Raw genomic sequence first — 67,607 nt, 5'->3', positions numbered from 1 at the left:
TTGTTTTGAATTTTTTTCCTGCTAGAATGTGACTTTGGGGTCATTCGTGCTGCAAGTGATCTGTAATCCCTATGAGTATATATATATATATATATATATATATATATATATTAAAACAAACCTAGCACGTGTAATTTATTATTTTCCCCCTCGTAACGCAGGGTAACTATTACTGCAAACTTTCATTTGGGGTTAACTTATTGCAACTGTAGTGGCACCCACCCATCTATCCATCCATCCACCCAACAATGTGACTTTTTCCTGATGCAAAAGATCTGTGTGTTTGGCTAATCCATGATCTCATGGCGTTTTGAATCCATCCAGTACTTTAAAAACTACATCTTATCTCTCTATATAAAAGCTTAAGAAAACCCACAAACTTTGGGGGGCGGGGGTCTAAAAAAGCACATTAGAATGTATCTTTTTCACAAATGAACTTAGCAATTGTCTTTGGTGAGATGGAATATTGATGACCTAATGCCTGGCAGTCTTTCCCTTGCGGTGCGTCTGTGGTGTGGTTCGTAGAAGTAGAAGTGCAACAACAAGCTGTCCTTTCTGTGCATGTTCTGGTTGCATGTTCAATGCAATAAACTCTGGAAATGACGAGTTCTGCGCTCCCTCTGCTTTCTGGAATGGAAATATGTTAGGGGACATGGAAAACACTTGGGGACAGAGATGATCTTCAGTCCCACTGCTGTTTAGAGCAGTGGTGGAAGTTGGAGGGGCAGGCGACGGACTGTGGGGTCGGGGCGCTGGAGGCAGGCTAGGGTGTGTTGGGCAATGCAGGGGTGGGGGTGGGAGAGATACCCATGAGCTGTTTTCATCACTGGGGAGGAAAGGAAGCCTTCCTCTCCCATTCTCACTCCTCAAAGTTAGACACAGAATCGGACTTTCAGTGGCTATGGAGACCCCAAGCTCTGTTCTATTTTCCCTTCTCTTTTTTGCAAAGGGGCCTCCTCCCTTTTGGTTTTGTCTGGTCCTTTTCATGCTTTCACGGAGATCCCAGAGAGCGGTGGCCTGTCACTATCAGGGCTTGGGCTGCACCCAGCCTTGCCCACCTGGAAGCAGCCAGGCCTCCATTGCAAGCACAGGGACAAGCAGCAGTTGAGCTTCGCCTCCCCTCAGACCCCCCTCTCCCCTTCCCCTCATTTCTACCCCCAGTGGAACCCTGGAGAGCCAAGCCCCAAGGCTGCAGCAGCCCCATGGGTGAGTTCCCATCCCACTCTGCCTTGTTTTCCCTGTGGAAGGACTTTATATTGTTCCACCATTACCTTTGAGTGGCCCACGTGAAAAACAAAAGCAATGGAAAGGAAGAAATGGGAAGATCTAGTTTAATGCTTGGAGCCAGGGTATTTGGGAGGCAAGGGGAGGACCAAAGGAAGGGTAGCTGAAAGACACTTTGCAAATGAACATGACTTCTCTCCCTGAAGTCCAATGGCCTGTCCACCTCCACAGCTGGGGAAGCGGGCCAGCTTTGAGGGGCTGTTGCAGGGTCCCAGCCCCAGACAGGAGCCTGGTCAGCTCCAGCAGGGAGAAGAGGAAGGGGGGTGTTGCTTGGGGAGAGTGGGTCCACTAAATTTGTTGCCCCAGGTCCTGCTGTGGTTCTAAATATTCTCCTCCTGGCAGAAATTCAGGTAGTCTCACAAAAAACTCCTTAACATATTTTTTTCTTTATTGAAAATCAAATGTTAGAGCTTTTTCCACAGAAAGTATTGGGACATCAATTTATTCCAAGTTTTAAGTTCCCTCTTGAAAACCCGAACCTTGGTGAATTTTGGAAGGGGTGGTGGGTGGGTAGGTGGGCATTCTCTGGAACTTGGGGTCTCCGTTGGCAGCCAAGGAATGAAGAGAGTTCTAACTGGGCTTGTTTCTCCCGGGATTTGGGAGCGAGCCACTGATTGTTGACAGGGGGCTGTGTCGCTGAAGGACCCTGTGCTTTCCAGGCCAAGGCAACCCCTTTGGGACAAAACCAGAACGCCATGGGCGAAGGCCATCAATCAGGCCATAAGTAACCATTTCCCCCCTTTCTTTCTGGGGCTGGAGGAGCCCTCTGAGGGGGGGGGAGGGGGGCAGGCAACTTGTAGAGTGAAGAAGAGCTCTCTGCCCTAGCGCCTGGGTCCTGCTTTTGTCCTGGCTCCCAGCGGCTTCCTCTGAGCCTTTGTACCATGGATTTGGGAGTGACCATGGGCATCATTTCCTTCAGCTTCAAGGCTGCTGCCCAGGCTCTGGAGACATACACGCACGTGCACACGGACGAAGAATTCGGAGTCAACCCGCACCAAGACATTCTGCAGGGGTTTTGCAGACACCCCTGGAATCCACTTGGAAGGCCCTCAGTGTGAAGGGTGCAAAGCCACTCTGCCTGCCTGGGAGACAGAGGGAGAGGCAGGGCTGGCCGAGCTCTGCCCGGTGGCCCTTTCTCTTCCAGGGTCTTCCTGGCCATGGCGGACAGGAGCACCTTGGGGGGCCGACTCTCAGGCCTGGCTCTCTGGGAGAGCAGATGGAAGACCCTGCCTGGGTAGCAGCCGCCCCAGAGCAGCCTCACGTCGGGGTGTGTGCGGCCTCGTGCCTGTGTAAGTGAGGCAGGGGGAGGGGACCCTCTGAGCTGCTCCATCCGTCCGTTTTATTAGGGACACATTAATCTATAATCAAATACACCTCATAAAATTTTTATTGAAAGGCATAATATCATTACAGAGGTCTTCCACCTGTTTTAAACAACGCGACAAGCTGTGAGCGAGGGAGTGGGAGTGCAGGAGGGTGGGGGTCGGCTAGAGAGAGAATCTAGGGGAGAAGCCCCTTCCCCCCCCCCTTGCCGCGGGACTGAGGAGGCCGCGCCCCGCCCGCCCGCAGCCAGGCCGGCCTCCAACCACCGGGCCGGGCATGCTCGGCGGCCGGCGGGACTCCGGCTCAAGCTCCGGCTCCGGCAGAAGCTCCGACTCGGGCGCCAGGCACGCACGCGCCTGGCCCGGCGGCGCTCGGAGCCAGGCAGCTGGGGGTGCGAGCCGGCAGCACCGAGGGCGGCCAGAGGCAGCCACCCAACAGTCCCTACCGCCTCCTCCGGCCGTGCCGGGCCTACTGTCCCGGGCGCCACCCGGCGGGCCGGGCCGGGCCGGGCCAGGCGCACCAGCCCGGGCCGGGAGCTCTAATTGCAACGCTTCTGTTGATGATGATTAAAAAAAAAACCCTTGCAGCCCCCGGTTTAGCGGCCTGATTGACTCCGGTATTGGTAAATATGATCACGTGGGCCGCGCGACCAATGGTGGGAGCGGCAGCCCGCGAACTAGTCGGCGGCTCGGGCGCCGGCGGGGAGCGGCGCGGCGGCGGGCAGTGTAACCTTGGGTGCGAGCGCGCGGCGCCTCAAAATGTCCTCCAGTGGCACCCTCAGCAACTACTACGTGGACTCGCTCATAGGCCATGAGGGCGACGAGGTGTTCGCCGCGCGCTTCGGGCCGCCGGGGCCCGGCGCGCAGGGCAGGCCCGCAGGTGTGGCCGACGGCCCGGCCCCCGGCGCCGAGTTCGCCTCGTGTAGTTTTGCCCCCAAATCGGCCGTGTTCTCCGCCTCGTGGTCGGCCGTGCCCGCCCAGCCCCCGGCGGCGGCGGCGATGAGCGGCCTCTACCACCCGTATGTGCCCCCGCCGAGCCTGGCCGCGGCCACCGAGCCCGGCCGCTACGTGCGCTCCTGGATGGAGCCGCTGCCCGGCTTCCCGGGGGGCGCGGGCGGCGGCGGGCCGGGCCCCGGTTCCAGCCCCGGCGCAGGCGGCCCGGCCACCGGGCGCCACTATGGGATTAAGCCTGAGAGCGGAGCGGCCCCGGCCCCCGCCGCCGCCGCCGCGGCCCCGGCCGCCGCCGCCTCCTCCACGTCCTCGTCCTCGTCCTCCAAACGGACTGAGTGCGCGGCCGCGGCCCGGGAGTCCCAGGGGAGCGGCGGCCCCGAGTTCCCGTGCCACTCCTTCCTGCGGGACAAGGCGGCGGCGGCGGCGGGCTCCGGGGCGGGGATCGGGATCGGGCCCGGGCCCGGGGCGGGCGGCTCCGCGGAGCCCTCGGCGGGCAGCGACCACCCGAGCCCCGGCTGCCCGCTGAAGGAGGAGGACCAGCCGCCGCCGCCGCCGCAGCCGCCGCAGCAGCAACTTGACCCAAGTAAGTGCAAAAGAAATTGCCCCCTGATTTATTGCTGAAACCTGTAAGGCTCCAATGTGCAAAACTGATAGTTTTACTAACCTATAAAAACGTCGAGCCGCCTACCCTAGCCCAGCTCCTGCACGCACCCATAAAAACGCTCCCCATAACCACCTACCCCGGGCGCGCGGGCGCGCGGTAAACAGAGCGCGGGCAGCGCGGCTTTTTATGATAATTCCCCCCAAGTTGTGAAAAGCGGCTATCCTCGGTGAAATTAATTTAACGACCTCTCCCCCACCCCCTGTCGTCTCTCCCTGCCGCCCCTCCGCCCCTCGCTCCCCTTCTCCAAACCCCCCTCTTCCTCCGCAGACAACCCGGCAGCGAACTGGATCCACGCTCGCTCCACCCGGAAAAAGCGCTGCCCCTACACCAAGTACCAGACGCTGGAGCTGGAGAAGGAATTCCTGTTCAACATGTACCTCACCCGGGACCGGCGCTACGAGGTGGCCAGGATTCTGAGCCTCACCGAGAGACAGGTCAAAATCTGGTTCCAGAACCGAAGGATGAAAATGAAAAAGATGAGCAAGGAGAAGTGTCCCAAAGGCGACTGAGCCGGCGCCGAGGCCCGGCGGCTCCTCAGCTTCGCCCAGGCGGCGGCCGGCCGGGGCGGATTGGCTTTGCGGGGACTTGGTTTCCAGAAACTCTCCAGCGATTCGGACTGTACTTGGGGTTTTTGTTTTTCCTCCTGCCCCCCTCCTGTTTTAGGTAGAAGTGACTGTGTGGTTGGTCTCTGTGAGGTATTTGGGGGACTCTGTTTGCTCGCTTCCGTGTTGGGAGAAATCCAGAGGCTTTGGGGTTTCGCTCATTCTGGCTCCCCTCACCCCTTTCCTGTCCCGGTGGTTCCTGAGGAAATATTATCCGTTGTGGGTGCAGGCTGGCTTAGGGAGCCCTCGCCTGCGGCAACCCCCGGCCCCCCGTCTCTGAAAAGTGCTGTAGTTTAGTCCCCAGTCCTGCCCAGGCGAGCGGAGAATGAAGGCAACCGGTGACAGGGTGGCACCCAGGCTGCCTGCCCAGGCTGCGGCCCAGCCGGCTTGCCCACCGGTTACAAAGCCCCCTTCCCTCAGGGAGCCCATGGGCCTTTGACCCAGGCCTGGGGTGGGGGAGGCCTGGACACTGGGGCCGGGGTCGTGGGGGTGGTTCCCTGTGCACTGGAGGAGCCCCGCATCTCCCTGAGGGCCTGGCTCACGTGGGCCCGTGGGCCGCCGCAGGAGGCCGCCCTCCGGCTCCAGACCCAAGACCAGTTGTAAATGTTGTTACGGATTCCTACCAATAAATGCTCACCTGATCAAACGGAACCCAGACGCTGGCCCTGAACGCCATGCCGCCGTGTGTGCCTGCTTTCTCTGTCTGTCTGCAAAATAGCACCCTCGCTGGACTTCTCTGCCTATCCCCTGGCCCTTCCACCCGAGAGCGCTCCCCTTTGTGTGGGCAGACCTGCCTGGCGCTCAGCGCCCCCCCCCGCCCCCCCCCCCCGCAAAACAGGGGCCTGAGCATCCCCTTTCCTCTACAGGCAGGTTCCATTGCCTCCCCAGCTCAGGTCTGGGCCTAATGCCCCCTCGTCTGCAGCGCCCAGGTAGCTGGTGGGCCCAGCAGCCAGGCACGCTCTTGACTGAGACTCTGTGGGACTGTGCCCCATGCCATCCATCTCCCCACCCTTTCCCCTCCACAACAGCAAGAGGCCTGTCTCTGCAGTCCGCAACAACTCCCCCAGCTCCCCAGGGCTCTGGAGGGCTGCCCCTCCCCACTGGCGCCCCAATGTGACCTCAGCGGATCAAAATGGTCAAGGCTCTCCTCCCCAGCCACCCCACCTCACCGTCCCCCTCTTCCCCCCCCCCCCCCCCAGCTCCTGGGTGATTAGCGACCCTCTGTGGGCTGTATTCAGAGGCTAAAATGAAGGTCATTGTGAGCAAGAGTTGGGGCGAGCCTAGCCTTTGGAGGCCCTGAGAAGCGAAGGCGCCAGGCTGCCAGGGGTGGGCGGAAGGAGGGAGGAGGTGGCAGAGATCTTGGGGAGCCTAATGAAAGAGGGGACTCCTGGAAGCAAAAGTTGAGGTGGGGGCTGGGGCTGGGAGGGAAAGCCAAGGCCCAGATCCGGACGAAGGTGCTGCGAGCCCCACTAGCCCCCCACCCCCGCCCGCCCCTTAGGCCAGGCTGATACCTAGGGCTCTTTGAAAACAGGAAGAGCCAAGGTGTCATAAAGCCATCGAGCCGGCGAGACGTCTGGGGGTAATGAGTTTACGACAGGCCAGGCGCTTCGCTTTGAAACCATCTCATTTTGATGTTTGTGTTTGTGGGAGGAAAGGAAAAATGCAGACAAAACTGGGTCTTAAAATCTGGACAATAAAATATAAACAAGATTGCGTTGGACCAAGAAGCCAGGGGCTTGGGAGTCCCTGCAAGGTGTGAGCACCTAGGAAATCAACAGGAGGTGGGTAGGACGGAGGGCTTGGGGGTTCCTGGTTTTAAAAGTGGTATTGCAGGCCATGGAGGGTGGCTTTTAATAATGTTTTGACAAACCCTAAACTCTAACTGATTTTTAAAATAAAACAGGCCTATTTTGGAGAGATGGGGAGTTAGTGGTCTTGGGATTTGCAGCCCCAGGGGCATGGTCATGGTTGGGGAACTGTGAAATGCTCCAGGTACACACTCACACAAATATCTAGTTCGTTCTTCCAAAGTTCAAAGTAAAAATATCATTGACAATTTTATCTACTTTTGCTTATCGAAAATACAAGTGTTATGTCCGAACTGGAGGAAAACATCTTGGAAAATGAGAAAAAAAAAGATTAACCTTGCAAGTGGATGAAATTCAGTGTTTGCTTTTAAAAATCCAAGCAGAGTGTTTACTCATTTCATTCAGTGATTTTAATATAAAATTTAGGTTTCATTTGCTGCATAGAGAAATTCAAATTTAGTGCCACGCTGGTGGAAGCCCACAGCCGATCACTCAGCGGTCCACTGCAGTAAGATTCTAATTTGGCTGGCATTGCCTCTAAAATCGACCAAACAAATGCATTTGGAGCATTGGAAACAGTGAAAACAACAAATATTCACTATCTTATCTTTAGAATGACAGCTTTAAAAGAAAAACAAAACAAAACGATCTTAAAACCCCCAAACGATTTTGACTTCTATAATTTCACTAGTTTTTAAAATTCGTGGATCTTTTTTTAAAAAGCCTCTTTTGAAATTTAGAATGTTGTGCTTTTTTGTCTTTGTTAAATCTAGCCAGAGATATAATTATGCTTTGATAGTACAGTTGAGAGATTACTGACTAGCAAACTACAGTGTCTGGCAAAAGAAGTGTTAGAAGCTCTTGGGAGTACAAATGGGGATATCCTCGACACGCAGGAGCCCGTTTGCTGTGCTTGACTTGTTGACACTCAGAGGGATAATGCATTATTAGTGCCAGCCTTCCAAGCTCTGAACAGAAGAACAAGATTGGAATTGGCTTAAAACGATGAAGAGGGACATTACTCAGTTGTCTCGAGGTGGCATTTGGCCACTAGAGAGCGCTGTTGCTCCACTTTCTGATCTCATAAAGCTGGGGTTGCAGAGGAGGAAGGCTTTGATTAAAAATATTTACAATCTTATTTTTAATCCCCAAATTAAGACGACTTTAAAGGAAAATAAACAATGTGCATTGTCAAATTACCCAGCTGTATTTTCTAGGTATAAAATTTTGGTTCAGTCAGGATCTCAGAAAAATTTGCATTTATGTTACAGCCGAAACGAAAATGTAATAAGCTAATGTTCTTTATCAAAATAGAAACGAGTAAAAGTGTATATCTGTATTTAGGAAGTTAATCGCGCCCCTTCCTAATCATATTATAAATAAAATAGTTTCTTTTGAACTTAAAAAAAAAGCTAAGTGTCTTATCCCAAGAGGTAATGTTGCCTAAATTAGGTCGGAATACGTAGTAATGAATTTTGTAGCATTCATGTCTTTTTCCCTCACCCCAGAAATCGTAATTCTTTCTACAAGGTGCCTTGCGAACTAGGTTTGATTTTCTGTTTCCCACTCCCTACTCCATTCCAAAGCATGTACACACACACACACACACAAACACACACAGTGCAGCAAACCACCCCCCACAGACCCAAGTTTTCATTGAAAGTAACAATCTTTTAATTTGAATAGTTCCCAACTGAAGTGCAAATCTTTAACTGCCAGGATGGGTTCCTTTGTTCTAGGGTTTAAAGGAAGCATTACCTGGAGATGGCTCACAGCGAGGGCAAAATGCTGCCCTCACCACCGCCACAAGTCCCACTCCCACTAACATGAGATGGTTTTTCAAAAGAAACCTGTGCTTTAGCAGCAGTAGCACATTCATTGGCACTGTGTTTACCTTGATCAGATCCTACTTCCAATCTCTCCTGTAAAAACCATTAAAATAGTAGCAGAAAATTTTATCTTGCTATGCTTTTTCACCACAACCTTATATTCTTCATTTGCAAAATCTGGTATTCCGCGCCCAGCCAGACTGATTTGGGGATAGCGGTCACAGTCTGAGCCAACCCACCAGGAGTGAGCAGTAGTTGACATCAATCCTTGGCTTCACCTTGGAGGCTGTCTGAGATTTTGAAACATTTGCACTTGGCGTGTGGAAAACTGCAGTGGTGGAGTTTCGCTTAGGAGGGACCTTCTCCCAAGTCTTTTCAAGGCCCATAGGCCTGGAGCCTCTAACATCGATGATCCCGCAAAAATAGGGGTTTGGTTACCAAAAAGCCCGCGAAAGGCCAGGTGAGGAAGAAGAATGCACACAACTGAGAACATTCCCATTTATTGGACATTAAAATGGGGAAGAGGGCAGGGGGGCTAGTCAAGTGTAGCGGAGAAGACAGCTGATAAGGTGTAAAAAAACACCTAGTGTCTTTGGTGAGAATCGGAACTGCTTTCCGATTTCACACCGAGTTGCTCACATGGAGCGGGCTGCTTCTCTTCATCCTCGGTCAGGTCACAAGACTTGAGCCTTCGCTTCCTTCCTTTTTGAAACAAGAAAAAAGTCATTACTACAAATTAAGCACGCACTCGCTCTTGGGCAGTTATTTTACCAAGTTCAAGGAGATGAAACTAGAATCCTTAGAAGATGGACGCCGCCTACAGCAGCTAGGAACCAGCGCGATCCGAGCGCTACCCGGGAGGGTACTGGCAGGCATTGGCCCCCCGCAGTCCGCCCGGGGCCACAGCCGGTCCAGGTCCGCCTTGCGCCGGGGCTGAGCCGGGAGAGCCCGGCGTGGGGCCCCAGGAAAAGCCACCCACCCCAGCTTGCCTTCTGCCCAGCTAGGAACATTTCCGTCTGCTCTTCTATTTACTTCTTCAGCAATGCTAACACCTCTCCCCGGCATTCTTTAGCCTCCCCCCACCCTGCGCCTGCTGCTGACGTCTATCAAGGGTGAAATGATGGAAACTATATTCATGGGCATGATTTCCATTAAATATCAATTAACCTGGGAGCCTCAGCCAGGCGTGCAGCGCGTCAAGGGTAAATGTACATCTCATTTCCACAAGACCCGCTCGGCTGGAAAGGAAGGGCTTTGATTCGCTTTGATAACCCCAGGATCTGGGGCCACGCAGCTGGCCTTTAATCAACCCAGTTAGGAAGGCCCAAGCTCAAATGCAAGGTCCGTCTACGCTCCACGTTCCCGGCGCCTTGCGTCCAGGGCTACAAAAGCCTCAGCTGATCTCGGCAGGGCTACTTTGGGGGGGCGGGGAGGGGCTCATTTGCCTAGCAGCCTCCGGGAAGTGGCCTCCCTGCCTGCCCCACGTCGGCAGGTCCTCCGCGCCCCTCCCTGCCAGCCGCAGCCCGCATTCCCACGGGCTCGGGCGCACTGCGAGCCCTTGGCACTGCGGTTTTATGGGCCCCCTTTAAGGGCGGCGGAGGCATCTCCCGGTCAGGGTAAAGCGTCCGGTCGGGCGCACCGACCAGCCCCCGCACGGGATCCCTCCGCGCGTTATCTCGCCCCATCTCGCTGCCCCTCCGCACAGTGGCGGGGTGCGAAAATGCCTCGCCGTGGCGCACCGGGGTCGCAGCCGCGGCGGCGGCGGCAGCGGGAGCGGTGGGAGGGGGGCGCGGGGGGGCCGAGGTGAGAGGTGGCAGCGGGCAGACGGCGGTTGTTTTTTTTCCCTTTTCTCTCCAGCGCGGGGGTTTGTGGAGCGCAGCTAAAGCTTGTCCCCGTGGGCCGGGCGCACTTTTCCCCCCTTCTTCTCCCGGTGCGCTCCGGGTCGCCCGGGGCCTGAGGAAACTGTGGAGGCAGCCGCGGGGCAGGTCACCCGGGGCGCCGGCGATTATCTTGCGGCCCAGCCGGCTTGCGTCGGGAGAGGCCGGGCAGGCGGGGGGCTGGGCGAGGCCCGGGAGCCGCGCGGGAGGCGGTGCGAGGCCGAGACCGCGGGCGCCAGAGCGGGCATGGGCGCCCACTAGTCGAGCGCCCGCGGCGGCGGCCGGGCCTCTGAGGCGGCGCGCGAGCGCGCGCGCGCGGGTGGCAGCAGCGACGTAGCCCAGCAGCCCGGGCAGCGGGAGCAGCCGCCCCAGAGGCCCCCGCGACAGCGCGGCCGCGCCAGGAGCTCCCTGTGAGCTCCGCGCCCAGCGCCCGCCCGCCCGTCCGCCCGCCCGCCCGGGCCTCGGGCCCTGGGCCCGGGCCGCCGCCGCCGGCCCGATGAGCTCGTACTTCGTGAACCCGCTGTACTCCAAGTACAAGGCGGCGGCCGCGGCGGGCGAGGCCATCAATCCCACTTACTACGACTGTCACTTCGCGCCCGAGGTCGGCGGGCTGCACGCCGCCGCCGCCGCCGCCGCCGCCCTGCAGCTCTATGGCAACAGCGCGGCCGGCTTCCCGCACGCGCACCCGCAGCCCGCGGCGCCCGGGTGCGGGGGCAGGGGCGGCCCCGGGCCAGGCCCCGGCCAGGACTACTTCCACCCCGGCGGGGGCAGCCCGGCCGCTGCCTACCAGGCCGGCCCCCCCGCTCCTCCGCACCCGCCGCCGCCGCCGCCGCCTCCCCCCTGCGGCGGGATTGCCTGTCACGGGGAGCCCGCGAAGTTTTACGGATACGATAACTTACAGAGACAGCCGATTTTTACGACCCAGCAAGAGGCCGAGCTGGTACAATATCCTGACTGTAAATCGTCCAGTGGTAATATTGGCGAGGACCCAGACCACTTAAATCAGAGCTCGTCTCCTTCTCAAATGTTCCCCTGGATGAGAGCACAAGGTTGGGATGCAATTTTTTTTTTTTTAAGCGGGAAGAGGGGGAGAAATCGGCTTTCATCTCACGTTCTAGCTTTAAAACTCCCCTTTCCTCACCCTCTCCCAGTCCTTTTCCTTCTGGAGTAGCCCCAGTATTATGCATTGCTTATTCATAAAGTAATACTGACCTTTTGGGGGGGAAAGTAGAAACGTGTAACTGATGGGGACCGAATACTTGTGAATCTCTCTACTCCTCTTGCCTGCGTTCTGTCTCTCCCTCTGTATGTCAGACCTACCGAGCTCCTCGTGTGGCACCGTTCAGGCCCCTTCCAGAAACCTTCAGCGACCTGCGGTGGCATCATTCAGGTTTGGTTTGGTGTTTGTTTTTTTAAAGACGGTCTGTTTCCCCTTTTTGGTTTTATTCAGCAGCTCCTGGCAGAAGAAGAGGAAGACAAACGTACAGTCGTTTCCAAACTCTAGAGCTGGAAAAAGAATTCCTTTTTAACCCTTATCTGACCAGGAAGAGAAGAATTGAGGTGTCTCACGCCCTAGCCCTCACTGAGAGGCAGGTAAAAATCTGGTTCCAGAACAGAAGAATGAAATGGAAAAAGGAGAACAACAAGGACAAATTTCCAGTTTCCCGGCAGGAGGCAAAGGATGGGGAAACCAAGAAGGAAGCTCAGGAACCGGAGGAAGACAGAGCCGCTGGCCGGACAAATTAACTACCACCGTCACGTTTTTGCAGACTGTTAAAGCTAAAGCGCATGCGGTGGACATCCCGTTCTTCTCCTTTGTTAGAAAGGACCTTACCTGTGTCTCAAGCTACCTTCATGTCCCTGCTCTTGAGGTTTTTGTGCTTTGAGAGGGATTTGGGAGTTAAAAGATGGGGGGGGGGGGTGGAAAGTGTCTAGTGCTGCACAAAAGCAGCCCTGAGCTGTCCTATGCAAGAATCATTTGATACTGACCATGTAGCTATATTTTTATAATGGTAGTTTTTCATGTCTGAGCTGGTGATTTGCCTCAACAACGTAAACTTCCTAATTGTTAGCACTAAATAATTGAATACAAGATGCTTGATATTAATCGAACAAGTGCAATTGAACATTTAAAATATTTTCCTTATGGTGAGTGAATTAAGAGATGTCTATTAATTTTTAATTATGCCTGCAGACTATTTCCTTTATATTATTTGATGAAAATGTATTATTTATGGTTTTTCTTTTTTGCTTTTATAATTAAGAATTTGATTGCCTTTTGTTTACCCTGAAAGATTTATTTGAGCATTTTATAAACATAATATCTCGGGGATAACGTCTGGGCCAAATATTGGGAAAAGCACATGTTAGCTGAAGAGTGGAATGTGTAGCCTGGCTCTCCAGCTTCCTTAAGCTTCAGGGAAAATGTGTTGGGCTGTGACAAAAGTTTCAGGACAATATCTAAGTTGACATTTAATCATTATTGTCTAGACCATATCAATTATGGCAACTAAATCATCTAGAATGAATGAATACTTGAAAAGCCAATTGTAACACTTTTCCCTTGCAGGACGCATCTCATTTCTCAATTGTCTTTTAAACTGCTCTGTAATCACTTGAAATCTGTAGCTCTGTGAGTAGGTATCATAATTATTTGTATTCCTTGCATTCTGGTCTGGAGCCCATTTGAGCCAACTAGCTGTGGGCATCTCAGATGTCGGTTGGTACGTCCTCTGCTATCCTCCAGGAAAAGCCAAGGCTTCATGAATTTGCAACCAGTCCTGAGAGCAAAGGCAGAAAAAGTCGAGTGTAAACAACCGCTCCAGAACATACCTAGCTCCTTAATAAAGAAATCAATCTCTTTCTAGAGCCAGTGTCTTTGAGCACCGCAAACCCCTACCCCCCACCCCGTGTTCCCCAAATTATGAACAGTCCCCTGGGCTTTCAGGAAGATAAGAACGAAGTGAAGGCTACACACATTCTTGAATCGCCTGTCTCTATTCCCAGTTCTCTTTTTCCCTCCTCCAAAGCCACATATGGAGAGGGGGTTCTCATAGGCTACCATTATGTCTAGTTGCTGTGAAGAACTGCTAAAATAGCTTTGAACTTCACTAAAGGCTGAAATCCTAGGGCCAGTGGGGACAGCCCAGAATCCTGGTTACACCAGAGCTTTTGCTTCTGAGGCTGTGCTGATGCTGGGGTTTGGGATCTGTTATTAGCAAGATATCCATTTTCCACTCAGAGCTGCTCCTGCAGCTGCTATCTTATGGGTGAAGTCGGGAGGAAGAGAAGAGGGAAGAATTCAAGTTAACAGTTCTCCACACCACCACCCCCAGAGAAAACACCTTTATCAGGTAAGCAGTGCAGAACTCCATGCTTTTACTTGCTGTGTTGATTTTTTTAGAGGAGCATCTTTATTTCCAGAGAGGCTTTTATTGACCAGTAAGAAAAGAAAATCCTATCCTACTGGGCCTGCGTCGCCTCCTATGGTGATGGCAGGCTCTTTGACTATCCCTACAGGGGAGGAAATGGTGGTGGTGGCTGGCCAGTCAGCAGCATCTCACTTCGCTTTCCATCCATAAAAGAATCTGGCAGTGACTTTCACCAACCTGAGCCAGGAAAGGCAATTTTAAGTCACAGGTGGTCTGAGGCTTAAACATTTGCACAAGAGGAGACAGCTGCAAATGCTGGATTTGGGAACGTTTGCTCAGCGCCCTGCCTGAAATCTTGCTCTGATTGGTACACACATCCCACTTTCAGAACAAACCAGCCTTCTCAGCTGCCCTAGATTTAGGGGACTCCTTTCTATTAACAAATGTCCCCACTTAAGGATGCTCCCCAAATGTTACTTTTAAAGGAATTGGCTCTTGGTCCGACTGAACTGGCAAAGTGGGGTTTCTGGTACACGTGGATGGGTGCATAAATCAAGGGAGGAAGAGGAGGTTTAAAAGTCTTTATTTCCCAGTGATTCTGCACTCAAGGTATTGTAGCCTCTGGCCCCAGCCCACCATCAAATCCTAGTTCATGTAGAAAATACTCTGGTACAGCTATGATCTGTTCAGGAGTATGGATTTATACATGTATAATATACATGTATATAAATGTGTATATATGTTGCACAGGTTCAGAACATGTCAGTTACAAATGTACGCATATATGTTCCCTTTTGTAGCTGGGAAAGGGCCTACATCTGCCTCCCAATGAAGAGGACTTGGGGAATAACATCATAGGTGCACACAGTCGCAGCAGGCCGCGTTTCTCACCATGGCTAGACACCCCACCCCCATTAGGGTGTTTCCTGCAGCCAGTCCTGGTGACAGGCACACAGACACCATTCTAATTGGTTCAGGTCTGTAAACTGGGAGCATTGCGGCAAAAGGCAGCAAACCGTTGTTTGTTTCTTTTTGCTGCAGAAATTTGCATAAACCTTCAGAGAACCCTTTGCAAGCCCAAGTGCCAATTTTTGGTCCTCAAATGCTGCACTCAGCTGGCTTCCCAAGGTCCCTTAAACCATTAAAACAAAACAAAAAAACCAACCCAGGCCCCTTCAGTGTGAGCATTGAATGAAAGACCCTAGCCTTCGGGAGTGATTTAGGCTCTGTTTGGGAGGGTCAGAAACACACAAAGGAGGGTGTGAATTTCAATCGTTCTGAGAGGAAAATCCGTTCAGGAACTGTCATTTTGTGAGGTCCCACAACACCAGGGGGAAGCCTACCTCTGTTTGGCCAGTGGCAGCAGCAGCAGTGGTGGGCATGGGGGAGAGGAAAGTGCCACTGTGAAGGTCCTTTCTAGACAAAGAGCCTCTGGCCAGCTCTCCTTCCCCATAGGGAGAAGGGCCTCAAGCTCCCCTTTAAGCTCTGCTTTTATTGGAACTCAGGAGAGGACAACCAGGGCAAGTGGCCCTTCAGATTGTCAGGAAATGTGTGTCCTGTGCTGGAGAAGCCCCAGTAACTTGTCTCACTTGCTTACATAATTAACAATATTATTTGTTTTGTCAGCGAAGGTGTTCTTTCGTATCCTAACCTGTGTGTTCCGTATTTGTCACATTTGGGGCATCTGGGATGGGCAAAGGAAGAGGTAGGACATTTTCGTGGACCCTGGCTGCTGCTGTGGGTCTTCCCAATGTTAGGTCCCATGAGCTTCCAGAAAGGATCTATCTTTTGCTGAGAGATGGGAAAGAAGTCTTTTGATCAGAAACAACAGTCAAGGTCAGAGGAACTTTTGGAGGGGTACAAATGGTCAGCTCCAGAGGGTGCTCCCAGGCTTCTGGCTTAAGCCCGGTCTATTTGGGTACATGCTGGGTGTGAGGATGTTAATAGCTGGGGCTTTTACACACGCACCAACTGTAAAGATTTATGAACATATTACTTACTAGAAGCTCAAAGATGGTGTCCTTGAAGGGCCTGGGGGAAGGGGTTTTAAAACCTAGATGGTCATGCCCAGGCATTAATGACAGGGGGAATACAGACAGCAGCCAGTCGAGGGCATTCCGTTCTGGGGGTTCACCCAGAGCAGCTCCTATCAGAAATAGAACAAGAAAGGAGAAGAAAAAAAATCTCTTTTTTCCTTTGGGACTCCAAATTAGATCTCCCTCTTCTCTTGGTCAGTTTTTGGCCAGTTTTTCAAGGGTCAAATGTTTAGAGGGCAAAGAGACTGGGGCCTAGATTTAAACTCCATAAAGATGAGAATTGCTCTTAGAAGGGATTTAAATGAAGAAATCCAGAGAGTGCTTCCCCCCTAAGCTGCTCTGTCCCAAAGGGGGCTTCTTAGGAGTTATAAGAGCTGGGCGGTGGACCCTCAGACTCCTCTTCTGGAGACATTGACAAGTAAGAAAACCATTTCCGGCCTTTGAGCTGGTTGGTGATTCTCCTACTGCAGAAACCCCAGGAAATGGGAGGGTCCCCAATTTATGTTGTGGGGGGAGGGAGGTTGAGTGGGGGCAAGCTTTCTAGGCCGGTAGATTCCAGTCTTCTGCGCAGGATCACCCCGGTTGGCTTGCCCCCAGCGGCGCGGGGCAAAAACCGAAAGTGCTCAGCCTACCTTCCGGAGTGGGCTATTTTGTGAGGGGAGTAGGGGGGCGCGGGGGCGGGGGCAGAAGCAGCGTGACCGCGGGCCAGGGAGAGGGGGCGCCGAGATCGCCTCCTCTAGCGTCTTCCCAGTGCTCCGTGCTCCTTTCCCCCCCCCCCACCCCGACACGGAGGCCAACTGTGTTCAGGTTTTGAGCTAAATCCAAAGAAAAAGAATTCTTTTCTCGAAAAGGCGGGGAACGGGCCTAGGGGCGAAAGAGAGAGGCAGCGGGAAAGAAGCCAGAGAAACGGGAGAGGAGGAGAGGGGAGAGCGTGGGAGGCAGAGAGAAAGGGAGAGAAAGAGGGAAAAAAACATGGCGCTTGCTAGCTGTATGTGCAAAATCCGCAAGGAATTGCAGTAAATTCCTTTTTGTTTGAAGAAAATTTACAACTTGGTAATAGACCTTTTTATGACCTATTTGCGGTCGTCATTGGCTGCGGCTGGTCATGTGCAGGCGCCGCTCGCCTTCACGGCCCTTTTCCTGATTTCCCAGGCGAATTTCTCCCCGCATTCTGCCTTCCCCGAGCCTCACCCCCTCTTTTCCTAACCTTTGTCTCTGCAGAGGTGGGCGCCAGTTGCGGACTGCGGACTGCGCGGCGGCGGCGCCCTCGGCCCTGGCTCGGGGCTCTGCCGGGCCGCGCCGCCGCCGCTCGGAGCCGCGGGGAGCCCGGCGGGAGAGCCAGCAGGCGCTCGGAGCGCCGAGCCCCCCGCCGCCCGCGCCCGGTGCCCGCAGCCGCGAGGCCCGCTCGCCAACACGCGCCCGTCCCAGCCGCCGGGAGGGCGCGCAGCCCGGCCGCGCCTAATGGATTACAGCAGCTGCCCCGGCCGGCCGCCGCCGCCGCCGCCTTGGGCTCGGCAGCCTTCGGGTAAGAGTGGCCCCCATCTCCGTGTTGCTCACAGAGGAAGCCCTGGGTGCCGAGCACCCAAGGCAGTTCAGCGAGCGGGACCATCCATCCTCAACTTCCCTGGGAGCTGGGGGTCCTCGCCTGCCGCCCTCCGCCCTCTAGTAGCTCCATCCAGGAATGGGCGTCCCCTTCCCACCCCACCCCCGGGGTCAGGGCGGGGTCCGGGCCAGGCTGAGGCGTCCAAGGGGGGACTTCTTCTCATTTCCACCGTCGTGGGTAGAAGTGGGTAACTGCAGACCAGGTCTCACCGCCGGAATCCCTGGATCAAGTCCCTTCAACACCCATCCTTGGAAGAGTATGCGGATGGTTCCTAGGTATCTAGGCTTTGCTGAGGGTCCCTAGAGACACCCTGAAGTACAGGCAATGGTTTTGTGATTAGTCTGTGGTCAGCGGTACCTACAAGGCTAACAGGTGTTTTCTGAGGACTGGGACTTGGGTGGGGGCGGGGTGGATTTTCTACGCCCAGGTTGTGCTTGGGTTTTGAATACGGGCTTTGGTGAATGGTCCTGGCTAGCTTCTAGAATTTTGTTGGGCCTTGTCTATGAGATGGAACTTTAAATATGCTTAAAGGATTTTAAATTTTCATGTGTAGAGGCTTTATAACTCAAGAAAGATTTCTCCTGCATCTGACACTGTCAGGTGAACTTGAATTACCTTGTGTCACAAAATGGATGCATGTTTGGGGCAGAGCATAATCATAGAGAATCTGGTGCAGGTCGTGTGTGTGTGTGTGTGAACAATAGATATTTCAGAAATGCAAAGCATCTCCAAGTTCAAACATTGCCTCTGTGTTTTATTTATCAGAATATAAAAGGGATACTTTGCTCTCTAAATGTGTTGTTTTTGCTTAGAAGTAAATATTATGTAGCAACATTTTACTTCTGCTTCAAAATGACTGAACAGAAACATTATGAGACAAGAAAACCTTTGGTAGGAAAACGAATGCCCTTATTTTTTCCTCTTCCACTGGTTTTCAACTACACTGGGGAATGTAATCCGAAAATCCTAGTCCCTGGCGAACACACTATGAAATATTAAAACCTGGGGACAATGCCGCATTGCGGATGAGGCTGATCAGCGCATGGGGTGGGGTCAATATCGCCCCAGAAGCACTCAGTGGTATATCCCCCACCCCAGTGTGTCCAACCTTACCGTTTCCTGAAATTTTCCAACACAAAAGGGTTTCCGAACAATAAGCGACTTCCTTGTAGAAAAAATATTTTTGATCATTAACGATGGAATCAAAATGGAGGGCCAATCTCATCAGTTGGCCTCTGCAGGATTGTCTTGGATGACTGACTCTGATTATGAACAATGATTTTTATATTTGGAGTGTTTATCTGTTTTTAACTATTTCTCTCCTGTGGTTGAGGTGGTTCACTGATGTTGACAAAAAGCTTTCTCTTGTGAAAATTAGGCCCCATGTTGGGTCTGGGAGACCCTTGCTAGTCATCTTGGCATGGGACGCGCCCCTAGTGTGTTGGGGACAGAGTAGGGGCAGGGAGTTGTGGTCCTAATACTTCAGCTTTAGGTTCAGAGCTTGGGTCCTTTCCTCCCTCTGGGTTTGGTGACCCAGTGGCTGAGAACCTGGGTGGGCTGTGGGTAGCAGGCAGCAAAGGATGATGTCATGAGCAGATATGGAGGACTGAGGGTCCCTTTGTAAGTCTGATGTAGCATTAAGAGCTTATTGGAAGGAAATGGTCGATCGCATTTAAAGGAATGAATAATCCGCAAATCGCATTTGAACTCAGACCACTTAGTGCACGGGGAGATTAGCGAGTGCATTTGCCACTGCTGGGAAATGTGCCCACTGTCTCTGTGAACGCAACCCCAATGAAACGAAACAAAACCCACTGAGAAAGCGCACGTGTCCTGCCCCGGAGGAGAGCAGGTCTTCGAGACCCGGCCAGCCCGAACCTCCCGTGTGGCTGGATCCGTGGGTGCGTGGTGTGCTCTGGCCTCAGAGGCCACGGGTCAGGCCCTGCACTGAGCTTGCGAAGACCAGGAAAAAGAGCCAAGGTCGCTGCTCTGAATGTGGGCAAGCATCAAGCTTGAAAAGCAATCGTCTTTTTCAGTCAGAGGTGCCTCCCAAGAAATGTATTTCGCCAGAGTTCTGTTTTCTGAGCCCGAGAAGCAGAGGAGATCGGAACAAAGACAGTATTTCACCCTGGGCTGGCAGGCAGCTGTTAGGTATTTACGGCCTTGCCGCAGTGCGGCTGCCGGGCAGGGCACCGGAAGCTGGGGAGAAACCACCACGAACTCGGATGGATTCCGATTTAAATCCAATCTGGGGCTACTCTTCCAGAAATGGTGTGGCTGGATACCCTCTTTGGGAGGACTGGTCTCTTGGACAATTACCTCCGGGGGGCGGGGGGGCAGAACTTGCGATCTCTGAACGCAGGCTGCTTTTCTGGCCGGCCTTGATTAGGACTCAGAGGAAGCAGGTCACTAGATAGGAAATTTCGGATCCAGAGGACACTGTGGAGGGCGTTCACTGACAACATGGCGATTTGATTTGTCCTGCAGAACAGGGTTCGCAAATCTGGAAAGGACGACTGTGGCGTCAATACAGGTTTTCCTGGAAAAGAAATGCATGTTTGTTTCCTGTCTCCAGAGATGGGGCGTCTGGGCTCCTCTTCCCCTGCCGGCCGCCACACACCGCAGGGCGCGGCAGGGGCGCCACCACCACCCCTCCCAGCCCCACAGCCCAGTCGGCGTGCTGGCTCCGTGTCAGGCGCATGTGCAGTGAAATGGCCCATCCTGGGACCCACCCTGCAAAGCACAGGGAGAGTGGGCAGTGGCTTGTGAGCAGAGGGATGTCCCCATTTCCCCGCCCTTCTCCCCCCAGGATTCGCTACTCATCTTTCCTTTATTCCAACTAAAAATAGCCAAACATCTCCCTCAGCCTGGGAGTGTGCTCTTTTCAATCATCTTGATATCTCTCTCTCTCTCTCTCTCTCTCTCTCTCTCTCTCTCTCTCTCTCTCTCTCTCTCTCTCTCTCTCTCTCTCTCTCTCTCTCTCTCTCTCTCTCACACACACACACTTTAAATCTGTTAGAAAAAGACAGCAAATACGATCTAGTGGCCAAAGGAAACCAAACATTCTTCCACATACACATATTTGAACATCTGGAAATATTGCCTATAAGAAGGGGCTCTTCAAAGTTTGTGGGAAATGGAATGACCAGAGTATGGGCGTTTCCACCACTTTTTGAAACCCCTTTGTATACCCACACAGGGGCGCGTGTACGTATGTGATTCAAAATCGATGTCGGCCTTGGGGGAAGTGTAGCGATCCTCTTTCAGCCCGGGGTTTCTAGTTTGAGAAAAGGCCTTTCCTCCTGGCGCCCATTCAGACCGCGACCCTTCCCGGATCTGGTTACGCCTGCGCGGCGCGTCCGCGGGCGGCCTAGCGGGGCGGCGGCACAGCGCCCACAGGCTTCGGCAGACGCTGACGCGCTGCAGGCCTCTCCCGCAGGGCCGCCCTCGTTCCTGGGGAAAGCCCGCTTCCCGGACTCGAGCCGGTCCCCAGTGCCGGGCGGGAGGGCGGTGTGGGAGGCGCCCCCGGGGACACTGCAGGAGCCGCTGACTGGTCTGTGCCCGAGGACTCCAGGCCGCCGGCGAAAGCCCGGGGCGCGGGTTTCCGAGGCGGGCTCGGTCCCCCTGCCCGCCGCCCGGCGGCTCGTCCAGAAGGAGGCGCTGTAGGACAAGCGTCTCGCAGGCCGCGGCGGGCGGGGGAGGGGAGGACACGTGACTCCGCCCCGCCCCGCCCCGCGCGCCCAGTGCCTCCCTGCTGCCGGAGGGGCTCGGCCCGGCTACGCCGCTCTCTCCGGCCGTGCCCGGAGACTGGCGACCGCGGCCGCCCGGAGACCCCCGGAGCCTGCAGGCTGGTTCCGGGTCGGAGGGTGACCTCGCTTCCTCCGCCTTCCCCGAGGGGGCGCGATTTCCGCGCGTTGCTCTCCTGGCGGCTGGAACTGGGCTTCCCGCCGTGGACCCCCTCACCCCCGTGCCCAACCGTCCACATCTCCACCATCTCCCTCCTGCTGGGCGGCCGCGCCTCCCGTTTCCTTGTTCCCACCCGCCCGCCCCTGGCACTCGATGAGCAGCTTTGGAAAGCCTAGCATTTAGCGCCTTCTAAGGCCCCATCCGTGTCTGACCCTTCCCACCCCACCCCTGAGGCTTTCTGGGGGTTCTGAATGCTTTGGGCTCCAGGACTCTTGAAGTCTGTGGACTCTATTCTGTGCTCTTCTCCACCCCACTCCCTCCTCAGAAGCTTTCCCTTGCCAGACCTTCAAAGGGCTCCACTGGGCATTTCTTCACCAGCAGTGACACCCAACTGAAGTTGCTGCCCCTCACCCCAACCCACGGATTCCTGCTTGCTTCCTGGCGACAGACGTTTGCTCCCCTCTTCTCCTTACCCCAGGACAGTGATTTTTCGTGAAGGCCTGCATTAATATCTCTCTCTGAGTGCTGCAGTGCCCACGTGTCTAGGTTCCACTCCAGAATCAAAATGCTCACGTATGGTACCTGGCAACCTGCATTTGATAAACATTTTTCCTGGCCAGTAGGATGCACCCACACTTAGGGTTGAGAACCATTAGTCAGTGTCTCTCCTACTACTCCAATGGCATTGAGTTCTCCTGAGGCCAAGTTTCTGCTGACAAGTAGGCCTCTACAAAGCACCTGGGGTTCCTCTCCTGAGTCCTAAGATCTTAGTCTAATCGGCCCTGTTTAGGAAGAGGGGACTTTGATACCTTTGTTTTGGCTTGCGATTCAAATCCTAACTCCACCACTTATCTGCTGTGTGACCTTGGACAAATAAGACAAATTCTCTGGGCCTGCCTCGTCTTTTGAAAAGCAGGGACAGCATCTCACGGTTTGCGATGAGGGTTTTTACTCACAAGGTGCTGCTCGGTGCTACACACTATTATAAACACTTTACATAATCACACACCAGGTTACACGTTGGGCATTCGAGGGTGTGACTCATAGCAAACATTCGATACATGTTCCTTATTACTATCATTATCCCTTTCTTCTGCTCGACCACCAAGATGAAACATTCACTCACTCTTCACATTCTACAGAGAAGGAAAGAAAGGCCTAGAGATGACCCACAAGCAGTGGTAGAGGTAGAAGAACACAATTCTAGGGTTCTTTGTGTCACTATGATGGGTCTTCATAGGGCTTACAACTTTGAATCGCAATGTCTGGCACCCATCAGCAGGCAGACTTGGGGGGCCATACCTAACAAGATGGTACTCCCCACTCTTCAGTGGGTCACCACCATCAGTTAGGTGAGGCCTCACAGCCCATAGGCAAGAAGGCTTTAGACCTGTCCTAACAGCTGACCCCACTGTATGCCACCTGGAGTCACCTTTCTCAGCCTACCCTCATCTTCCTATAAGGTTACAGCCACTTTGTCCTTCTTGGTCTTCTAGAAAGTTCCAGGACTGTCTCTAGATATCTGGCACAGGTGAGATAATGAAAGACCAGTGGGCAAGAGCAGATTAGGTCAGAGAGTGGCCCCACCCCCCAATCAATTACTGTGTTCCAAGAGCTAGGTTCTAGGGTCATAAATAAGCCCCATCTTGGCCCTTGGATCACAGAAATGTCTTGAAGAGCTCCAACCCCACCCTCACCCCCAAATCTACATCAGTCCATTTTTTGTTCTCCAAAAGACAGTTTTGGGTTTGTTGGTTTGGTTGGTTGGCTGGTTTTTAAAGACTTCTAGAAATACTGCTTCAGCTTATACTCATGCACATATCCCATTCAACCAAGTTCCTCCCACTCACGGGCTTCTGACTTCAGCCTTTTCCTGAGAGAGGGCCTCCACAGCTCTCAGCCAAGCGGTTTCTCTTGGCTTGACCAGAAGTCCACCTGAGTCAGCTCTTTTCTCTGTGGCTACCTACCTTGAGGCCAGCATGTGTCCATGATCTAGAGGGATGCTGCCCTTCACCCCATCCCAAACTCACTGGGCACCTTCTAACCTCAGTTCTCCCAGGCCTTGTCTGGGTAGTGACTCTAGCTCTGATTGTCTGGAGAATTATTCTAGGTTCTGCCCTGGAACCATTCTCTTCCATCTCTCCTCTCCTTGTGAGGCCCTTCCTCTCAGGGTCTCAAGCTCAGTGAGGGCACTTCATTGTGGAGGCAAGGAGCATAGTCCAGCATTCCTCTTTCCATTATAGGGGTAATGCCAGGAATGCATAATCAAGCACCTCTCCCACTTGGGACTCACCACTAAGCCCCTGACTAACTCTAACCTCCCACCCCACCCCCCTTATGTTTCTAAGTGCCAGCCTAGTCAGTCTCCTCCCTTTATCTGTCCTTGGTCTAGGGAGTTCATTCCAAGCTTCATCCCCATCTTTCCCTTCTGGCTGTGCAAACCCTTTGTTTTAAGAGAAGGGCTCAAAATCTGGCCTCTGGCAGGAGGCCTCTTTCAGAGTCAAGATCCAAGCATTCATTCCTGAGGCCACTGAGAGGGTCCTGAGGCTGGGCACTGCAGCATCCCCTCAGGCAGCTGTGCCTTCAGGGCCCTTTCATTTGCTTCCTCACACCCTATCCCCTTCACACCAGGGCTGCTCCACTTCTTCCTGAGCACTTCTCTGGCTCCTGGCCTGGAGGGGTCCTCCAAGGGCTCTCCCCACTGGGGAGCTGACCAGGCAGGACATCTTGGGACTGGTTCTTTCTAGTCAAATGTTGAGGGCCAGTGGTGCCCAGAGCCTCACTTTAACCAGCATGTTACAGGCTTTGTAAAAGGTTCTCTCCTCCTCTCTATCCTTTTCCATTACCAACATCATCAGAGCTTGGGTTTGTCTTTGGAAAACCCTCCACAGAATGGGACATGCCTGAGGCTTCCCCTTCCCCCACTCACCCACCCAAGCTCTCAGACTGAGTTTTCTCTACTCCATCCTCACTCTCCCTCTCATGCAAGGAACCCAGGACATGGTGGACAGGGGGAGGGGGCCAAGGAAAGATTGGAGGATGATTGACCCATAGCTCTCTTGAATCACTTTCCATAGATTAGAAAATAATAGGCCATGTCTAGCTCCCTGTCCCAGAAGGTCCTTATGAGTGGGCATATGCAGTGAGTTTGTTTTGTTGGGTTTTTTTTTTGTTTTTGTTGTTGTTGTTTATCTCACTGCCTTTATTTCTTACCTTCTTTCCCCTACTCAGAGCTGGTTACTCTCCTATGAGTGCCTGAGAGTGCACGGCAGGCTGTGTCATTGTATCCCTCTTTAAAAGCCACTGCAAAGCTTCCAACAGGGTCCCAAACACCTCCTCCAAATTATAGACTGAGAGCCCTCCCTGGGTGCCAGCTCACCTTCTGCCCCCTCACCTACACCCATAACAAGTTCATCAGAATTTTCCAGAAAGCTATACCTTCTTGGATGGATTCTTTTTCATTAATTTGGGGAAGAAAACTTTGCTCAACTCCTCAAACTTTGATGATGATTATTATTTATGATGTGTTAACAGGGACCGATTTTGAAGCTGTTGAGTTAGTGTTAACATGATCAGAAACCATTTTTAAGGGATTAGTTTTTACCCCTGTCTTTAAAAACAACAAAAACAAAAAGCCTACTTCCAACTAGAGAAAATAGAAGGAAAGAAAAAAAAAAAAAACCTTAAGTGGCTAATGGAATCCAACAAGGAAACATGGATGTGTAAGCATCCTGGAGAACAGCCTCCCTCCCCCTCCCAATTAATGAAAGTCAAATCAGGAAACGGGTTTAGAAGTGAATGGAGACCGGGTGGAAATTAGGATGCAGCGATCTTTGTACCCAGAGATCCCTTTCATGGGCTTGATGGGACTTGCTGATGGAAAGTGTTTCCAATGAAGCTAGTTCAGAAGTTGTATCTGTGTTCGTGTTCTACAAATCCATGCACAACTTCCATCACTGACAGCGGAATAGTCAAAATCACAAATGTCCGCACACTAATTAGTGGCAACTCTGGTGGATCCTAGAGTCAATTCTCTCTTTCTTTATACTCTTTGGTGGGAGCTGGGGGTATCTTTCCCACCCCCTGCCTGCCTGCTGCCTGCCCCAAGCACCTTCTCTTTCAAGCAGCACCAAGCCCAGGCCCTAGTCCCCTTTCTGGGCTCCCTCCGAAGGACAGGCTCCCGGCTCCTTTCTGAGGCGCTCTCTTTGGTAGGGTAGGAAGTGGCCCCGGAAACCCTCCTACAGAGCCCACCCATGTGTGGGCTCTTGAGGACTTCAGAGCCTGGAGTGCTGTGTTTGGGGACCCTGTGGGAGCATGGACAGCTGACTTCCTGGTCTGGGGTTGCTTGCGAGTCTCATTTGCTTCCTCACACCCTGTCCCCTTCACACCAGGGCTGTTTTATTGTTTTATAGCCTTCTTTAGAGCTTCAGTTGCCACAGATTCCGATAGGGGCTATTCTCCACTTCTCACTTTACCAAACCCCAAGTCTTGCTGTTTTAAGCAGTTTGGTCACTTACAAAGACTTCCCTTTTCAGATCTAAGCAAATCCTAGAAGCCCCGGAGGCCTGAAGCTACCTTCAACTTTCTTTCCCTCAGCCGTCCATAACAATACAGCCAAGTGTTAAATCCCACAGCTACCCCCGCCCCCCAAGCCCTCCCAGCCTCTTCCCAACCACTCTCTCTCCCGACTGAAGCTCCGACAAAATTTCAAATATCTCCCATGCAAGAAGTGGCCGTTGGCTTTCTTCTTTATTTCTTTGCACATCTAGCACTAGAGAAGGATTGAAATAAAGGAGGTGACGGTACTCACAGTGAATGCAGCCAAAGAGCCATAAGCCATGGCCACCAACCAGCCTTTACCAAATAGCACACTATGTCCCAACTTACCCAGCCTCCTCTGAAAAGATGCTATTTGAAAAGCCCGGGGGGTATTGATATGAACATGACCTCCCTTGCATGCTGGATATTTGGGACTATTTAAATCGGAGGGAACAGTTGCCATGAACCTTTATTTAGGGAATAAAAGTTTAAAGCAGAAGGTTATTTATGGTTCTGCACAGAAGGGACCTGAGTGGCTATTTACAAGCACGTGATTCCAATAAACTTTGTTTTATGGCCTGAGAGTTGACAAGCCAAAATATAATTCCCACCATAAATTAGGTTAAGAGCATACAAGTGCACATGCTCCGTTCCTGGAGCAGCAATAGGAAAGCGAGAGGCTCCAGCCAGCGGCCAGGCTCAGAAGGAGGCAGCTGTCCTCCCAATTCCCCTCCACTGGGAGAGAAAAAACAGTAAGTCCCTTATTATTTTCTGCTGTGAGACAACTCCAGGGAAGGGGAATTCTCTGCCCTGTTCTTGTCCCATCTGGGGTGAGGAGAAAATCCCAAAGAAGTTCGTTGGGATTTTCGCCTACATCTAAATTATGAAACATTTATAGAGGAGATGCCAGGCTCTCTCCTCCCTCTTTTCTGAACATGGAAAGTTATGATCTGAGGGCGCCCACTTTTTTAGAGAGTCTTCTCCCCAGGATGGGACCTGCGCTTCAGAGGTGGAATAAAAACAGTGGTGGTCTGGTGGGGGGTGGGGGTGGAGAGAGAATGGGGTCCAACCAAGATGGGGCTTTGCCCCTTAGATTTCTCAGAGACTGCCACCCTGGCCTCAAACTGGAGTGACTGTAAACTTACACTGGGCGGGATGGCAGCTACTGGGGGGACCGTGCCTTGGGAGGGAGCCCTGGACTCTCTTCAGCCACGCAGCTGTGAAGCTGCGACATTGATGTCAGCCCAGAGAGCTGGATAACAATCTGAAGCAGGGCCTTTACCTTTGAAACCATTGATTTTCCTCCTCCTTGCTTATCATTTGGGTCCTCATTTCCCCTGGAAATGGCTCTTTGTTTTGAATTGGAGCAGAAATGGAAGGCAAGCCCCAGACAAGAGAGATCTTCCTTTGGGGAGGGGAAAGGTTGAGGTGGGGCAGTGTCACTGGTTGGAACTGGAAATTTGAAACCAACCTGAACCTGGAAAGGGGTGCTGAATTGTTCCCATGAGAGGGACAGGGTGCTGGGGTGGGGGACCAATGGAGAGCTGCTTAACACCCGCCACCCCCACCCCACTCCCATAGACTTGCGTCCACTGGGCCGGCAGGCAGACAGCGCAGAAGGAAACACACAAAGGCCCATTTTCGCCTTGCTTCCCGTTTTCCCACTGGGAACCCCCTATTATGGGCAGCCTGAGACAGTCCAAGCAAACAGTAAGTCTTTGCCCAAGGGTGCCCAGAGCCACACTCTCCCAGATTCTGTGGGTCTGCCCTGGGGGACCCAGATCTTCCACTCTGCTGGGAACTTTTTGCAATGCTTGGGGGGAGGGGGACCCTGAAGTGGGGAGGTCTGGGTATTGGGGTGGGGTGTCTGGGCCTTGTCATTTTTCTGCATATCATCCATCTCTGTTTTACTGTCCTGTAGAACTGAATGACCCCGCTTTTATTGCAACAGGTTTGGGAATCAAGAGAGGAGCAGACCCTGTAAGTACCTTCTCCTTTCTCCCAAATGAATGTTGAAGAGGTAGCGGTGAAGGCCCTAGATGAGTGGCAGGGACAGTGGGTGAGTGGCAGGGGCAGCGCGTGGCCCTGCCTCCCCCGGCTGGGGTGGGGAGCAGAACTAGTTCTGGGTGGTGGAGGCCCTCAGTTGAATGCCTGGAAAGCTTCTTTGGGGCCTACCTGCCTTATGGGGGGACCACGGGGGACCACCTTTCTGGTCCTCCTGAGCCTCCCCGGGCCTTTTTTGCTCATACAGGTGCAGCCCCAGCCCCACCGCCTCAAGCATACTTTCGTGAAAAGCTTGCTGCTAATGAGCAGCCCGCTGGATTCCCATGTTGGCGAGCCTGCCTCGCCTTGCCTCTCCTCGCCACTGAACCTCCTCGGAAGTGCTGCTGCCGCGCGACCAACTCAGTCCAGCCAGGCCAACCTTCTCCGGCGTGCGAGCCCGCCCGCGTGCTGACTTTTATTCACGTGTTTTTCATCAGAAAGATCTAACCCTCTTTGGCTGTGGGTATGTTGGGTTGGCCAGTTTCGGAATGGCTGAGAATTCTGAGCTTTACGGGAACACGCCGCCCCATCCTCCCCTCTGCATCCCGGGCAGTGTGGGCCCTGGGCTGGGGGGCCTGGGCTGAGCTGGAGGGGATTCTTCGGGCACTCTCATTCCCCTCCCCTTCTCTGCAAAATGCAGTTGAAGAATTGAAGACCTTCGCTATGACTAAGCCGCTGGAACCCCGGGAAACCAGGATTGGGATACTGGGGGCAAGGGGTGTGTGGGAGGATGGGGATGCAGCCTGGGACAGAGACCCTTAGGACCTAGACTTGGAGGTTTTCATCTTTCGGGGTTTCATATGTCATGGAGGTAGGGGGTGGGGGACAGGTACATTTCTGAGAGGCCTGTGACATCTTTAGGAGGCCCACCTCCTTGGGATTAGTATGGTGTTCATTGTTTTATTTTCAAATAGGTGGGAAGAGTGGAGAAAGAAGCAGTGGGGGAGGGGGCTGGGGGCCCCCCCTCTCTGCCAACTGAAAGGATTCTGCTTTAATGGGCAATGGGATGTGGGAAGGTGATTGGAAGAGTCCCCTCAACTCGATGGCTAGAAGCCCCCTCAGCAGCAGGAAATTTGTCTCTGGGCCAGCTCTCAGTGCCCAGTGAGGCTGGGCATGGTAGTTAGACCCCTGGGGGCTTGCTCACCCCTAGGAGTGGAGATCCAGCCAAGCAGGCAACTCCAGTCCAGAGGTAGGCCAACTCAAGTGAATAAGGTTTCCGGACTCCAGGCGAAATAATCTGGCACCCTTCAGGTTCTCAGGTCTCACCTCCATCCCACTCCTGCCCCTGGCACTGGGTGCCTTATCTCTGCAGAGGTTCCTGCCTTGCAAGACGCCCTGTAGTTGAACACAGCAAAAAAAGCAGATCAAAAGCGTTTGGAGGAGCAGTGGAGCAGGAGGTGAATATTTAACGCTTTTGTTCATCAATAACTCGTTGGCTTTGACCTGTCTGAACAAGTCGAGCAATAAGGTGAAATGCAGGTCACAGCGTCTAACAAATATGAAAATGTGCACCCTCTTCCCTGTCCCACGGAGCCCTGCAGGCTCCTTGATTTGCCTGGATAAAGGGGGGGGGCGTGTGTCCCCAGGAAGATGGGTGGAGGGAAGTGCTTGATTAGGGTCAACCTGGTTTGGGGGGGAAAGGGCAGGGAGCTCTCCTGGGATTGGGAGTAGGAGAACTTCAGAGTCATTGTTAGAATTGGCACCCAGGAAATCCCCAGAAAATAGCTAAACCAAAGAATTACCAGGTCAAAATAAATTAGTAAAAGTATACCAATTTTGACTAGGCTAGGGGTACACGGGTGGGGGCAGGCTCTCTTTGCCCTACCCCACCAGGCCAGCTCTGTGACTTGCAAGCAATTTTAAAATCGTGAGGATTTTTTTAAAAGGAAAAAAATTAAAACAACAACAAAAAATAAGCCATCTTTGTCATGATCAGGGCTCTAGGAGCCCCACCTGAGCCCAGGCATTCTTCTGCCCCTGATGTGGCCCAGGTCCTCATCACATCTGCGCCCAGGGTGCCCTGAGCGGAGGGGCAATCCGAGACAGTGCTGGGGGGCAGGAGCGGATTCAATTCGTGAACTTTTGTACTCTTGCGCGCTGCTGTAGGCGAAGCAAAAATAGTGAAACTTTGTGATATGTTTGTAAATGATTTCGAATGACCCTTCGCCCTGCCCTTCAGCATTAGCGTGCCTGCCCTAGCCCAGGGCGGCTTCTGCCAGCAGCGGAGGCCTCCCGGTTTGCAGCGGCGGCAGCAGCCTCGGAGGAGAAGGAAGAGGCCAGCCGGGCCCAGGATTCTGCAAGGTAAAGGCGGGACATCCTGGAGGAACTCGTTTTGGTAGCCGTCCTGAAGTGAGAGAAGAGACCTAGGTCGTGGATATATGTTCCTCTCGCGTCTCCTTTTCTTCTGCGTAGTTCTGGAAAATACCACTTGGTAAGGGTGAGTGGGTGTGTTTGGATTCTAAAACGAGGTGGTGATAAATCTTCCATCTCTGGGTGAGTTATCTCTTATTATTTTCGGTGCTTTTCTTTTGTAAGAAGAATGCCCTCGTTGGTGCAAATTGCCACCAAGCCCACCAGGATCACTGACCCATCTCTGAAGCCCCAAGAACTCCGTGGGTCCCTGGCAGCTTGGAAGAAGAGGCCGGGGGCTGGCAGCAGTCTGGGTACCAGCTCCCGGCAGTACCCAGCGGGGTTGTCACGTTGTCTATATATACCCTGTAGAACCGAATTTGTGTGGTATCCACGTAGTCACAGATTCGATTCTAGGGGAATATATGGTCGATGCAAAAACTTCACCGTTTCTCTGAAATTGCTGGAGCCCAAAGTGGAGGCTGAGACCGCCGGCTGGTCAGCATCTTTCTGTCTGATACCTTGGCCTCCAGGAGGATCCGTTAGCCTGGTGACACCGAGCTGCCTGTCCCTTTCAGAAGCTCTTCACCTTTAAACAGTGGCTTCTGTCGGTGCAGCAAAGAGCCCCATTTAGGCCAAAGAGCTAGGTATTGGGGGGCTGGATAACCAGCGGGGAAGCCATTCAGCCACCCCTCCAGGTCTGCCTCCCAAGGGTGTGGGGCTGGAAGGCATCCAACACCAGCGGCTCCCTGCATTTAGGGCCTGGCCAGAAAAGACGGCTTGCGGCCACCTTTGGGACCCATTTGGATGGTATCAGCGTGTCCTCACCATTTTCCTGGCTCACCCCCAGTCCCTGCGTGGCCTCAGGGCAACCCCAGGCGCTCCACGCAGCAAGGCCGCCTTTGGAGCCTGGGCACCGCAGAGGCCGCGCCGGGCAGTTACTCATTGCCTAATTTGATTCAGGCTGGCCGCATTCTGGTAACTTTTGGGTGACCCTGAGGAGGACAAAGCCAGGAGTCGGCCTTTGTAGAATCCTCACTCTGGGGGCTGGGCAAGAGGGAGCCCTGCCCGCCTGGGGCCCTCTGTCCAGGTCTGGGTCTCCCCCCTACTTCCCACCCACCCCCCTCTCATTCCTCCCCCCTTTCGGCCCACTTCGTATGAGGGGATTCTTCCTTCCCCCTTGAACTGTGCCCACTTTAGGGGGCTGCTTCCAGGTGGGGGTAAACCGGAGAGGGCACCGAAGGTTAGCAAAGTCAGTGGCAGACAAAAGCTGGGGTTACCTGGGGGGGGGCCGGGATGCTGGAGTATGGAGCTACGTTAACATCTGGCCGGTGCCCTCAAATGTGCCGCAGCGAGTCACTTGATTACACGTATGTTATTTAGTTAAATTTGAGAATATTATGAGATGCTCACCAACCCGGTGATAAACTCGCTCCCTCGCCATTGGCTGGCCTGGTCACATGGCTGCCCAACTTTATTCAGTTGACAGCAGTAGGAGGGCCCTATGGAAGGAGAAAAAAAGACAACACGAGAAAAATTAGTATTTTCTACCTTCTGAAATTAATGGCCATGAGTTCGTATATGGTGAACTCCAAGTATGTGGACCCCAAGTTCCCTCCGTGCGAGGAGTACTTGCAGGGTGGCTACCTAGGCGAGCAGGGGCCCGACTACTACAGCGGCAGCGCGCAGGGCGCCGACTTCCAGCCCCCGGGGCTCTACCCGCGACCCGACTTCGGCGAGCAGCCCTTCGGAGGCGGCGGCCCCGGGCCGGGCTCGGCGCTGCCGGCGCGGGCTCAAGGGCCGGAGGCCAGTGGCCCGGGAGGCCACTACGGCGCCCCCGGAGAGCCGTGCCCGGCGCCCCCGGCGCCCCCGCCCGCGCCCCTGCCGCCTGCCCGGGCCTGCAGCCAGCCGGGCGGCCCCAAGCAGCCAGCCCCCGGGACAGCCCTCAAGCAGCCAGCGGTGGTCTACCCCTGGATGAAGAAGGTGCACGTGAATTCGGGTGAGGCGCAGAGCCCCGGTCATCTCGGGGCCGGCCCTCGGCTCCTTGGGACCGCGGCCTGGGGCCCCCCGGGCGGGAGGTGCGAGGGACTGGGGGCGTGGAGGGCTGCAATGGGCGCCGCAATTACTCTCCCCATAAATTTTTATCGCTCAGGGAACAGGCCGGGACCATGTGGCAGGCTGCTTGGCTGTGGGCGCAAAAGGGGGTGGGGATGGGGGTGGGGTGGGGGAGGACTCCATTTGCAGAGCCCAGGGAACTCGGTGGAGGAGAAGAGGGGGGCTCCAAGATGCGTGGGGACTCGGGAGCTGGTGGTGGGCCCGGGAGCGGGGAGCACAGGAGGGGATCCTGCGGCGCGAGCCTGGGGGCGTGGGTGGCTGGGTGGGAGGGAGCGTGTGCGCCCTGGAGGGCGGGCGGGCGGGAAGGAGGAAGGAGCTGCAGGGCGGCGGGAGGGCGCGGGCCGCGGGGCGCGCCAGGAAGTGAGTGGCGGTGGCGAGGGGCCTAACTGGTGACCGAGCGCTGACCTGGCTGTGCTGTCTGTTTTGTCTCGCAGTGAACCCCAACTACACGGGCGGGGAGCCCAAGCGGTCCCGGACGGCCTACACGCGGCAGCAAGTCCTAGAACTGGAAAAGGAATTCCATTTTAACAGGTATCTGACGCGGCGCCGTCGGATTGAAATCGCGCACACCCTGTGTCTGTCAGAGCGCCAGATCAAGATCTGGTTCCAGAACCGGAGAATGAAGTGGAAAAAGGACCACAAGCTGCCCAACACGAAAGGCAGGTCCTCCTCGTCCTCCTCCTGCGCCTCTTCCGCCGCCTCGGGCCAGCCTTTGCAGCCGCTGGCCAAAGACCACCATACGGACCTGACGACCCTATAGGAGTGGGGACCTTGGGCCCATCCCTCCCTGTGCTCCCGGCGAGCCGAAGCCACTAGGGCAGCCAGGCCTGCTGTCACCTCGCTGGGCTCTAAGGTACTGTGGGGGTGGACCTGGGACAAGCAGGCCGCCCTCGGACTAGGTTCGCATCCTGACCGAGGGCAGCCCCCTCCCTGGAGTGGGGAAAGGGGCTGGGAGGGGGGCAGGATTCTCTTTAAGTTTATTATTATATGGCAGGAGCTACTGAGGACAGAAAACCTTGGCGAGTCATTAAACTCCTGAAAATCTCAGCTGTTGGATTTTGAATTTGCAGATGAAGGTTGGAAGCTTTATCCCAGTGTGTATTTGGCGATTCTCTCGGCCGCTCTGCCCCTCCAGGGTGCTTTGTGGTGTAATCATTGGGGGATGGTGGGCCGGTGGGGAAGGACGTTAAGGTGCGGGACTCTCTCTGGAGGTCGCAGAACTGGGGCAGGACGTCTGAACGTCCCGGTAGTCTGCATAGTCCCAGTGTGACTTGAAAAAGCTCAAAACCCAAACGTTTTGCTCCCAGTTGCCCCCTGTCCCAAGTCATCAGAGGAAGAAGGGGGTAGAAGCAGATTGTTGTGTTTGGATTGCACTGACTTCAATATTTATTTGTTGAGAGATGGGGTGCAGAAATAAATGACACCTTCATGCCAAAAATTTAAAGAGGGTGAATGAAACAGGCTGTGTCTCAGGGAGCAGAGTCCACCCGGAGTGCACTTCCTTCTGAACTCCTCCCCCTCCTCCCGACCCAGAAAGGGGTGTAGGGGGCCCTTAACCTTTTTATAAAGAAGCAAAGGATCCACTTAAAGTTGATTTCTCAAAAATATATTTCCATGTGTGCTTTTTGCACCACCACCCCCCAGCTCTGTGCTTACAACCAGTTCTGAGTGATTAAGTGTGTGTGTGGGGGGGGGCGAGATGGGACAAATGGCCCAACAGTTTCCTTCTGGGAAAGGAAAACAAAACTTCTATGCTCTGGGTCCTTAGATCATGACTGGATTTTCTGTTCCAACTGGATTCCAAATGCCCCACATAGCTGCCTTTTATAGGAATTGGTGTATGACCTGTGTGGGGGAGGGGCTATGCACCAGAGAGAAAGTAGGGAGGCAAGGAGAACGCCTTGCTTTAAATAAGAAAGGGGGGAAATGAATCTAGAAGTCAACAAAAGTTGGTCTTACGGCCTTTTCCCCTTTCTGAAGTTTTCCTTTTTCCCTTTAAGCAAATCAAAAAACCTTTCCCACCCCTGCCCCACCCAAACTATTAATTAGAAACAGCAATTGGATAAAGTGTAAAAGTTTTCAGGTCCTCTTCCTGGCCTTTAAGAAGAGTGGTTAAAAAAAAAAAACACTCTCCGAATTACTTCCCCAACCAGCTTTCTGATGCCTTGCCCCAGAAGGGGTCAACACTCAGTGTGCGAAAATGCTGGCCCTGATGGATAAGGAGAAAAGAGCTCATCTACTCAAATGAAATCAGACTTTGAAAGTTTAAACCCCAAAGCCTTGGGCTCCAAAAAAGAGACCCCTGGTTATAGTGACATGACAGGGAGGGCAAAGAGCTGGGCTTGAAAAAGAGCGAAAGACTGGGGACTTGTATTGTTTTGTCAATGCTTCAGAACATTTTGGAAGGTTTTGGTGATAATTTCAAGAATATATCTAAACCATGGGGGCAGGGAGCTCTCTCTGCAGGCCTGTTCTTTGCTTTGGGGTCTCCTGAGAGCTGTGGGCAGGTATTCACTGGCGTCCCTAGGCTGAAATTCGGCGTCTCTAAAGTGTCTTCCAAGCCCAGTCTTTTGTATCAGACCCCGGGGACAGCTCTTTGTCTCTCCTTGGGGTGAGCCTGGCTCTCAGACTTGCACATGGCAATCCTTGAATATCGCCACGTCGGGATATTAAAGATGGATATTCCTGCATTATTCCCATCATTGTTTCTATGACAAAAAGCACAGAGTTCATACATAGTCAAGACGTCGTTTTTCTGACGCCCTCACGTTGAGAAGCTGAAAAGGTATTTTACTGAAGTTCGGCTAAATTACAGAATCAGGTTCATCCAGAGGACAAATTTTCTATTCGATTAGCTGTATTTCAGCCGGGAGGACTGACCTCTAAACCCTTAACCTTTTGGACTCTGACTCCCCTTCTCTTCTTCTCCCCTCTCCCGCTGGAGAGAGCGGTCTTTAGAGGTAGCGTTTGAAAGGAGCTGCTATCCACAGGCAAGTTGGAGAGTTGCTAAGATTCTTTCTTCCTAAAACACTCATCTGTGAATACATTGAAGCATCTCCTAGAGGGGGAGGGGAAAGGCTATATTTTCACAGCACCCAACTACATGTCTATAATAGAGATGATTATATAGATTCCTCCTCTCCCCATAAATTCCAGTTACTCACCCCAGCTTCAGTCCAAATACCATAACTGCTTAACTACCTTCCCTCCTACCCCAAAGGAAAGCTAACAGGCCTGTTTTCATGAGGAAGAAGAAACAAAAAAAAAAAAGCCAAGCTTCTGAAACATAGCCCCCCTACTTTTGCAAAGTAACTTCATCCCAGAAACAACTTCTTTGTTTCTAAGTCCCAGCTCGCCTACTCAGTTTCGAAGGATCATCTTTTGAAATGTTAATGGAGCTTGGAGGGCAGCCCCCAATCTTGAGGTCCCACTAGGACCCCAGCCACTGTCCATTTGGGCCCAGAGGCTAGAGGCAGGGGAGGGGCAAGGTGCCCCCAACCCCCTTCAGGAAGGAACTGAGTTTCCATCTGCTCTGGAGAAAGCTAGATGTGGAGAGGAAAGATTTCACTGCCCATTTGCTATGATTTGTTTCCCCAAATATGAGCCAGAAGTGTTTTGTTTTGTTGTGTTTATTTTTATTTTAAAGTTTGTCTTGGGAAGGGGGTTGGCTTGGGGGGGGGTGAGGGAGTGCTTGCCCCTCAGACCCCCACCCCACTTTGTCCATTGCAGCCTTTTGTTGTGAGATGACATTTCAGTCAGCTTCATGGTGTCTGTTCACAAGAGGTACTTTTTCTAATAGAATTGACTAATGTTTTGCTGCCACTGATTAAAGTATTATTTATACTGATTGTTGCCTGTAGTTTTGATGTCATACACCAATCTATATTTGAAATAATAAAAAGTGTAGCGAAACCTCCCTCTCCTGTTTGGTGCCTCCATAGTCTTCTCCAGCTGACATTCAGAGAGACAAGTTAGTTTCTGATTTTCTGCAAGGTGTCTTAGAAAGTGTGAATGTTGAGCTTTGCAAGGTTTTACCCCTCATCTGCTCTCCCCCCCTCCCCTGCCAAGCCATGAGAGTTTGTAAGCACTGAGAACCCTAAGTTGGGCAGTGAGCATTGTTTTCTGCAGGGAGAGGAAGTCCCTGGCCTGACCAGAGGGAGACTCTACTTGGGCCCTGTCAGGCCTCCCTCCCTCCAATCAGCCTTGGAGCCATCAGAGAGGAGCTCTTTGTGAAGTGCTGGGCCACAGACCTTCAGGCCTCCCTTGAGGGGTGCGTGCTGAGTCTGGACTGGCTCTGGGGGCTGGGTTGCTGCTCTGACTTGACCTCTTGGCCTGCAATCTTAGGACTCCTTCTGGGTCCCCAGCACCTGTCCCTCCAGCCGCCATGGCCCACCACACCTGGTCCCCTGCACACCTCAGACAAGGATCAACATGCCCCTCTCAAGCAGTGGCCCCTACACTCTCTCCCCGCCCCCCACGCCCCCAGAACTTTTTAACACACGGACTTGTGTCTCCCTGAAGAGGAGCCAAGACAGGAGTTCTGAAAGAAATAGGGTGGGGGCAGGGGAGGGTGTTCCATCTTGACAGGAAATGAGCAGAATGCATAAAATCAGACATGTGTCCTTAATATATGGGAGGGCTCGTCCCAGACGCGTGGACATGTGTATTTATAAGTGCGCAGCGCGAAGTTGAAATATTCAGACACATTTTATGACTGTCCTCTGCCCGTCTCTGGTTAATGGCTCCTCCTGTGCCCACCGATACATCAATCCCACCGTGTGTGTTGAATCCCGGGAGGAGGAGGAAGCGCAGCGACGGCCACGGAGCCCGCCCGAGTCCAGTCCAGTGACCGAGACCCTCGGCAGACGGCGCTGCCCGCCATGTTGGGGACCCCTCCCTGCCCCCCGCGCCGGGCTGGGCCGCTAGGGCTCGCCGGTCGCCGAGAGAGGGCCTTTCAGAACCGGGCGAATTTTCAAAGTGCGAGGAAGATGATAAGAATAGATTTCTTCAAGTCCCGACCACGTGATTGGCGAAATAATTAATTCAGCACGTCCCTTAAGAAACACGGAGTCGTCATTAATCTGCCACGCAAAGGGCTCTCTCCGACGGAAAGTGCAGGGATCCCAGGAATATCAGCCGCCCAGGGGGCCGCGCCGCGCCCCTGCCACCCGGCCCGGCAGTGGGCTTCGGGAGCGCGCGGCCGCCAGGTAAATATTTTGGCGACTTTTATTTCTGCAGATTTAAATCCTTAATGAACTTAGCTGTCAAGGCCGCTGATAAATCGGTCCCTTTGCTTCCTGATTTGGAACCGCGCGCCGCGAGAAGTTGTTAGTGGCTTGGACGGTGACCTTTGGGTTCAGCAGAGCTTTGCACTTATGAAAAATTACCGAGAGCGGCCGAGTGGGTGTGTGCGCGCACGAGTGTGTGTGTGTGTGCGCGCGCGCGCGCGCCCGAGGGTGCAAGGGGTGAGGGGCGAGGGTGCACGCGGGCGGCTCAGAGACAACAGTTGTAAAAAAAACAAAAAACCGGCCGGGCTGGGGACGCGCCTGGCGCACGCGGGCCGAGGTTGCCCGGTCGCCTGTGTCTACCGGGAACAATGGTCGCTGTCAGGGCATCTGCCGCCTATTCTTAAACTGGTGAGAAAAGGCCCCGGCCCCCTTTTTAAGCGAGGGTCGTAAATTTCTCTTTGCGTCATAATAGAAGGCTATAAAATCGAGTTGAAATTTTACCCCAGGCAGGTTTTAACCCAGGGCTAATGATTTCTGAGTGGCGTCTCCATTCGCCTCCCTCCCCACCCAGGCTCGCCGACTTCTGCCTCTCCAGCGAGGTGCTTGCCTGTCTCCTTCTCCACTTCTTTCTTTCTTGGTTTTCTTCTTTTTTTAGGAACTAAAGGCAGGGGGAGAAGTCCCTGCCGCCCAAGCGGAGGAGGGGGACACCTCCGGGAAGGGGTGTGGGGAGGCCAGCGCCAGTTGCAAAGGCTGCCCCTCCTACTGGCTCCCATTGCCGCCTTCTCTTCCTCCGGCGGCGGCGAAGATTCCAGATTCCGTGCCCCACGACGCCTGGGCTGGGCGAGCCCCGGCCGGCCGGCCGCGCGGTGCGGCTCCCTGGGCTGGCTCGCCGCCGGCCTCGGCGGGAGGGCGCCGCCGACTGTCCGCCTGCGCCGCAGCCTCTGGCGTGGAGGCTGATTTGGGCGAGCCGGGGCTACCGGCGTGCAGCGGAGGTTCGGGGATTGTATGCGTGTGTTTGGGTTTCTTTTGGGGTGTGTATATATTTCCCCCATCAGGACGGAGACAAAGTTTCCTCCCTTATGAATTATACATTCAAACAATAACACATTAATTCAATTATTCAAAGATGACAAATGTTTATGTGCTTTGCGAGTGACTCCGGAGCAGATTCCGGGCGCTTTCTGGGAGCTGCTGGCTTTTTGGTTTGGTTTGGTTTCTCAATGAGAATTGGCTTCCCTCTCGCCCCCCACCCACCTCCACCTATTCCAACCCACCCTGACTTCCCCTCTTAGGCCCAGAGAGGAAGCCGCAAGCTTCCCCAACCTGCCCGCAGTCCAGCAGCCAGCAGCCTCTCCAGGCCTGGGCTTGGCGGGCACCGGCCCGGGCTATTTTATCAGTGTGACAATTGCCCGGGTTGGTGTGATAAATCATCGTAAGTAATTCCTGAAAGGGTGCGAGGCTGTTGGGGGCCGGGCGAGGACTGTAAATCTTTCCGGTTTATTGCTCTATGAACATATGCTCCGACTGAAGAAGTTTTAGATCCTTTCCTGGAGACAAATTCCCCGCAAAGAGGCCCCCCTCTTTGGCTGGGGATTAACACTTACTGCACCCCCCCACCCCTACCCTCTGGCCCCTGGCGGGAGGGAGGCTGGGGGTGGGAAGGGGCCCACGGGGTGGGGGGTGGCCTGGGGACACCCACCGCCAGGTTCAGAGAAACACTTGAAGTGGGCTCCGGCCAGACCCAGCCAGGTGAACAAAAGGAGTAGCTCTGGCTGCCTGACAGGACTGAGCCTGGCGCCCGAGACCCATCCTCTGGAACCTTCTTCTGAAGTCGGGATGCGGGAACACTCCCCACTTCCTCCTGCTTCTCTGTGGCTGCTGGGCACTCTCGCACATCCAGACTGGGCCAGCGGCTGCAGGGAATGGGCTCCACGCCCGATGTCTTGAGAAGCATGAAAGGGAGCCTCCTCCGGGAACGGGGTTCAGATCCCCACGTGGTGTGGGGTTCCGGGGTGCGTGTCAAGCTGGGGTGAAGGGTGCGGACCTCTCTTCACACCCGAAGCGGGCTCTTCGTTTGCGCTCTTCGTCCCACAAGCAGAAAGCTTACAGCAAATCCCAGCCCTCCTCCCGCCCCTGCAAGCGGTCTGGGACCCAGTTTCAACCGAGCTTTGGTAAAACAGCAGCCCCTGGGCCGCCGGTGAAGCCCAGCCTGGCGGATGCCGCGGCCCCCTCGCCTTCCAGGAGGCGCCGCAAGACGCGGGAGGCCGCGGCCGAGCCCCCGAGCCTGTTGGCTCCCCAGACCCTGGCCAGAGCCGGAGGTGCGCGGGGCGCCGCAGCCGGGTCTGCTCAGCTTCCCAGCCGATTCCTCTGGCCGGCACTCCCCCTGGCTCCCCGAAGCTCCCCCGCTGCTGTTTCTGCTGCGAGAGCCAGGTCTGGAGCAGAGGTAGCCATAGTGGTGGAGTTCCCCGGGAGTGACCGGGCTGGGACCTGAGTGGAGCCAGGCCACCACGGACCTGCCTCTTCCGGGGATGAGGGCGCCTACCCCCAAGGGAGGATGCTGGGTGCGTGCGAGGCGGCGACCCAGGCTGGGGGAGAACCCTGTTCCCTGCTGCTCCACAGCCGCACCCAGGAGCGCCTCTGGGAGAGCCCACTTCTAAAGTTTCCCACCCGGGGTCTGTCTGCAGGATGGCCAGGGCAGGGGTCACACGGGCAGAGACGTTCAGCACCCCCGGGTCACAGCTGGCCACCAGGCTGGGTGAGCCCCCAGAGGTTCCTACTGGGGTTTAGCTGCTGCCCCACACCCACCCTAGTCTGTTGGAGGCAAGGTCCCCGGCTCTCTGCACCCTCGAACCCCCCCTCCCAGCCCCCAGGCCTGGCTGCGCTCTGGGGCTGGATGGCGTGAAAGTTTCAGCCTCAATCAGTACAAGCTTCTCTGGGGTCACGTGAACAAATATGCTCGCAATTGAAGGCAGCGCCTGTGTTTCCCGACTTGAGGGGGTTTCCGGGGCTCTCTCCAAATCTAGAAAGGACCACGTTCTGAAAGCAAAACAAACCCCGAGCTCTGGGGGGGCCGAGGAGGGCTGGGCTGGAACCCAGGAGCGGGTGGGGGCTCGGGTGGCCAACGCTCTGGCCCTGGGAGCGGACAGACAGACTGGCGGGTGGCAGGCCCGACGCTCAGCGCAGGGGAAGCTAGCTCGGGGACTGCGAACTGGTTCCTCCGGCGTTTATTGGTAGTTGAACCTCAGCCTGGTTCCGTTCTACCGGGAATTCCGTGTGCTCCGGTATATGGCTGCGTCTGCGAGCGCGCAAGACCAGGGTTGGGACAGTGTTGACTGCAGACAAAGGGGGAAGGCTAGCGCTGCCCCCCACTGGCGCCCACTCTGAGGCTGAGGACACCAGGTTTATGATAAATTGGGATGCAGGTAAGCAATTGCATGACAGAATGAAAATCTTTGGGCGCGGGGCTGCTTGCCGCCCTGAGCGGGATACTAAATATGATTTATTTTGTGTAATCTGTGATCTTGATTATTGCCAATTGGTGAGGCAGCCTGCGTAGACCTAGATGCACTTCTACATATACATGGAGGACGGTGATTAATCGTAAGGAGGTGCGCTTTGTGGGAATGCTCCCCGCCTACCCAAAGGTTAGGAGGACACACTACCTTCCCAGGCTTGGAGGGTGGGTGGCCGGAGGCTTGGGGAGATGTGGGGGTGGCGTCCAGTGATAAGGTTGGGGACTGGAGGAAGTATTTTAGGGGTCAATATGCAGTTAGGAGAATAGGTTGAAAAATGAAATGAATAAAAACAAACTTTTTTTTTAACCACTGTCACCGCTAAAGTAAGATGGAACGTCATATTAATTCCGTGTCTTTGGGCTGCAGGGCTGGGCTTGGGCAGGTTGATTTATATGTATTTAAAATAAACTCCGTGGCCAGCCAGCTCCCTGCATTGTTCTGGGAGCAAGCTCCCAACATGCATGCCTTTACCTCTTGTCATTGGCTTAATCTTTTTTCCTGGGAGGTGAATATCCTACTGAAGCTTCTTCCCCTAAATTCAAGAGAATCCACAAACTGTTCAGAAGTGTCAGGGAAGCTCCTCCACACACTTGCTCAGCTTTGAACCCAGGACTAGGGCTGCCAAAGCGGCAGAGAAAAGGTTTGGGGTTCCTGGGTCCTACTCTCCAAGAATGTAGAGTTAAAAGGGAAATCATATTTCAATTTGAGAATCCCACCCATACTTTTGTTTACTTGCTTCTGGCTGGAATGGAAAGGACAGCCCAGCCCAGGTCTTTCCCAGGCTTATGGGACCACCACATGGCCAAGCCAGACTGGGCCTGCTTGGATCCCTGAAAGCAAGGAGCACTACTAGCTTAGGGGCAACTGGGTAGGGTGCGAGGTAGACAAAGTTGGACTTCCAGAAGCATCTTCATCAAAGGGGAACAGTATAGTTGTTTTATCAATCGCCTGAGCCTGGCTCCCTCAGAACTTAGAAGTCGCTGGACATTTTTCTTAGCTGGCTGCCTTGGAGCTGCGAGCCTGCCAACTTAGTCAGCTGAATCCAATTACTGGGAGCAGCATTTCATTTGCCCCCACGGAGCACTCACTTATAACTTCCCCTAAATTTTCAATAATCCCCATCTCAGTGACACACTGGCCCCATCCTAGAGTTTCTTGGGGGTGCTGGTGGGGGATAGAGGTGGCCGGCCATGACTGCCTGGGACCAGCTCTCCGCTCACAGCGACTTCGTTGACTGCTCTTCTTTCCACTCCCCTACTTTCTGGCTGAGAAAAGGGTACTTGAGCTGGTGGCCTGGAGCCAGACAGACTAAGCCTTCCATTCCCGGAGAACCGGAGGCTGAAGTTGGGCGGGTGCTGTACAGTGGGTGGGCAACTGGCAGGGGTAGTGGGAGAGGAGGTAGGTTCTGTGTTGGCTAACTTTGGCCAACTTGGGGTCCCCTTCCCCTATCCAAGCACAGAGCAAACTTACCCTGTTGTCCGTGGCGTGGCTGGGAAAACAAAATTTAGTTACACCCACCACCAATGGTGTGTGTGTGTGTGTGTGTGTGTGTGTGTGTGTCTGTGTGTGTGGTGGGAGGGGGGAGGCTGGGGTCCTGGGTGGCCTTCCTGTGGAGTTCTTCTGAAGGGACCCTCCTATTTCTAAAGGAACACCTTTTCCAAATAAATAAATAAATAAATAATCAAGCAGCGAAAGTTGACGTCCGCCCACGTGAATGTATTATATAAAAAGGCTTAGGGCCCGCCAGCCAGAGATCCCGGGTACCTCGAGCCCCCGCCGTGCCGCCCTCGGGGCCCCGCCCAGCCGAGCGGGCTGGGGGGCGGCAGGCGAGCGGTGTGGCTGCCCTGGCCTGCTTGGCCAGGCAGGGCAGCGAAGGCCGAAGGCCGGGGTGCGAAGTTAGGAGCTTAACCCGGCCGGCATCTCTCCAAGGCGCTTCCGTTGGGTGTTCATTAAGGGGTGAGTTATTGCCGCGTGAGCCAAAGGTCACTGCAAAGGCTTATATGGCTGCGCCCTGTGGTCTTGCACCGGCCCGGGACGCTCCGTGTGGGGCTTTCCCGGGCGCGGTTTAGTGTTTGCCAACTACGGGCAGACAAGAGAGGAGGACTGCGCCTGTCTCCTTTCACCTGGTGGGGACGGGCTGGGCGTCGGTCTGTGCTTTTTGGGTGGCGGTGGAAGGGGACGTGTGTTTCTGAGGCCGCTTGCCGGAGGACCCAAGCCGAGGCGCCGGCAGCCTGGGTCAGGGGTGCAGTGGCTGCTGGCTGGCATTCAAGGCCACCCTAGGAACCCGCAAGGAGACGCCATGCACAAGCCAGGGGACAGCGCCCAGCTCCCTTTGCATGAGGGCTCTGGGTGTCAGCCCGACCCGCACTCACCCTGCCCCCGGCCCACTCACGTGTCCACTTTCTGTTTCTGGTGGCCCTAACTGTCGCCTCCTCCCCACTGTCTTTGGGGAGAGGGTTGGCCTCAGGGTTTGGGGCACCAGGTGGAAGGCGAGTTTGGCCGGAGCAGGAGGAGTGGGGGCTGGGCCCGCCTCCTTGGGGGTCCTGTGCTTCCTTCCAACCAGACTTCCCCTCCCCATCTAGCTCAGGATTTAGGGGTTCAGGCCCTCTACTCCCCTGACCACCGCAGGGAGGCTTCTTTCTGCCTGCCGCCTGCCGGGCTGAAGGCGCCTGGAGTGTCTACTGGGCACTCTGTACAACAGTCACATTGACTATGATGTCTCTCCCGAAGGGGGACAAACCTCTAGACGTGTAAGTATGTGTGAGAAAGAACCGACTGCCACTGAGAATTTTCCATTTCCTTCCAGATTCGCCTCCACAGAGTATTAACAGAACTTCGCAGAGCCTCCAAAAAGAGTTAGTGAGACCAAATTCAAGGAGAAAAAAAAATCACACACACATAATTGTGGTGAGTGGGTGTGTTATTAAAAAACCGTTTCCACTGCATTTCCGCATCTCCATGTGTCCTGCAACTCAAGGTAGCCAACCTCAGGATTCACACATCAAGACATAAAACAAAGGCCGCCTTTGAAGTGGATCGCCTCGGCGCGAACTAACTGCTGCCCGTTACATGCTACCGATCATCGGGCCTTCAAATTTATGGCGCTTGGATGGCGGAGGAGAGGGGTGGGGGAGCCCAGCGGCTTAAATACGGGGCGTATTACGATACGGAGTTATCTGGGCTGAACTAGGGTGAGCTAGAAGGCGCGCCCCGGGCTTCCAGGGAGCTGGAGAGGTGCCGGCAGCCGAGAACCGTGAGCGCGCACCGGAAAGCAGTCGCAGTCAAAACATTCCTTCCGAGCAGAGCGGCAGAGGAGAGGCGTTGAGGTCCCGAGGTAGCCATGCAAACCCGGGCGAGAAGGCCGGCTTCGCGGTTCCGGAGAAGGAGCGCGGAGGCCCGGGCGGGCCCGAGGCGTGTCCGCTGGAAGGAGATGCGCGCGCTGCCGAGAGACCCGGGCCGACCCGGCCGCAGGAGAGGCGCCGCGAGCCCCCAGCCACACAGCAGCACCAGCACGCCGCGCCTCCCTCTGGGCGCTCGACTCACACTTCGCCTATCTGTCGGGCATTTGCAGCGGCGGCGGCCCGCAGGTCTCCGGGCGTCCCGAGGCCGCGGCGGCGGCCGGCAGATCTCCGCGCGGGCCGGGCGCGCAGGCCGTCCCGCGAGCGACCGCCGCGCAGAGCTGCTGGCCGCGCGGGCCCGCGGCCACTTTATATAGGCCGGCGGCTGGCGGGCGCGGCGCCGGGAAAAGTGCCGAGCCGAGCATTCTTTTCCTGCGCTTCCTCCTACGCGGAGCCCAGTCTCCACTTCTGAAAAGTGCCGGGCCTCGGGAAGTGTTTTTCTTCTCATTCCTTACTGAAGCGTTTACTGCTGCCAAGCTCGCAGTCATAAATTTTGTTACAAACCACAATGACAGGTGCATTGATATGCACCGTGAGAGCTCCAGCTGCTTAATAACCTCGTCCCCTGGCCGCTGTGAGCGCCTTTTATTTATTCGGTATCATATTAGGTATTGATCCCGGGCAGAATTAAGTGCAATGAGCGAGTATCAGGGCTTGGCTGCTTCGGAGGCGCTTCGGGCCAGCACGGGCGGTGGTCGCTCCCAGGCTGCCTGCCTGCCTCCAGGCCAGGCTCCTTGAACCCTGCGAGTTAGGCTTCCAGGCTGAGAGGGGCAACTTTCCCAGGACCATAAGAAAGAACGAGTCTGACCCCTGAGGGGCGCCCCTTCCCCAGGAGGGGTCAGGGATAATGCTGGTGGGGTTCTGGCGAAGCTGCCCAGAGGGTGGAAGGGTGTCAGTGGAAGGAAAAGGCAGCTGAGAACATGGAATGAGAGTCCTGACCGGCCGCCCCCCTCCCCCTGCCCTGGCTGTCTTCACCCAAAGGCATTGGGGATCCCAAGACCCAAAGAGCAAAGGTAGTTAAAAGCAAAAAAAAAAAAAAAAGAAGAAGAAAAGGGAAGCCTTTTTTAAAAAGGGGGGGGGGGTGAGATGGAAAAGATGAGCCACTGAACAGTTGACCATTGTCCAAGTGATTTATGACCCATTCCTGCTCTTTAGGTTCAAGCAGAGTTCACAAGGAGTAGAGATTTCTGGAAAGAAATAAGGCTCTTTCCCAGTTTTGCAACAATCTTCTCGGGTTTTGTTTTAGGAGAAATGACTTCTTTGGGGTGCTGGATTTTTTTCCTGGAGGCTCAGTGTACTTCTGAGAGCATTCTGGCTCTTGCTTCTGGGAAAATAGACATTTAGGTGGTGGATTATGGTTGGGTTGGCCTGGAAATTCCTTAGGACAATGGAAACAGGCAGGAGGACTGACTGCCCTTATGCAGGAAGCTGCCTAGTAGTTGAGCTCGGGGGCCCAGCTTTTTCTAGGCATATGCCTTAGAAAATGTGTATGCAAAATCATCTGCCCCAGAGACCTGATCATTTCCTAAAGAAGCACTTTTAAGGGAACTATGAAGATAAACTTGGCCAACCTGGAGGAAGGGGCAGGCCGGAGGGGGGGGTGTTTTGTTTTCATAGTTGTGCATGCAATGCCTGAGGAAGCAGCAGTCTGTTTTCTGTTCTGGCGGTCGGTCGGAATATCAAATGTGAACATTTAAACATCCACAAGTCCAAGGTTTAAGACTAGCAGCAGAATCCCAGAAAAGTCCTGCCACTCAACCAAACCCAGTTTGCCTGGTCCTTTGGCCTAGGGGCAAATACATATAAGGCTCAGTCACAGAGTGGGATTTAGCTGTCCATTTGATGTTCAGGGCCTTTAGTATTCAGAGAATAATAGAGAAATGGAATGGAATGAAGCATTACGTCCAGCTTTAGGGAGAGAGTCTCACTCCACACATTTAGAAACAACACCACAGACAATTCTTCAACTAGAATGCCCTAACATCCCATTATCCCCTTGCAGAGGGCCTGTCTCATAGCAAGGTAAATGGCATATTCACTTATATTCTAGAACAAAATGGACAATGCTACCAAACAAAGGTCACTTTGCAAACATTTGAAAATATTGTTGCTTGGGCTCTTTGGCGAATGAGGGAAGGAAATGAATGAATGGAGAAGTGATTTTGGTAGGGTGGTCGAGTCCATTTGGCCACATACACTCGCTAGATACGATGGAAGCATCATGGAAGTCAGGGAAGGTTTTTCTGGGAAGGAAAGTTGCCTGAAAGAGGAGATCAAGATTTGAGACCAGAGAGCTGACCAATGAGTTTTCTTTATAAAACAGACAAAAGTGGTTGAATGGCATTGGTTATACTTTAACTTCTTAGAAACTTTTCTAAGTGAGAAGAGAAAACCTCATCAGGAATCAGAGGACACAAAAGAGGTAGACTTTTTCTTCGTTTTGTAGTTGTTCTTCAAATTCTGGGTCCATTCATCATACTATCATTTCTCTTTGCTTATGGGTGATGGAGGAGGAGCAGAGTAGATGATCCTGAGAAGATGTCAATAATAACATCTATCTATACAGTAGATCCAGTGTGAAAATAATGCTGCCAAATTAAAGCAGTATTCACTCATGCTCAAACTGGGCATTTCTTTACCCATCTCTACTGGTATCCACTTCAAAGTTGTGTATGTTTGTTTTTTAAATAAGCTTAAGTTTCTAGAAAAATGTGGGTGAAAGAGAAAAGCACCTTATATCCTCAAAAGAAGTCTGGGAATACATTTTTGAAGTCCTCTTCTTGGTTTTCATCTTCTAGTTTTGGACCCTGCACATCCCACAGAGCTGAACTGGGCTGCTTCTTCTCATGCTTTTACCAGCAAGTGGACAATCGGAGTTTCCATGAAAGATACTGTGATTTTGATATCAGGTGGGAAATATACTTTTTTTCCTGTATGTGGGAACTCTAGCTGTTCTAAAGGAGTTACAGGACTGTCTTTTGTTCACTCAAAACCCTAGGATGACTAAATGATTGAAGAATCGGTCTTCATTGATCGATTGATTCATTCAATAACCATGTCTTGCACATATTACATGCAAACACTGGACTGGGTGTGAGAAATACACAGGTCCTGCTTGCAAAAAGCTCACAGTCCAGTGGGGGAGTCAGCCATTAAGACTTATGACTACATAAGGTTTTTCTGTGCAGGTTCCAAGACTAAAATCGACAACTCAGGGCAAGAAATTGTATCCTAGGAAGAAAAAAATCCCAATCAGACAAAACTCTTCCTTAGGCTGGAGCTGAGCTAAGGAGAAGACTCCCCTCCTATTTGGTTAAGGTTCTGAGGGTTCAAGTAAGTTGAACTTCATGAAATCATGCAGTTCCCCACCCCCCAGCCCCCACCATGAAGTGAGTGGGTAGCAGAGACCATAGGACTTGTCTCCTGTATTTCTATATTGACTGGTCTTGCCAATGACAGTCCCTCTGGGGCCTCTCACTTTTCTTCTTGGCAGGTCACCTGGGGCCTGGGGCTGGCCCAGCTTCTCTCTCAAGATAAGCTAGCCATTGACGGTGGTGGTGAAGGAGACTTGTGGCAGTCAATGTTATTTGAGCAGGGTCAACAGGCCCCAGAGCTTCCTGAGTGCACGATGCAGAAGGCTGCTTACTATGAGAACCCAGGACTCTTCGGAGGCTATGGCTACAGCAAAGCCGCAGACACTTATGGCTATGGTGCACCGCATCAGCCCTACCCACCTCCTGCCAACTCCCTGGACACCGATTACCCCGGTTCAGCCTGCTCCATCCAGAACTCTGCACCTCTTCGAGCCCCAGCCCACAAGGGCACTGAACTCAATGGCAGCTGCATGCGACCGGGCACAGGGAACGGCCAGGGTGGGGGTGGTGGCAGCCAACCTCCTGGTCTGAACTCAGAGCAGCAGCCACCTCAACCCCCTCCTCCACCACCGACCCTGCCCCCATCCTCACCCTCCAATCCTGGAGGTGGGGTGCCTGCCAAGAAGACCAAGGGAGGGCCCAATGCTTCTGGATCCTCCGCTACCATCAGCAAGCAGATCTTCCCTTGGATGAAAGAGTCCCGACAGAACTCTAAGCAGAAGAGCAGCTGTACCACTGCAGGTAGCTCTGGGAGGCAGCGCACTCTTAGGCCACTAGTCAAAATCCCCTCCAGACTGACTCCCGGAAGTACAGTGACCTTGGAAACAAGACACCCAGGGCTGGAAGGGCAACCTGGGAGGCCATATTGCCTGAGCGCCTGTTCATGGAGAATTGTCCTTCCTTCATGTGCCTGATGAGGGTCATAGCCTTACAGTGACAGGGTGCTCGCTTCCATCCCAGGCAGCTAGTGCCATTGTTAGACAAGTCTCATAGTTATTAATAGAGAGCTCTTCTTAGACTGACCCAATATCTGTCTTATGAGGCAGCTGGTTATAACTCAGCTTCCCTTTTCCATCCAAGAACCCTTCAAAATGTGACGACAGGATCGAGGCTTCTCCGACTGAAGTGGTCATGTGGCCCCTGTCACATGAATTCCACTCTCTTAAATGAAAAGAACTCAAGTCTATTGAGTGCTGCCTGTGTTAGGGGCCATTCTAGGTGATGTAAATGTCCAAACCACCTTTCAAAGTAGGTACATAATAACACCCCTGTTTTATTTACAGCTGTGGAAACAGAGTGTTAGGGAGAATAAGTAACATCACAAACTATCAAGTGGGAGATTTGAACCCAGGGTCCCCCAAGTCCAATTCATCCTGCCCCATCGTGGGGGGGGGGGCAAGCCCTAGGGCAAGACAACATGCTCCGAAACTGGAGAAGCCATGGGTGCAGAGACCCCAGACTTCAGAGTGTCTGCCACAGGTCCGCTCTGGATGTGCTGGGAAAAGAACAGGCTCACTCACTTGGTTCCTGGATTTTTCTGGAGGCCTTGTGTGTTCTCTGATACAGTTTATTGTTGGGTAGATGTACCTGTTCCCAGGTCTGGGGCTAGTTTGAGGTCTGGGATGTGGCTTCTTATCAGTTTTCAGCTTTGTCCCTTGCTCTGAGGGGAGGGGGTGGCTGCTCCTAGGCGGAGAGGGCCTTCCAGCTCGCAAACTCCTTCTCCAGCCCCTCCCTCCTCAGCGGTAAGCCCAGGCCCTCCCTCCCAGAAGAAATCCATTTGTCTTCCCCGGGAGGGAGTGGACAAGCCGCTGAGAGGTGGCAGGGTGGTGGAAGCCAGAGTTGGGGCTGCCGCTCCAAGTACTGCAGCCCTCACCATGCTGGCAACCCTGCCCTGGGTGCCCTACCACTCCAGGGTGGAATCGTCATCCATTATTTACCACCTCCTTGCCTTTGGGGGCTGAGTCCTTGGGTGCAGCAGGGCCAGAGGGGGGTGTCATGTTCCCCGCCCCCCTTCCTCACCAGGTTGGGGCTGCCTGGCTCCCCGCAGCAGAGCAGCTGGCAGGGCTGGTCCAGCAGCTCTGGGTGAGATGCACCTGGCCTCTCACTAGAGCCCTCCAAGTCCTGATGGTGAGCTAGTCTGGAGGGAGGGGTGGGCCAGGAACCTCAGAGATGGCAGAAGTGAGTTTCATGTGCGTCTCATAGGTAGGCCTGAAGGAATACAGTTCCCTTTGGAATTTCCCTCTCCAGAGCCCCTCCCTAACCCAAGCCATGGCGGAGGCGAGGGTGTGTGTGTGTGTGTGCATGTGTGTAAGGGTGGAGGAGGAGGGAGCCTGGGAAGGGCCCCTCTCCCACCCTGAGCATCCCCACTTATCTGGCTCAGCGCTACTGCTTTCTCCTTTCTACCTGCCTGCCCAGGAGAGAGCTGCGAGGATAAGAGCCCCCCGGGCCCGGCGTCCAAGCGGGTGCGCACGGCGTACACCAGCGCACAGCTGGTGGAGCTGGAGAAGGAATTCCACTTCAACCGCTACTTGTGCCGACCCCGCCGTGTGGAGATGGCCAACCTGCTGAACCTCACCGAGCGCCAGATCAAGATCTGGTTCCAGAACCGGCGCATGAAGTACAAGAAGGACCAGAAAGCCAAGGGCATCCTGCACTCCCCGGCCGGCCAGTCCCCGGAGCGCAGCCCGCCACTCGGCGGCGCCGCGGGCCACGTGGCCTACTCCGGCCAGCTGCCCCCGGTGCCGGGCCTGGCCTACGACGCGCCCTCGCCGCCAGCCTTCGCCAAGTCGCAGCCCAACATGTACGGCCTGGCCGCCTACACGGCGCCGCTCAGCAGCTGCCTGCCGCAGCAGAAGCGCTACGCGGCGCCCGAGTTCGAGCCCCATCCCATGGCGAGCAACGGCGGCGGCTTCGGCAGCGCCAACCTGCAGGGCAGCCCGGTGTACGTGGGCGGCAACTTCGTCGACTCCATGGCGCCCGCGTCCGGGCCGGTCTTCAACCTGGGCCACCTCTCGCACCCGTCCTCGGCCAGCGTGGACTACAGTTGCGCCGCGCAGATCCCCGGCAACCACCACCACGGACCGTGTGACCCGCACCCCACCTACACAGATCTCTCGGCCCACCACTCGTCTCAGGGACGCCTGCCCGAGGCCCCCAAACTGACGCATCTGTAGCGGCCGCCGCCGGCAGGAACTCGCGGCGCGATTACCTCTCTGGGGGGTGGGGGTGGGACCCGCGGGCGGCTCGGTGACCCCCCCTCCCCCGCTCTGGCCCGGCCGCCGGGCCTCTCCCCTCCAGGCGCGCCCTCCTTTGGGTGACTCGCCATAAATCAGCCGCAAGAAGGCTCCTCGGTAAGCCTGGCAGTGCCGGGGACTGCGGACCGCGGGGCTCCGATCTCGAATGGTGCCCGGAAGGTAAGTCTGAGACCCGGCGGCGGCGCACCCTGCAGAGCGGCCGCAGCCTCGGAGAAGCCCGGGCCTGGCCCTCCCCCTCCGTCTAGTTTAGTTTGGGAGACCTTAATTTATATGCTCCTTCCCGTCCCATAAGGAACTGCATCGGACTCAACGATCTGTATTTATTATTTGAAGCGAGTCATTTCGTTTCCCTGATTATTTATCCTCGTCTTAATGTATTTATGTGTATATTTGTAGAGTTCCTCCAGCCGAGCTTAGGAACGCAGGGGCCACATTTCAGCTCTAGTCCCCGTGGTCTGAACTAGTGGCGAGAGTAGTTTTGAACAGTTGTAACCGTGGCTGGTGTTTGTAGTTGATGTAAAGGAGTAAGACAGCAAATTGTCCTTCGTGGGAAGAAGCAGGCAGCCCCACGGCGTGGCACCACTCCCGTTACGTTACTCACTTCTCAACAGCCGCAGGCTCAACCACTCGACACAGCTTATTGATTTCAAATTGTCTGGTACCATTTGAAGAAATATTTAGAATAAAAAAATTTCTCAGTCGGAAGTGTATCTGCGTTAATCACACACACTTGCAAGCATACCGCCCTGCCTTTATCTTTAGCACCACTCCCCCTAGACAAGGCCCTGAAAGTCTCTACACGTTAAAAAAAAAGGAGGAAAGAAAAAATCAAAAACATTTGCAATCCAGTGCACAAATTGGGTCTGGGGCTACATTCCAGCAATTGATATCAAAAGAGGGAATGTAAGGATGCAAAATTAGAGACTGATCTGGGTGGGACCCTGTGGGTCGGGTCGGGCTTTCCATAGCAGCTGTGCTGTTTCCATGGCTCTCCAGTCATAAATCTACTTCTTACAAAGAATCCATTTACCGGGGGAAGTTAGAGCTCACTTTTCTGCTTAGTAAAAAATAAACCTTGAAAGAAAATTGACAATCAAAGAAAAGACACCAGAGAAGACGACTGTCAGAAGGAGCTATGAAAAAGCTAAGGTGCAGATAAGAAACCGGTGGGTCACTTGAAGAAGCACCTGAGCTTTTTCTCAGGGAAGTGCTGTCTTAAATCTTTTCCTTTGTAGTGGTCGGTGGTTCATTTCTAAAGAGAACAAACGGTTCCTCCTCGTTGCCCACGATGTAAAGTAATGAGTTTCATTAATGGAACATAAGTATAAACACCTTGTTTACTCGTTTCTTTGTACAAAACGGGCAAAAACGTCTTCAAAGATTTATAACCATTTTGTAAATATTAGCGTGGCGTTAGCTAGGGGCGGACAACATAGACTTCCTTCTCTGGCAGGGGCACTTGAAAACGCCTTCGGAGAAGGTTCAATCCTTTTCTATCTCAGCAAAGTCGCCCACGCATCTCTGTGGGGGTTGACAAATAATACAACTCCTACTACATCCCGGTGACAGGAAGTGAAATTCCTATTGTGTGGAAGTACTTTAACTCTGAATCTTCTGGTGGAACAGCAATCGTTTCTATTTGGATGTTTGTGTTTCGCTGAATAATGATGGCTCAAAAATAATATTTAGTTTACTTGTTCCTTTGTGCTGTTTTAAAAATGGCATGTTAGATTGGGGGCGGGAGGGGACTCTCCTTTTGCTAAATTTCACTTTATCTGAGCAGGTTTAAAGTATACATGTTGTAGAAGTGTATCAGCAGAGAATAAATGACTTCAATTGAAGGCCTATTTTACCCACTTCCAAGGCTTAAAATTGTTTTATATGAAATTTGCACCCACAGGCAGGATTTCTTATTGTCTTGTAAGGAATTATTTTTTAAGCTATAAGGGAAATCAAGGAAGAGCTCGCTGCCGTGCGTGCAGGGCTTGCAACCACCGTTCTGAACTGGCTAAATATTAAATAGATGAATTGTCAGGCTGTTTAGATTCAGTCCGGTTTTCCCTCATCTCCTCTTCCCACCATAAATAATAATAAAAATACATAATGCATCATGGCTCCCAGCGTTTTCCAGCGCGCTGTGTGACCGCAGGAGTATCTGCTGAGTCTGCGGGTGTCTGCACGGCCCGAGTGGCATCTGCGGCTTAGGGTTTCACGGATTAGACGTTAACGGGGTCTAGCCGGGCTGACACCAGCTTCCGCTCACACTCGGCTCCAGCAAGTGCAGGCTTGGCCGCTCCCTCGCCTGGCAGCCGCAGGCACCCTCTGGAGCAGGGTGCTAGGGGTTCGCGCGTGCCAAATCTAGGGCTCTCCCTCAACCCTGCAAGGCCCCGGAGGCTTGGGAAATGGCTCGCGTCCCCAGCCCCCGCTCCGCCGCTGGCGCGCACGGGTCACGTGACGGCCACGCTCGCCCGCACCCGGCGCCAGTCCAGGAGGCCCATTCCCGCGGCCGCCCGAGGGGCGTGCGGAGGGGGCCGCACAAAGGCTTGCGCGCGAGGGAGCCAGGCCGGTCCGCGGCCCAGCCATTTAAAACTTCATCAATTATAAACAAGCCGTCTGGGCTAGGCTTTGCCATAAATTCCGCTCCTTTTGAGCCTGCAATTAGTGTTAGGAAGCATCGGGAGTCTAAACAGAACCAGTGCCCTCTGAAGGGCTCAACTGCCCGAGGACGCCGACCTTCATTTCCCCAGTGCCCCCCCCCCTCCCCCTGCATCGCTGGCGCGGACACTGCCAGGGTACACGCTCGCTAGGTTCCCGCTCTCCAGGGAAGGTCACAATAGCAGCTCCACTGGTGGAGGAGCCTGCCTGCCTCCTCCCTGCTGCGTCTGCAGCAGCAGAGAAAAAGGAGTGGGGGAGGGGAGCCTGGGCCAGCAATGGCGCTCTGGACACAGGCCCGTCAGCCCTCTCATTCACCCTCCCCCGCCCCTCTTGGGGTTGGCTCTGGGGGTAATGAGTGAGCCAGTGTACCAAACCCTCCAGCGAGCTGCTGGTCCTTGGCCTAGGGGTGAAGAACTCCGGGCATTACAGGAGTAGCGTACATAGCCTTTGTGTGTGCTGCTTCCCCAAGGGCTTCCAGGCTGGGGAGGCCACACAAAGGCCCAAGAGGTTTGCCTCAGGAAGGAAACGGTTCTCTGGCTCTGGCAGAGCCCAGCTTTGCTGCCTTCCCAGTAGAGACCACTTTGGGGAGGTCCGGTAGGGGGTGGGGTAGAGGGGTGGAGTCCCCTGAGGTCTGGTGAAAGGGAGCAGGGCCCCAGCTTAGATTTGTGGATGTGTGACAGTCCTATGGATGTAGCTGGTTGTGTTGTCCTGATTATCAAGTGTGAATGAAGATCTCTACCCCCACCCCCACCCCCACCGCCCCAGGAGAGGTAAGATACCTGGAAAAACCCAGTTGCCAGTTTGCAGCTGTAAAGTGGGGGTGGGGTCAGGGAAAGAGATGGACAGAAAGAGCTGGACAGAAAGAGCTCACCACTGCAATCAGAAGCTCAGTCCAGTGACCCAACTGGGCTGGCCAGAGGAAAGGAAGACAGCTGGAGAAAAGGCCTCAAGGGTAGTCTTGAGTGCTCATGTGCACACACCACCACCAAAGGAGGAAGGAAGGGCATTGTTAAGTACCAATTCTGTTCCTGGCTCTCAGGCCTCAGTCCAGGGTCCCTGACAGATTAAAAATCTGCCTCTGATGGACTCATTAAGTTAACCATCCATTTGTACCATTTCTTTGTACAGGCTTTCAAATGAGAGTAAGGGAGGGAATAGAGAGTCAGTACTTTCCCCTTGGTGCAGCCAGAAGCCCAGTCCCTATCACAGACACATCAGCCAAATTGGTTTCTGAGGCCCCAGAGGCTGCTAACCTTGCTGAACAAGATTTTTCGAATTTCTATCTGTAAGGAGTATTAAAAGATAGTGATTACCTATACTCGCTACTTGTTCTTGCTCCCTCCTCCAGCCTGTGCTAGATGACTGACCCTGGAGTGAAGCGCATCTTCTCTCCAACAGCAGGCTTGGTCTGTTGAATTTTTCAACTAGGGACGGTGAAGAGGGTGTGCATGTGTGTACGTGCATGTGTGTACGTGCATGTGTGAAATAACAAAGAAGTATAGGCATTCTAGTAAGAAACCTTCCTCTGCTGGACCTGAGTGAGCCAAAAGCTGGTCTACACTCCCAGTCTTCAAGGGACAGTCACAGGATTGTTGGACTTTATCCTGCGAGTCAGCTGAAAGTTCTTTCTGAAGTCGCTAATCGATCGATCCCGGTAATAGATCGAGTGGGGTTCTTCACATGGCTTCGGTCCCTCCTTCAGAAACTGTAAGAACAGAAGAAAAAGAGTGAAAATTTGTGAGTATTAAAGGCTGTGGGAGTCAGAAGGCTCAGGCCTCATTGGCCCATTCAATTCAGGATCCGACATGGTGACTGCCTGGAGAGGGTGTAAGTGGGCCTCTAGGAGCACGCCCCACACCCCCCCCCCCAACCCCAGACACTTAGACACAGAGTTGAAGCTGGGTCCCCAGTCAAGTCCTTCTTCCTCTGTGGGGGAACTCACTCTGCTCTCTCCCTCAAAAGGACTGGATGGAGAGAAGGAAGGACACAGAGAGGAATCCTCTCATGTCTCACCTAGGAGGTGGCCATGGTGGGGAAGACTGACTAGAGAGGTTCATCACAGAAGCAATCCTAGTTCTCAGTCGTTCCTTATCCTCTTCCCAAGATACAAGTGACTCCTTGGGGTCCAAGGCTAGTGTCAAATGAATCTACATTCTAAACCTTTCATGTTTCACATGTACACCTTGATGATTTGAAAGCCAGAGACAATCCAAAAATCCATTGTCAAGCCAGGTCTACCCAGAGCACAAGGAACAAAAGACTTCCCCACATGAAAGCTCAGCCCAGCTGGATGATGTCCATTTGCAGAAACTGAAGCAGATGAAGGTTCCGGTCTCCTGGAGAGCTGCAAGGTAGGAGCTAGACCCATTTAGGCCCCTGGTCTTCCGTCCTGTGGCACACTATGGTCTTACAGCTAGTTGGGATCATTTTCTGGAAGAATAAGATCTGGAAAACCACAAAAGAAGTAGTGTTTTAACAATAGTAAGGGCCCAAGGGCCCATGACTAAACACAGGCCAGGAAGACCTGGCCAGCCAGGGGCTTGCTGAAGGTAGGGAGAATGACATCCCTGATTTACAGGGTCACAAGAGGGCCTTCTGATGGCACTAGAACCCTCCTCCTCTGCTCTTCCCCCACGACCCACTGGGGAAATGAGGATGGCTGTGCCAGGGCTGCTGGGACTCACTTGTAGCACTGCCTCCCTCAACCCTGTCTCCTGACCCTCCCGGGGAGCAGCCAGGAAGCGCCTGCCTATTCCCAGTCTGTCCTCCCCTCACCCACCCCACCCACCCCCCACCCCCCTTCTGCAGGGAATACACACAAAGGAAGCCCCTACCCACCTTCCGACCCTGAGATGCTCCGGGAAGAGAGCCTTGTGGACTCCCAGTCTAAATCCTCCCCTGTCCCCCAGGCCCCAAGGGGAACAATAGCCGCCACCTCCCCGGCACAGCACGCTGCACAAAGGCCTGCTCAGCCCTGGCCACCATGTGACGCAAGCTCGCTCTTCGCCCTCCACTGCGCTCCTGGGCCCAGTCTGCAGAGCGCAGAGCTGCGCGACTGCGGGTGGGTGTTCCTAAAACGACCTAAAACAGTCTCTGAAAGACAAACGGTGAGTTAATCACCCTACCGGCTGGCTGCTGCGTCCCCTCTCACCCGAGAGGAGGCCTGGGGAGGGGGCCGGGTGGAGGACTTCTCTCTGTGTATGTCTAGGAGAGGTGGGGGGGGGGGACTGGCAGGAGAGGTTGGCCCTATTAAGAGTTCATCAATCACCGGGTGTGCACTTTTCGCTTGACAGCGGTTCCTCCTACTTCAGAGTAAGTCTGGGCCAGCTGGGATCCGACCAGAAACCGCACGCAGAAGAGAAGCAGGCGCGCAGTTTGCTCTCGCTGAGGGCTGGAGGGCTCGACCCGCCGCCCGCGCCCACCAGGGAGGGCCACAGCCAGGCTGCTCTGCAGCATGGTGCCCCAGGGACAGTAGTGGCCCACACTGCCAGACGTCAGCCAGTCCCGTCCTCGTTCTACTCTACTGGGGCGGCCCAGAAACCTCCCAACAGTCCTACACCCACACCGGTGACCTTGCATCTAATCCCCGCCCCACCAAATACGCACACCTCCTGCTCGCCCTGTTGACACCATTAAATGTTGCTCCACCCTGAGGGGGGTGAAGTCATTCTGAATACGGGGGCAAGGAAAATCCCAAGGGGCCAAAAGGTCTTGCAGACAGTATCTTATTTGAGTTTTTCAAAAGATCTCCTGAGGGATTGCTGTTCAGGGGAGCGTTTGAACCAGCATAGTTTCCTTATTTACCTGCAGGAGGATTTGTTTGGGCAGGATAAGTTGGCTGTTGAACTTGGAAGTGCACTTGAATGCTATTTAAAATTAAAATATACTCAAAACACCAACCACCCTGAAATGTCTCTCTTCTGAGGGGAAGGAGAGACTCAACGCTCTTGGGTTCATTTTAGAAACAACCTCGAGCGGTAAAATGCAAGTTTCTGGGGGCAAGAAGGTTTAGATAGCAAAGCACTAACAGCCTCTCTGGAGTGGTACAGGGAGCCCTGAGATGCTGCGGGTTAGGTGCTGGGCTGCCAATCACAAGGTCAGTGGTTCAAACCCGCTGCCTCTCTGAGGGAGAAAGATGAGGCTGTCTGCTCCACGGGAAACTCCACACGTTCACTCGCTAGGAGTTGGAATCTTTGGTTTGTTTGGCTTCTGGTGTGGTACATGGTCTCTCATTGCAAGTTCTAAGAAAGTTCTGACCTAGCCCCCCTATTCCCTTTGCTAGGGGATGTCTGCTGAAGTTTGTTCGGTGGACTGCCTCAGCCCACAGGGAAGGGCCCTGGAAGGGGAGAAAGTCCTGGCTTTGAGCTCCTCCCCCCACCTTTTCCTCTCTACTCACTCTCTTGGTTGGAAATATCTGATAAGGAGAAATGCTATGGAACCTCACAGAGTCCTGGACTCAGGAGCAATTAAAATACTAATCCCACTGCTCCAGGTACCAAGTCTGCCTTCTTTGCTTTTATTCCACCAGTACTTACTGAACAGCTCCTATGGTATCTTGGGCTGGACTCTGGGATCCAAAGAGAAGTCACTGGGAAAGAAAACGAATCCCAAAACACTGTAACGGGGGTGTAGTCCACATGCTTCTAGAACGAAGAGAATGTAGTTCTACCAAGTACCGCAGTGTCAAGAAGTGCTTCTCAGAGGAGGTGTGTTGGGGTCCCTCAGTATAGGGGTCTTCCAGACTAGGGAGGGAAGGACATACCACACAGAGGGAGCAGCACATGCAGAGCAAGTGGAAGAACGAACAAGGTCTGGGCTCGAACACGGAGGAGTTCGCAGTGGGGCATTCTGGATGAGGAGGAGAAGTACAAAGGGCCCATGTTAAGAAGTCTGGACTTCCTCTGTAGGCAATAGGGAGTCAGGGAAGGCTTTAAACTGAGATGTGAGGAGGCCACATATTTGGAAACGTAACTTCTGGGAATACTGCTTCTCGAGTGGGGAAAGGAGAGTGAAGATGCAGAGCAAAACCAACCATGTAGAGAAACAGAATCAGGCTGAAGGGGCTTTTAGGAGGTAAAAAGCACAGAACTTGGGATCAACTGGCTCTGGGGAAGAGAGGTAAATATTAATACCAAGCTTTCCATCGTGAGGGCCTGAGAGGTGGCCGTGCCACTCACCAAAATGAGGAACATGGGAGGAGGGAAGAAGGCTTTGCAAGGGACGCTAATGAGTTCAGTTTCAGGTCTAGAGTTCATAGCTTTGCTTTGCGGCTGGCAAGTTGTACGACCCTAAGCAAATCACTTAATTTTTCTGAGCCTCAGTTTAATCATCAGTGAAACAGTCAATAAAGTTATCTACTGTATAGGTTTATCATCAGAGCAGTGCATGTGGTTGGGTGTGTGCATTAGGTTATCTCCACCAGATCCAAGTGTGTGCCCTATAGAAAGCTAAGCTCTGGAGAAAAAACCCACCGCACACACACATGCACATGTACTACACTAATCACCACTTAAAACTGGGGAGTGGGGGACAGTGAGAAAGAAAGCTCATGGAAATCAACGGTAACAGCCATTGATGCTTAGTACTAGGTCAGATCAAGATCAGATTGTTAATCAGACCTCTAGTGATTCTCCCACCTCCTCCCTCCCCAGAGAACTCATGCAAAAAATGTGGTCTTGGTAGCATACCACTAAAGAGGAACTCTCTTAGTAGATGTCAAAAAGCTTCTGTGTTTTTTTTATCTCACGTGTCTTTCAGGGGATGTTTGTAGCCACCCACTCTCTGAAGCTCCCATGTGGCACCGTGTAATGGAGGAAGGAGTGCTGAACATCTGACCTTGCCACTTACCCTGGATGACATTTTTGATGCCATTACAAGCAAACGAGCAACAAAAACATATGTCGTAGGCAATTCCAACTCATAGGAACCATAAAGGAAAGATTACAGTAAAGAGGTTTTATTTTCACTTATCAGATTGGCAACCAACAACCCCCACCACAGAACCACTTCCACCCTCCAAGTGACTTGGCAGGGTGGAAGTGGAAGTTGATTCATCTCCATGGGGAGTCATCTGGCAACATACATCAAAATTAGTAGCACACACATATTTTGGCTCAGTACTTTCACTTCCAGAAAAGAATTTCCAAAACCTAAAATCTTGAACGTGTGTCTGTAAAAGACTGAAAAACAAGTTAATCCATCAATAAAGGAGCGGGTAAATAAATTGTGGTGCATGTATACAGCATGGCACCATGAAGAAGCGAAGTTATGCAACAAACTTCTGTATGGGATCACGTGAAATGAATGACACTCTTGGTACAAAAGGAAAAAGGCATGATGCAGAAGAGTCTGTCTCTTGCCACAATTTGTGTAAACAATTAGGGATATGGATAGCTGTTGCCTTGTACAGGTAATAAAGTATCTCTGGAAAGATATACAAAAATTAATGAAATTGGATGCCTTTCCAAAGTGGGTGGGCGATCTGGTGGTGTTGTGGTTACCAGTTGGGCTGTTAACCCCCAGGTCCGAAGTTTCCAACCACTCCTCGGGAGAAAGACAGACTTTCTACTCCAATGAAAGAGTTTCAGTGAGAAATGAAGAGGGATGGAGAGGGAGGGGAACACATCCTGGCCCACCAAACCCATCCTGCTCAAAGCAGACAATGCACGGAGAAAACCAGAGGGCCGGCCCCACCATGAGACATGACCATGTCCCTCACTGAACCATAGCACTATGGGAGACAACACTGGAGACACAGTGTGGGAATTGTGCCCAATCTGACACCATCACACTGGGACGAAAAACTAAGGGCATGCAACAGAGCATCAAGGGGAGCAAAGTGATGAAATCCCTGGGAAATACCAAAAATAGACTTTGGAGACAGAGTGTGGTACCCCATCAGACTTGACTGGAAAACACTCGTAAAGGCCAACAGACAGACCTTGAATTATTTATAGGCTTTTCCACTTTTGTCAGTGGCTTTCGTTTTGTTGTTTTTATTTTCTTAGTTGTGATTATTTTGTTGCTTTTGACTTCCTTTGTTATTTTGTTTGGCTTTGCCTGGTTTCAGCGCTTATTAAGGTGTCTGCATATCTATCTAGGTAAGATAGGTGAGATAAACCATTGGGAGATGAAAAGAAGTGGACTAATGGTTGTGGGGGGGGCGGGGAAGACGGGAGAAGGGGAGATGGGAAGAAGGAAGGGTGGGAGGAACCAACCCAGAGACAAGGGAACAACAAGTGAACTAAAATCAATGGAGAGAAGGGCGTAGGATGCCTAGTGGGGCTTAATTAAGGGCAATGTATCAGTGAAGAATTACTAAACCTGAATGAAGGCTGAACATGATGGTGGGACAAGAGGAAAGTAAAAGGAAATAGAGAAAATAACCAGGAGGCAAAGGACATTTATAGAGGTCTAAACACAGGCATGTACATATGTAAATATAGTTATATATAATGAGAGGGAAATAGATCTATGTACTTATATCTATATGTTAAGAATTAAGGGAAAAAATGAAGGTTGCAGATGGACATTGGGCCCCGACTCAAGTACTCCCTCAACACAAGAACACTCTGTTCTAATAATCCAGCATTCTGTGATGCTCATCTTCCCAACAGGATTGCTAAAGGGTGCATAAGAGAATGTGGTGAAGAAAGCTGATGGTGCCCAGCTATCAAAAGATATAACATCTAGAGTATTAAAGACTTGAAGATAAATAAGCGACCATCTAGCTGAGAAGCAACAAAGCCCACATGGAAGAAGCACTTCAGGCTGTGTGATTATGAGGTGTCAATGGGATCAGGTAACAGGCAGCTAAGACCCAGAACCTAATCATATCAAATGTGAATTTGTGGCGGGGGGGGGAGGGGCATGGAGTGGAGACCAAAAACTCATCTGTAGACCATTGGATATCCCCTCACAGAAGGGTCACAGGGAAGAGATGAGCCAGTCACGGTGCAGTATAGCACCGATGAAATACACAACTTTCCTCTAGTTCTTTGGTGCTTCCTTCATCCCACTATCATGACCTCAAGTCTCCTTTACAAATTGGATTAGACCAGAGCATGCACACTGCTACAGATAAGAGCCCATAACACAGGGAATTCAAGATAGATAAGTCCTCAGGGCCAACAATGAGAGTAGAGATTCCAGGAGGATTAGGGAAGGTGGGGGGAGAAAGGAGGAATCGATCACATGGATCAACATATAACCCCCTTCAGAAGTATGAACAACAGAAAAGTGAGTGAAGGGTGACAGAGGACAATGTAAGATATGAAAATAATAACCTATAACTTATCAAGGGCTCATGAGGGAGGGTAAGCAAGGAAGGGCATGGGGAAAAAACGAGGAGTTGATTTCAAGGGCTCAAGTAGAAAGAAAATGCTCCGAAAATGATGATGGCAGCATATGTGCAAATGTGCTTGACACATGGATGAATGTGTAGATTGTGATAAGAGATGTAAGAGTCCCCAGTAAAAGTATCTAATTAAAAAACCTCTCATATCATGTTTTACTTGCTCAAAGTTTGGTGTGTGTTTTTCCTGCCAGCCCGCAGGCCGTGCAGTTCCGGGTTCCCTCAAAGTTTGGTTTTCTAATAACTTCTAAGAATTCCATCACATCTGAGCCTTTTCATGATTATGAGGATTAGCACCTCCGTTCTTCAGCTAAGGAAACTGAGATGTGCAAAGGCCAATTGTTGTCCAGAAGAACAGTCAAAATAAAACCTGGGTCTCTTGGGAAAAAAAAAAGAGTTATAGTCTTAGAAGCTCACAGGGACAGTTCTACCCTGTCCTATAGGGTCGCTATGAGTTGGCATCAATTCTATGGTCATGACTTTGTATCCCTGCCTCCCCTGCAAAAAAGGGGGAGATGGGTGGCTGGGGACTGGGGTGGAAGGACCATCTTTAATTTTTATTCTTTTGTATCCTTTTTGTATCCTAATGTCCATGCAAAGTTAAATTGATCATCTCTTCAAAAAACAAAGCATTACATGAGTGAGTAAACACATGGTTAGGATACCGCTGGCCTAGGGCCTGGGTGTGCTTGCCTGTGTTCATTCATGTCCTGATTTGCACTTGCTAATCCAGCTCAGTTCACCCAGGGACACCAAAACTCTGGTGCTGATCAAGCTTCAGAAAGCCAGTTGTGGTGAAAAGGAGAGGAGGGGATCCTTCCCCTTGCTGGGCAGGTGGAGACATGAGCACACCTTCATCCTCTCTTGCAAGGTGGGAATCAGGTTTAATTAGCAAATTCCAAAGGGAGGGCAGCAGGCCCCCAGTTAACCTGTGTCTCCTAGAAATGAGGTGCCTCCAAGACCACTGCTCTGCGTGCTCTGGGCCAAGGCCCAGCACAGTGCAGAAGGGCTGCTTCCCTCCTCCCTCTCTGCAGACTGGAAGAGTCAGGAGTCAGGGAAACTTAGCCGTCATCCTGGAAGCCAGCCTTGTAGCCTCTGAGCACAGTGAGTAGTTCCCCTTCTCTAAAAGGAGGATTGGATGGAGCTAATCTCTCAGGTGCCTCTAGTTTTTACATGTCATGCTGAGAAAGGTCCCCCTGTAGCCAGAGGAAGAGGTAGAGCTTAGGCCAAAGGACATCTTCCTTGTAGATCCCTGTGGCTCAAATGTTTATCCAGCCAACACAGGAGTGATGCAAGGAAAGCAGGGCTGGCTCCTTCCTCTTGAGGACCAACATTCCATGCTTTCCTCTATCCCACTGCCTCAGATCCACTCGTCATTTGCTCTGAAGAGACTTGAAGAAACAAACCCGTTTCACGGTCCACCCAACTGGCATCACCATCATCAAAGCCCAAGCTAAGGGGAAGGACCGGAGAGAACTTGCTTTGCAAAGGCATGTCTTGTCAGCAAAGCATGAGTGGCTCTTACTGACTACCTCTTAAGGATAGTTTCTGGGTCTTCAACCCGATTGGATGTAAGCTTGACCTTGACCTCTCTGTCCCTACTCCACCACCCACAGGCTGTGATCAGTGGTTCAGGTACACTCATGCTCCAACTAGCTATGACATCGCTGTGCTGGCTCAGGTTCTCCTCCCACAGCCTCACGGCCACCCTCCTCCACAACTTCTGCAGCAGAAAGTCACGAGGTACAGTTCTGAAGAACCTTGCTTGAGAATCACCCCAGAGGCTTCTTAAGAGTAAAGAATCCTGAATCAGACCTATTGGATTAAATTCTCTGGGGGTAGGCCAAAGAACCTGCATTTTAAAACCAGCTTCTATGATGACTCTTACCTACACTAAGTGGTTTTGGGAGCCAATAATCTAAGAATATCCATTAGCCAATATTAGTCACGGTGAAGACACTTTGTTCTGTGCGATCTTTAATTGGGGCCAACACGCATTTCCCTAAGAGGAAAACCAGCATTACCCCCTGTGCGCCAAGCACCGGGAAACAGCATTCCAACGGTTCCTTGGGGAAAATCAAACTTCCAACAAGCAGGCTTACTATTTCAGTTATGATGACACCTTCAAGCCCTACCATCATTTTGGGATGCTGGAGATGTTGCTAATCTTTCTTTTTTTTTTTTTTAGCAACCTCACTGCTATCAAGTCAATTCTGACTCCCAGTGACCCTGCAGGCCAGAGTAGAACCATCCCACTGGGTATCTGAGGCTGTACATCTTTATAAGAGCAGAAAGCCTCATCTTCCTCCCAAGGAGCTACTGATGGGTTCGAACTACACACCTAGTGGTTACACCTGGCAAGACTAGGAGTAACCCATTACATCACCCACATCTGGTTTAAGAGAAAAGATTTCTTTCCCCAGCTCCCAAACAAGCAAAAGACATTCTATGCTTTGGGACTGTGGAGCCAAGAGTTTACATGTGCCCAAGGGTCTCCAGAGGCACACAGGAAGGGGTTTGTGGAAGGGGTTGTAAAGGCAGGTCCAGGACAACTGTAAATATACAGGCTGCCCTCCTTCACTTCTCTCTTTCTGGGACAGAAAGAGAATCCTGGGGGAGGGGAGAGTGGTAGTGGGTAGCTGCTGGTGAGCAGGACAGGAGAAATTTCAAAGGATTCCCACATCAAACACAACTTAGCAATGGGGCCCCAGTGCTGTCGCCCCCTGCTGAGAGCACACAGCATCAGGATCCAGCTCGGCAAGTGACCCTGGGGACCTCAGGTTTGAGCAAGTAATACAATTAGTAAGAAAGATTTCCTAAACCCCATGAAAATCTGAGACAAAGTAAAAAGTTTCTTGAATTATCATATAGTCATATAGTTCTATAATGCTTGCCTCAGGAAGTGCTCTCTCCATAGAAAATGGCAGATTAAATAAGGAAAAGGGTAGATTCCGATATTTCTAGAGTGGACATATAAGATAGGTAAGACCTGTGCCAGAACTGAATCCCTTGCCCAGCCTGGCCCTCCCTATAACAATGTGTGCCCACACAATAGTTGATTGACTCAGAACCTGATAAACCCAGAGTATTGACTTAAAACCAGAGCTGATCAAGAACAATCTCGGGGAAGGAGAATGGCAATTCTGTGGCCCAAGGAGTGGGACATACCGGGGACTTTGAGACTAATCAGTGCAGAGAAGGATCAAAGGGAATGTAGTCTGTGTGCAAGTACCAGGCCACTGCAACAAAGACCTAACCCCCCACCCACTCTCACCCATAGTTATGAAAACAAACCCAACCCTCCACCCACTCTCACCCATAGTTATGAAAACAAACAACTTTTCTTTCTTTTGGCACTTTCTTTCCTATTTAGCTGAGGCTAAAGCTTGAACAGTTTTCTCAAGGGAAATGGTGTGGAAAACTCATGGGTACAAATCAAGGGTTAATCATGTGTTAAGAGGGACCCAACCTTTTGGCACATCTATTTAGCAGTAAAAATCTGATCCTTGTTGCCATTGAGAGACTTTTAAAGACACCTAGGCTGCCAGTCCCCCGGCACCCCCAATCTTAGAAAACAGATCTTTTAAGTTGATGGGTTTTGATCGTACTCCACAATCCACCTGGGTTTTCTGTATTAAATCTTGGGTTACAGACAGCTGGCTGTCACTGATCTCAAAAGAGGTTTACCTTGATAACCTACTGGAGTCTCTGGGCTAAAGAGTTGTGACAGGAACCTGGTAGGACTGTGAGAGCGGAGACATCCAGCCTGTGAATGCTGGTGAGTAAAGTCTAGTGGGACAGGGCAGAAGGAAGACAGGCTGTGAACTCAATGACATCACATTTGTAGAGCCTTTTTTTTTTTTGCAGAGACTTTTGCATGAACAGCACCCAGGTGGGCTGGATGATCAAGAGATTTACCTACATTGCAAGCCTGCACTAGCTCTGAAGGGACTTTCCCTTAGAGAAGGGCATTTGTTTCTCTCCTTATGGAAGCTAGTCAGGGCTTCGGTCACTCGACTGGATGGGTATATGTAACCCTTCATCTCCCAGTCTAAACCCAGAAAATCAGCAGCCCAGGAAACCTTGGGCCCCTTTAGCTTTGTCCTAAAGCTGAAGCTTAGCTCAGTGTCTCAACATCTTCCTCCCTTTTTCCTCCTCTTGGCTTAACTTCAGCTGCACCTGGCAGCCTACAATTTTGGTCTAGCTGTGTCTATTTACAACTCCAAATCCCTGGACGAAACTTATTCCCTGGACTCGTGTTTTCTGGACTTCCTCGAAGTTGAACTTTAGACACGGGCTCAATCACTGTTTCATGACAAGTGGGTCTGTGAAAGAACAATAAAATCACAGCCACCATTAGCTGGAGTCTGTAATAGTTTCAAAGGCATTTGAATAAGCCAAGAGGGGACTCTTTAAAGTCTTTATTCACAAAACACCCTCTTTCATTACTGCTTTGCATAATTTATTTATTTATTTCTGTTACTTACCCATAGCTCCAGAGAAGGAAGCATTAAAAAAGGAAAAGTTCAAGGGAGCAGAAAGTTTGTTAATGTAAAGCTTGTCTTGCATCTTTGCATCCCTCCTCTTCATTTCCTGTGCCAATTGCACTTTTATTTCCCGTCTCTCTACACTCAGTTAAAAAAAAAAGAAGAAAAAAAATCACCACCACCAACAAAAAACCAACCATATTATCAAGGGAAAGACGTGAGCCCATTAACATTGTGCGCCCTCAGATTTCACTCGCAAGAGACAACGCAGCACTTATCTGATGGAACAGAAGCTTTAATTGCTTCGAGGTACAAGCCAGTCCAAACCTCTGAGATCGGACCCATCCCCGGGAAGCCTTTGCGCCCTCCAGCCAAGCATCTCTGAAAAAGCACGCGTGCCCAGCACCCTGGTGTGTGCCAACTTCCCAGATGGGAGGGCAGGGGGTGGGGGGCACGAACACCATTTGACCAGGAAGGCTAACTCTCTGTTTTGACAACATAGTCAAAAAGGGATGGGGGTAGGGAAGGCTACCTCTGCTAAACAAGGCGGAAACTGTATCTTCTGTCCAAATCAAAATCTGGCAATCCAACAAATCACGAGCTACCAGTGCGGCTCCTCATGGTGCCACCTGGAAGGGGTAGAAGACGCTGAAGGGAATACCGCGGGGCAACGGGAAAGAGTCAAAAACGTATGCAGATACCGCACCGCCTCTGCTACAAGCACCCACCTCACCTTTTCATTTGGTCCCAGGGGTCAGGAGGAAGAGGGAGTGGGAAGGGGGGGCTTTAGGAGGTAACCCTAGCACAGAGGCGTCAGAGAAAAAGTGGAGGCGAAACTGCCTTCCCAGGAAAAAGTCTTCGGACAAATAAATCCTCACCGGTCAAGGTCCACGCTTTTTAACCCTTTCCACACCGCAGCGCCCACCATCCGCCGTCTAGGGAGCCAGCTCCAATCCGCATTCCAGAACAAGCGCGAACTTTCCCTATCCCCGCCCTCCCATCGCGTCCTCGCCCACAGGCCACCTCCCCTCCCCTCGCCCAATA

General features: G+C 52.9%; 6 protein-coding genes and 1 long non-coding RNA gene across 10 annotated transcripts in view; all 7 read left to right on the top strand.

Annotated features, from left to right (window-relative positions):
- HOXD10 (homeobox D10) overlaps positions 1–107 on the top strand; it is a 2,789-nt gene extending 2,682 nt beyond the window's left edge. Inside the window, exon 2 of the mRNA XM_075528895.1 lies at positions 1–107. This exon is cut by the window's left edge and continues 376 nt beyond it. The gene's annotated coding sequence lies outside the window, so the exon portion shown is untranslated.
- The window catches only part of HOXD11 (homeobox D11), a 17,106-nt gene extending 12,479 nt beyond the window's left edge, over positions 1–4,627 (top strand). Inside the window, exon 3 of the transcript XR_012779349.1 lies at positions 4,489–4,627. The gene's annotated coding sequence lies outside the window, so the exon portion shown is untranslated. The remainder of the gene's footprint in view (positions 1–4,488) is intronic.
- On the top strand, positions 2,603–5,614 carry HOXD9 (homeobox D9). Its single transcript, XM_075528897.1, has 2 exons — positions 2,603–4,140; positions 4,489–5,614. Exons 1-2 carry the CDS (start codon positions 3,366–3,368, stop codon positions 4,728–4,730), a joined length of 1,017 nt encoding a protein of 338 aa, XP_075385012.1. The 5' UTR covers positions 2,603–3,365; the 3' UTR covers positions 4,731–5,614.
- A 4,499-nt stretch (positions 5,615–10,113) lies between these two features.
- HOXD8 (homeobox D8) lies at positions 10,114–13,203 on the top strand. Of its 2 annotated transcripts, none has more exons than XM_075529446.1 (2): positions 10,114–11,386; positions 11,791–13,203. In XM_075529446.1, exons 1-2 carry the CDS (start codon positions 10,834–10,836, stop codon positions 12,081–12,083), a joined length of 846 nt encoding a protein of 281 aa, XP_075385561.1. In that variant the 5' UTR covers positions 10,114–10,833; the 3' UTR covers positions 12,084–13,203. The 2 variants fall into 2 exon arrangements, with proteins under 2 accessions (XP_075385561.1, XP_075385560.1); XM_075529445.1 differs by having other exon boundaries at positions 10,128–11,386; positions 11,788–13,203.
- Positions 13,204–27,095: 13,892 nt separating this feature from the next.
- On the top strand, positions 27,096–29,226 carry LOC142424481 (uncharacterized). Its single transcript, XR_012779368.1, has 4 exons — positions 27,096–27,502; positions 27,744–27,772; positions 28,044–28,298; positions 29,148–29,226. It is a non-coding gene; the product is annotated as an uncharacterized LOC142424481 (long non-coding RNA).
- Positions 29,227–30,624: 1,398 nt separating this feature from the next.
- On the top strand, positions 30,625–42,605 carry HOXD4 (homeobox D4). Of its 2 annotated transcripts, XR_012779350.1 has the most exons (3): positions 30,625–32,183; positions 32,734–33,152; positions 33,294–42,605. XR_012779350.1 is itself a non-coding variant. In XM_075528900.1 (2 exons), the coding sequence occupies exons 1-2, from the start codon at positions 31,748–31,750 to the stop codon at positions 33,057–33,059; spliced, it is 762 nt and encodes a 253-aa protein (XP_075385015.1). In that variant the 5' UTR covers positions 30,625–31,747; the 3' UTR covers positions 33,060–42,605. The 2 variants fall into 2 exon arrangements, 1 of the variants encoding a protein (XP_075385015.1); XM_075528900.1 differs by having other exon boundaries at positions 32,734–42,605.
- Positions 42,606–47,255: 4,650 nt separating this feature from the next.
- HOXD3 (homeobox D3) lies at positions 47,256–53,099 on the top strand. 2 transcript variants are annotated; one of them, XM_075528894.1, is made up of 3 exons: positions 47,256–47,349; positions 47,934–48,555; positions 50,230–53,099. In XM_075528894.1, exons 2-3 carry the CDS (start codon positions 48,021–48,023, stop codon positions 50,985–50,987), a joined length of 1,293 nt encoding a protein of 430 aa, XP_075385009.1. In that variant the 5' UTR covers positions 47,256–47,349; positions 47,934–48,020; the 3' UTR covers positions 50,988–53,099. The 2 variants fall into 2 exon arrangements, with proteins under 2 accessions (XP_075385009.1, XP_075385008.1); XM_075528893.1 differs by lacking the exon at positions 47,256–47,349 and adding an exon at positions 47,638–47,773.
- The last annotated feature ends 14,508 nt before the right edge of the window (positions 53,100–67,607 follow it).

Source organism: Tenrec ecaudatus, chromosome 13 (assembly GCF_050624435.1).
Source record: "Tenrec ecaudatus isolate mTenEca1 chromosome 13, mTenEca1.hap1, whole genome shotgun sequence".
Taxonomy (NCBI): domain Eukaryota; kingdom Metazoa; phylum Chordata; class Mammalia; order Afrosoricida; family Tenrecidae; genus Tenrec; species Tenrec ecaudatus.
This window is presented reverse-complemented; position numbering and strand designations above follow the sequence as displayed.

Coding starts and splice junctions, on each gene's coding strand:
- HOXD9 (XM_075528897.1), top strand. CDS start 3,366: ATGTCCTCCAGTGGCACCCTCAGCAACTACTACGTGGACTCGCTCATA. Junction 4,141..4,488: donor GCAGCAGCAACTTGACCCAA/GTAAGTGCAAAA, acceptor CTTCCTCCGCAG/ACAACCCGGCAGCGAACTGG.
- HOXD8 (XM_075529445.1), top strand. CDS start 10,834: ATGAGCTCGTACTTCGTGAACCCGCTGTACTCCAAGTACAAGGCGGCG. Junction 11,387..11,787: donor CCCCTGGATGAGAGCACAAG/GTTGGGATGCAA, acceptor GGTTTTATTCAG/CAGCTCCTGGCAGAAGAAGA.
- HOXD4 (XM_075528900.1), top strand. CDS start 31,748: ATGGCCATGAGTTCGTATATGGTGAACTCCAAGTATGTGGACCCCAAG. Junction 32,184..32,733: donor GAAGGTGCACGTGAATTCGG/GTGAGGCGCAGA, acceptor TTTGTCTCGCAG/TGAACCCCAACTACACGGGC.
- HOXD3 (XM_075528894.1), top strand. CDS start 48,021: ATGTTATTTGAGCAGGGTCAACAGGCCCCAGAGCTTCCTGAGTGCACG. Junction 48,556..50,229: donor GAGCAGCTGTACCACTGCAG/GTAGCTCTGGGA, acceptor CTGCCTGCCCAG/GAGAGAGCTGCGAGGATAAG.